Source organism: Lactuca serriola, chromosome 9 (assembly GCF_051521515.1).
Source record: "Lactuca serriola cultivar US96UC23 chromosome 9, Lser_US96UC23_V15, whole genome shotgun sequence".
Classification (NCBI taxonomy): domain Eukaryota; kingdom Viridiplantae; phylum Streptophyta; class Magnoliopsida; order Asterales; family Asteraceae; genus Lactuca; species Lactuca serriola.
The window spans coordinates 203,322,536-203,381,856 of NC_136416.1; the positions used below are offsets into that span (position 1 = coordinate 203,322,536).

Genomic DNA, 59,321 nt, shown 5'->3' on the forward strand with positions numbered 1-59,321 from the left:
AGATATGTACCTAAGAAACAAACAGACGTAACATTTCAACTAAAAAATTGGTTAACATTGGAAAAAATAGATATTTATCCGGTCATTTTGAGCATTATAACACCTTAAAACTAGAGCAAAATACAACCTAAATTTTTCTTCCTTTTAAAATATTTTTAAATAAACACAAGGTATAAATTGAACTGGTTAAGCCTGTAGTCAACAACAAAGTGTTGACACAAGCCAATGTTACATGACTATTATAGAAAACCTCACAAAGGTCTAATCTCTAAATATTGATAACATCTTTAAGTTTAACCCAACTCTTTACGATTGCTACTAGAACATGCATCATTAAAGATAAACAACTATAAGCTACAGGCTTTAGAGGCCTTGTACGAGAATGAAAGTAAGGCACGATAAAAATTTGTTAGAAAATATTATTAAGTAAATTTGCTACCGTTAAATTTAAAACTCAAAATTGCTAACAAACATATCATAAATTCATTACCATGGAGTCATGTCTTTATTCATTAGTGATAAACTGAAATTGTTACAAGAAATTTTTCATATATATATATATATATATATATATATATATATATATATATATATATATATATATATATATATATATATATATATATAAAAGAAGTCAACACATTACTATTTTCTACATTGACATTTTAGCATTTTTAAAACCAATTCATCAATTAAACTTTCATAATCAATATTCTAAAGAAACTTGTTCTCAACTAAAATCAAAGTCAAATTGTTTAATCTCTTTTGAGACCTGGTCGATCGCAAACAAGATTTTCAAAGCTTTAGTTTTGAAAAGCTTGTTTATGCTGATGCAACTATAATGAGAACATTCAATAATATTTTGTATGTTAGAAATTGTTAATGTATCCCTCCAGGAAACGTCAAAAGAGAAGTCAAATTGACATCCCTGGTCAGAACCCAATCTAAAGCTAAGTTTGGGCCTTCGTCAACACGAGGGGCGCTAATAAGGCAGTTAAGGTGCAGAGTCGCGCCTTAACCCCTTCTCCGGGAAATCATATCCTGGAAAATGTGGAACCAATCATAGAGTCGCACTCGCTCATCGGACGATAGTCACTATCTTATTGAATATTTGGAAGATCTCCTTCCAGCCAATGGGAGAAGGAGGCAAAAGACGTAACGGATGACCCTCCAATACGGGTTTGCCACGTCGCACTTCACGAGAGAATCGTCAATAGAATCAATTGAGAGATACGCCTCTGAGACAGGTATAAAAGGATCCTTCTTCCTCACGAATATGATGGTAATCATCAATATTTGCTATGAAATCGATGTATGAAATAGAATTTTACGATTTTCAGGTGTGGAGGTGACATTTAAAAATGTAATCGATAATCAAAAATTGTCGTTGGCGCTTTGCCACTACCAATGAAAATAACAACGATGCAAGAGAGGGGGTTTGAAGAAAATGTCATTGATAATGACGACCATTGTTATGGATATGAAGGCGAAGAAGAACTTGATAAACCCAATCAACTAATGAAGCCGTGTAGGTGGTCTAATTAAATTAAAAGCTTTTACACATTTCTTTTTGATAATGTATTGAATAATATACGAGATGTTTGAATTGAAATTATTATATGATATTGATAAAGAAATATTGTTAACTAAAAGACTTCGAAATTTTCAAAGACAATTTTGTAATTTGTAATATTTTCATAATTTGTAGCTTAAAGGGCATCAATTGAGATGTTTTCAATCTTTAAAACCCTCTTGAAAGTAAGTTGCAACTTGCAACCTATAAAACCCTCTCGTCTTCTCTGTACAATAGATAAGCCCTTTCCCCTCTCCCACTGCAAAACCATGTCCATGATTCTCCGGGTCTTACCCGACATAGCAATTCGATCCAGACACCTCTCAACTCAATCCCTCCCACTGTTTCGCATCAATCGCATATTTCTCAAACCCCTTGTAACAAAATCCTTCTCTTCTGTGTCTGCTTCTACAATCGAACCGGTTGTCAGTAATCCCCCCACAACCACCAAGGAACAACGACGGCAGTCTGTACCTGGATCGATTCACGAAACCGCCGCTCTTGAATGGGTCAGTCGGAACGGACTATGCGGCGAATTGTCCGAAAATGATGTGGGTAGACGGGTTAGATTGTGTGGATGGGTCGCACTTCATCGGGGTCATGGTGGGCTTACTTTCGTTAATATCAGAGACCATTCTGGAATCGTTCAGGTTCACTTTTCATTCATTTGATGCATTTTCTTGATTCGAACTATGAATGGTGCTTAAATTTGTTGAAAACCAGGTCACAACACTTCCCAATGAATTCCCGGAAGCCCATTCTATCGTAAATGACTTGAGACTTGAGTATGTTGTTGCTATAGAAGGTGTTGTTCGACCCCGACCAAGTGAATCGGTTAACAAAAACATGAAAACTGGCATGATTGAGGTTAGATCACTTGCAATTTAGCCTCCTCAATCCCAATAACATCGTATCTCCATGTTCTAAACTCGTAATTACATCTACACTTTAGGTCACTGCTGAGCAAGTCCAAGTCTTGAATGCTGTGAAAGCTAAGTTGCCATTCTTGGTTACTAGTGCCGAAGACGCTAAAGATTCTATCAAAGAGGAAATTCGCCTGAGGTAGGTTTTACTCTTCTATCTTTAATAAAGCTAAATATGATGAATAACTATGTAGTTAAAAGAATTAAGATCCACTTTGTAGATATCGCTGTCTTGATTTACGTCGACCAGAAATGAGTTCCAACATAATGTTGAGGCATCAAGTGGTGAAGCTCATAACAAGATATCTAGAAGATGATCATGGTTTTGTGAATGTGTGTCTTTAAATCAACAACATTTTATTTCTTTACATGTTCTTCATCTTTTTCTTTGTTTTGATCCTTAATTTTTCATGGGTGTAAGGTAGATTGAGACTCCAATACTCTCTAGATCGACTCCTGAAGGTGCTCGTGATTATTTGGTTCCATCAAGAGTTCAGGTATTATATTTCTTTTAACATTCTGCATCCTTTTTAGTTTACATTACAAAAAAGAAAAAGATGAAAATTGTTTTCTGATTCACTTTATGAAGCCAGGAACATTCTATGCTTTGCCTCAAAGTCCACAACTCTTCAAACAAATGCTAATGGTGTCTGGTTTTGATAAATACTATCAAATAGCAAGATGTTTTAGGGATGAAGATTTAAGGGCAGATAGACAACCTGAATTCACACAGCTAGATATAGAATTGGCTTTCACTCCTCTTGAAAACATGCTAAGCCTCAATGAAGATTTGATTCGAAAGGTTAAAGTTAAAACACATTCATGCTTTTTACTGTTTTAGCACTAAACAATTTTCTTTTCTTTTTTTTTTTATAATCTCTTTCCATTTTGCAGGTTTTTCTAGATATCAAAGGTGTTGAGTTGCCAAATCCATTCCCAAGGCTTACATATGCAGAAGCAATGAGTCGATATGGTTCAGATAGGCCAGATACCCGTTTTGCCCTTGAACTCAAAGATGTAATCTTTCTATTCATATTACAAACTTTCTTTCTGTTTTTTTTTTTTTTTTAAAAGATTCAACCCTTTTTATTGTTATTGTTGGAATTGCAGGTATCTGATATTTTCTCAGATTCCTCCTTCAAAGTCTTCTCAGATGTCTTGAGTAATGGAGGAATCATCAAAGTGTTATGTGTACCTTCAGGTGCAAAATCTTTTTCCAATACTGCCCTCAAAAAAGGTGAAATTTTAAGTGAAGCAATCAAATCTGGGGCAAAGGGTTTGCCTTTCTTGAAGATAACGGAAGATGGTAATATTAACCAACAACACAAAAAATCTTTAAATTTCAATGTTTTTGTGTAAATATGTTGACAAAGGGTAGAAATTGTAAATCCAGGTAAACTTGAAGGGGTTCCTGCTTTGACATCAAGTTTGGATCCCACAAAGAAAGATTTGTTTTTGAAAAGATGCGAGGCGGGACCCGGTGACCTTATTTTGTTTGCAGTGGGTCCCACTTCATCGGTCAACAAAACCCTTGACCGGTTAAGAATGTATGTAGCCAATCTGTTGGGCTTGGTTGACCATGTGAGTTCTTATTCAGAAATGTTGACTTTTTTTTCTTTCTTTCATATTTTTTGTTTTTTATATTAAATGCTTAAATTTTATTTTTGTATGATGTGCAGACGAAGCATTCGATCTTATGGGTAACGGATTTTCCAATGTTTGAATGGAATGAATCTGAGGAAAGGCTTGAGGTGTGTACTATGTTGACCAAGTGTTGACTTTTTTTATAAAAAAATGTTTCCTTTTGACTTATTTGACTTAACGAGCATTGTTTTTTATGTGTAAAGTGGTTGAATGGGTAATGATGTTTTTTTATGGATAAAGTGATGTTTCTTTTCTAGACTCAATATATAGTACAAATGAGACAAAATGACCGTTTTACCCTTACATTCCAAAAACCAAATTTCACAATATTTGTTAATTTTAACGTAAGAAGAGTTGGGAGGAAAAAAAGCCCAAGTAGGTAAAGAGCTAAGCATAAACAGTCCGAATGTGACAAAATGACCATTTTGCCCCTTGACTTTTGCAGGCACTTCATCATCCATTTACTGCCCCGAACCCTGAAGACATGGAGGATCTTGCTTCTGCTCGTGCCTTGGCTTATGACATGGTCTACAATGGTGTCGAGGTTATATTATTATTATTATTATTATTATTATTATTATCTTCTTTAAGTTGACTTTTTCATAATCAATTTTGACCATAATTTTTTCAAAAAGATTTTCTTTTTGACTTTTTCCATGTGGATCCATTTAGATTGGTGGAGGAAGTTTGAGAATATATAGACGCGATGTCCAACAAAAGGTTTTCGAGATCATTGGCATTTCCCCTGAACAAGTGAGTAGATGCAAAAAAAATAAAAATAAAAAATAAAAAATTGAAATTCCCATTTGTTTTTGCTTCTAAATTCTAATAATACTAATGTGGTTTATGAATTTTTAGGCTGAAGCCAAATTTGGGTATCTTCTTGAGGCTTTGGACATGGGCGCTCCTCCACATGGTAAGAAAATGTTTGACTAATGAGTCAAATGTTTGACTTTTTTTTTTTGTGGGAATTTGGATTTTGATGAAAGTTGAATGGTATCTTTTTAGGAGGAATTGCTTATGGGTTCGATCGATTGGTGATGTTATTGAGTGGGAGTAGTTCAATTAGGGATGTGATCGCGTTCCCAAAAACCACAACCGCTCAATGTGCTCTTACGCGTTCGCCTTCAGAAGTTGATCCTCAACAACTTAAAGATCTTTCTTATCGCATGCAATAGACATATGCAATTTTTGATCTTTTTTTGGAACATGCAATTTTTTTGGTTTGTAGTAGTCATGTGAATCGAAACTTGAGATCGATATTTATCTAAGAATAAAAAATTTGTTACTCATTTTGGTATCTTTTGGACAAAGATACGATCGATGCACACGATAACTCAATGAATAACATAGTGAGATCGAGATCGTTTTTGAGTTGTAGGATTTTAAAATCGTAAAATCTTAAGATTAAAATCGGGATTTTAACAACCTTAAGAGATACTTATGTAGTTGAATGTTACATTGGATATTTGGAAGGTGATGTTTGCAAAAAGATCGCTACAATATTAACATAGATATAATGAAATATCTTTTTGCAAATTTAATAGATAGGATAATGGAGGGAGTAAAATGTGTGTGTAAGATAAAATGGAGGATGACCGTTGAGCTCTTTATACGAAAAAGATGGTTTGAAATTGAATGGTAGCAGTTAAGTTGAGTCGGTTTTGTTGTATGAATTCGAATATTGGCCGATAAAGAAGACATGAGAGGAAATTGAGAGTTACAGATGTTATGGTGAAATGAAGATTAAAATGGTTTCATATGTCCAAATGAGGCAATTGACATATACGATAAAGAGAGTGGAGTTTGTTATGTTTGATGCAACGAGGATGCAATATGAAGATAGTTTGAGGTCAAACATGAAAGAGTTAACAGGTAATCTTAGATATTAATGAGTAAGTAGTGGACACTTAAATTTAGGGTACTAAAGTAGTATGTCTTAATTATTTATTTTATCTTTCTAAGCCTTTGAGTACGTTAGTTATCTTATGATATATTCCTTCTTTCAACTCGCATACTACTATTAGTATTTCTAATCTCCCACCCTCTTTATTGACATTTTTTTTTTAACTAATTTATTATTAAACTACTCATTAATCCACTTGTGTAATTATTTTTAAATATGGTCTTCCACTTATGTGTAATTGTTTTTAACTATGGTCTTCTATAGGGATGGGGTAAGGCCTCCAACAATTATTGTGTAAATTTTTATTGTTATAGATAGATAATTAATCCCAAATATTAAAATATTGCACGTAGGTCCTCGATGACTTTTGATTGCCAAAGAAATAAAAGAAAAGCTCATTATATGTATTATTATTAGGGTAAATGGCACAAAAAACACTATTTTTACACAGAAATTCGATTTTGACACCGTGTTATTTTTTGTGTCAATTTTGACACTGTGTTTTCCAATTCGTTACAATTCTGACCACTTAACCGGTTAACCAGGTTACATGCTGACGTGGCATGATGACGTGTCAGTTTTGATGATGTGGCATGCTGACATGATATGCTGACGTGTCAAAATTGATTTTTTTCCACAAAAAACACTAAGTTTTCACTTTTTTTTTTATTTTGACACTAAGTTTAATTTTTTATTTCAATTTTGACACTATGTTTTTTTTGTTCCAATCGAACATCATTTATCGAATTTTGTTCAATTTTGTCTATTTTCCATTTGAAACCGTATAAATATATTTTTTTTTATTACATTTTAAACCGTATAACATATTCTTTTCGTTTAAAAACCACATTTTTATTTAAATACAAGGTGTTTTTTTTCTTACATTCAAAGCATTAGTTATATCATGAGAATCAAACTAACCATAAGCTTCTAATAAGATGTAAAAATTTGATGAGTTGCAAACTTGATATCCAAATTTTGATCAACTACACGCCTATAAACCTTCAAACACATTTTAAAGTTGCATATTAATATAAAATACAATTTTTATATAGTTAATACATATTTATACATAAAAATATGGTTTGAGTGTAAAAAAAAATGTATTTATACAAAACTATGGTTTTTAAATGAAAAAAAAAACATATTTATACGGTTTAAATGTATTAAAAAAATATTTATACGGTTTCAAATAGAAAATTGTCAACATTGAACAAAATTGGAAAAAATGATGTTCGATTTGGAACAAAAAAACATAGTGTCAAAGTTGAAAGAAAAAATTAAACGTAGTGTCAAAATCGAAAAAAAATGAAAACTTAGTGTTTTTTGTGAGAAAAAAATTCAATTTTGACACGTCAGCATATCATGTCAGCATGTCACGTCATCAAAACTGACACGTCATTATGCCACGTCAGCATGTAACCTGGTTAACCGGTCAAGTGGTCAGAATTGTAACGAATTGGAAAACACAGTGTCAAAATTGACACAAAAAATAACACGGTGTCAAAATCGAATTTCTGTGTAAAAATAGTGTTTTTTGTACCATTTACCCTTATTATTAATTTTATAAACGCTAGTTTCATAACCACTAACATTTAATCTACAATTCTATAGCTCCACCGATTAAATTGAGGTCTAACTCCATCAAATCACATATCATTAATGCCCCATTGAAGTGAATCTTTTTTGTTGCTTGAAGAGTAATCGTGTTTTTTTTTTTTTTCTCTTTAAATTGGAGTGAAAAAGTAAATTGAATTTTGATATTACTTATATTTAGCACCATTTTCCTATATTAATTTTGGGTCCACTGTAAAAACTTGGTGTAAATTTAAGGAGATGTACTTGTAGTGGTACTTATTGTAGCTGTAACTATTGTGGTACTGAAAAAAGTTGATGTGGGGGCACGTCTATATTAGGGCAAGCCCAAACCTAGCCCCAACATTAACCGCAAAAACAAGGCATGTCCTATTTTAAATGGTTAATTTGTCTATGTAGGAATTATTGTGAATAGAGGGACACAAAATATTTTTTATTGCTTTGATTTTAGAAATTTGAAAGAAAGAATATGTTTTTCTTCACGTTAATGAAATATTTAAATGGTTAATTTATCTATGTAAGAATTATTGTGAACAGAGGTATACAATTTTTTTTACTGCTTTGATTTTAAAATTTTGAAAGAAAGAATATGTTTTTATTAACGTTAATGAATATATATATATATATATATATATATATATATATATATATATATATATATATATATATATATATATGTGTGTGTGTGTGTGTGTGTGTTTGTGTGTGTATGTATGTGTTTCATGATTTTTTCTATTTTATTAAATTCCACGTAATATTTTAATGTGACAATTGTAATATAATAGTAATAAATGGATACCAATTTCATTAATCAATTTACCTTTTAATTTCAAAATTCTCAAAATTAAAGTTCACTAGTTTGTTTTGTTTATTTATTTAAATTATTTGTTTAAATTTAAAAGATAAAAAAAAACATTTTCATTATAAAAATTCATCATTTTTCTTATTTTCTTATAAGTTCAAAGTTCTCAAATATTGACATATATATATATATATATATATATATATATATATATATATATATATATATATATATATATATATATATATATATATATATATATTAGATAATATTAAAAATAAATATTGATCGTCAAGGAGTATTATTGCTTACATTATTTTACATAATGTCCATGTGAAATAGAATTTTAGAAAATAATCACGACAAAAAAAAAAATCCGTAATGTATCTATTTTTCAAAATACTAAATCAAATGATTAGTTAGAAAATCTAATAAACAGTTAAAAATTATACTCTAAATAGTTTGAAAATCTTAAAAAACTAGATTAGTTAGAATATTTTACATAGTTCAAAAACAAAAATAGTTCGAAAATCTTATCAAGAATTATTTTGAAAGTTCTGCAAATAAATAGCTCGCTTATCAAGAACTAGTTCGAGAATCTAAGAAGGATTTCACAAATTTAACAAGTAGTTCGAAATCTTACCTAAAACAGAACTAGTTAGGCAATAGTACAATTTCATATAATACAATGAATAATCCAATAAAATAACTTAGTATGTTGTTATTACATTCATTCATTCAAATTGAACGTATAATAATAGGCTTTGATTTAGGTTTGTGAATTGTTGTCCATAACGCTAGACTTAGCCTTACTCTTACCCTTACTTCAGACCCATGACTTTGAGGATGTGGATCTGCAAATGGTATACGAGCTGAGCATTTAGAGGAGTATGGCCCTACTGTTGGCATATATTGTAATCTTTTAGTATTGGACCCTCAGCTTGCAAAGTTATACAGTAGTGTTATTTAAGTTCGTCAACTTGTTGATTGAATATAAGCGATAGTCTAAGAGTGACAATGCAAATTATTTAAGGAAATACAAATAATGATCATATGACCACAAGATAAACCAGTGCATTGCAACTGCCTACATCTACAAGTATTTTTTTTTGAAATAGTTGTGTATTTCAAATTTGTATTTTGAGATTGGTAACACCTTCCATGTCAAACTTTCCTCATTTTTTGGTTAATTTTATTCTCGATCCATGGGCTGATTTCATGTTGAATTTTTGCTGCAAAGTTTAAATAGGATTCAATTATTTTTGCTGAATTAAAATATGTAAAAACATTTATGATATTTTCTCCCTTATTTGTACGTTTGAAATACCATTATTGCACTGTTAGCCGAAAAAAATCCCACAAGCATAGTTATTTGTAGTTTACATTCAGTCGTACATAGTGTATTCAATGCTGTTCTAAGTCATAAAACCATATCATATCCCTTAGAAGCAAGATATTGAATATTTTTCATGCAAAATATTCAAATATTTTTACTAAAACACCACATAACCTAACCATAAGATCTTCAAAGACTTCCTGCCACAACACTTTACATGCATCCCGATTTCATGTCACTTAATTTTTTTCATGCATTTCAAACATATTCAATAGCAAATTCCGACAACATAGTTTGTGATATTCATTTAGGAAAACATATCTAACACTATGTTCAATGGGTTTAGATTTATATGGTATGATGGTCAAGCCCTCCGAATCATTGATTCCTATGTGGAGTTTTGATAAACAAAACAATTCGATGATTCTATATTCTCTATCTTCCCCGTCCACAGGCTAGTGGCAATATATGAAACGACCCATTTTTTTTTTTTTTATATTACTAAAAATCAAATCATCGAATATCATATATAATAAAAACCATGGAATGAGTAACTCAAATGTCATAGTAATTGTGTCAAAACAAAACTGTATCAATCATAACAATATCCGAATAACACTCCCAGGATAAAACTGAAGCTGTGGTGTGTGCGATGCCATCATCCCGAGCTCTTCCCTTTGCTAGCGGAAGTACCTGAAACTAAAACTAAAAACTGTAAGCACGAAACTTAGTGAGCTCCCCCAAACTACCACATACCATACAATAACATATAAAGCACATACTGGGCATTGCCTATTGCATCAGACCGAAGTCCGGAAACTAACCAGGGCCTTGCCCTCTACATCGGACCGAAGTCCGGAAACTAACCAGGGCCTTGCCCTCTGCATCGGACCGAAGTCCGGAAACTGCATCGGACCGAAGTCCGAAACTGACTGGGACCTTGTCCCCTGCATCGGACCGAAACCCAGAACTGACTGAACATAACATAGCATAAACATATCAACTAGCATGAACACATATACTGCATACTGCATCAGACCAGGGTCCAAAACACATAACACAAAACATGCTTGAATCACAAAGACATCAAGCAATCTAACTACTGCATCGGACCGAGGTCCGGAACTACTGCTAACTAAACGGGCCGACATTGTGGCTGTAGACCCGTTCCTACTGGAAGGAACCTCACCTCGGAACTCTGGCTGCTGAGATGCTAAATCCGAAACTGGATGACTGCTGCTCTGGAACTCCCCGGTTACAATTCCTATAAACACTAAATCATATATTGATAACTGAACTGAGGGTAAAATGACTATTTTACCCCTGGTCAAAGTCAACCTTCTGGTTAAAGTCAACATTTAGTTGACCAGACTCGTCGAGTTGGGCCGTCAACTCGTCGAGTCCCTATACTCTCTTCTTATTCGCTACTCGCTACTACTCGTCGAGTTTAGCAAAGACTCGACGAGTTCTTCTTCGATAATAACATCCAGTCTAACTTCATCTGACTCGCCGAGTTATATGAACAACTCGTCGAGTCCACCCTCATCTCATGAACACGTCTAGTCTGTGACTCGCCGAGTTGTATGAACAACTCGTCGAGTCTGTTCTTGAGGCAAGAAGATTGCCTTGGACTCGCCAAGTCAGGGCGTAGACTCACCGAGTCCCTCCATTACTGAGTTTGTGTCCCATTTCACTGAGTCCACGCCCTACTCACTGATTCCACTCGTAATCTCTCAAAGGGATAAATTTGGGCACTCGCGACTCGACTCGTCGAGATGAACAACTCGCCGAGTCGCTTGCATGACATAACTATATCGTTGATTTTTATCGATTCCAAGGCATTCAATTCATAGATCTGGGTTCCTAGAGTGGGTTTTACACGTAAAGTTTCCAACTTTACGTGCATGCATGATCAAATGAGGATTAAAAGCCCTAAATAAGCCAAAAGTGTAGATCTAGGGCTTGCATGAGTGTTTGGCCTAATAAAGCTGGTGAATCTGAGCTTCTGGAGCTCAAACATAACTAGATCTGATGTTCTTCTATCTCTACATGCCCCCCACTCACTAATAGCTCTAGAAATGGCCCAAAAAGTGACTAGATTAAGCTTTTATGGAGATTCAATTGAAGGAACAACAAGGGTTCGAGTTTTAATACCTCTATATGCTTTGAATTGACCCCCAAAAGCCTGGATCTTCTTCTTGTCCTTTGGATCCTCCTTCCTTCTCCTTCTAAAAACTTCAAAGAGCACAAAACACTCAAGGTTGCTTAAAGAATTGCTAGGGTTTCGTATGGGACTCTTTGTGGGTGAGGGAGGTCGGTCCTGGGGCACATAAGATGTTTAAATAGGGTGCAAACCCTTGAGATTAGGGTTTCATCTGGACTGGCAGACTCGCCGAGTCCAGGAATATGAACACGTCGAGTCACCCACTTAAAATGTGTGCAAATCTCGTCTCTACTCGACGAGTTTAGCTTCTGACTCGTCGAGTACCCCCTTAAGAATGAAAATTATTTTAATTAAATTACATACCAGAATTTGGGGCGTTACAGTATATGGTGTATTCCATCCATACTACCATTAGGAACAACAACATTGCCATGTACTTCCCTTTCAAATGGGCAACATCTATAATGAGTACGCATCACAAGCTTGAAAAAAGCGTTCGGATCTACAAATGATATGACTTCCATTAAAATTATATGATATGCATATGATGTATACAACGTAATAAATATGAATATTCCTATACGACCAATCATAACTAAGAATATCTCAAACCTAATTTGTGTGTATGTCTTAATGTATGTTACAATGCCTTCATTTTCTTTCTTTAATTTATGAAAATACATGCGAAGTTGCATGAACGAATATTATATCACAAATACTACCGCTCACACATAACACCCTTTTACTACTATATGTTTTTTTTTTTGAAAATGTCTTATCACCTTAAAAGGCTTCGAATTTTTTTAGATTTGTTCGAAAATTTCAAACTACTTGATGTCAATAAATTAGTGGCACAAAACCAGTAAAAACATTTCAAAAATCAGTTTCTTTTCGAAATGACAACAAAATTAACTACACATGAATAATACTTTTTCTTATTTGAAATTGTCAGATTTCAATTAACATGGTTATTTCTAAGCTTTTAAACTGATGTATCATTGTGTAATACAAGTTTTTTTTTATGATCTTTAAGGTCAATACATCTCTCATATAATAGTAGAGGGGCGGAAGTAGCAAAGTCAATTATGAATGATCTTGGCCTCTGAGACATTTGGGGAGGTTTCAAGAGTCAAGATTATGAGTCTCAAATAAACATAATCACTTGTCGTCTTGACCATCGTTTCATAGGGTCTTCTCATATTCTTGAGGATCATGTTTTTCTTTTGATCTATAGGTGGTAGACCATATCTGCAAGCACCAATCTGCGAATAATGGACCAAATGGTCTTACTTTTTGTGGTTTGCTTGAAGGTGTTAATGATGTCAATCTACTTGTTAAGAGCATTACTAAGATTCATTTTGGGTTTCATATAATGCAAGACATAGGAGAGGTAGGTATATTCAAGAAAAGGTAGTTGAGAGAATCGGGAAAAAGGTTGCATAAACTATATATATGGGATTTTGATAGGGCTCCCATAAACAATACGTATCATACGTTTTGAGATGGTCCTTGAAGCAACCCATAAGATGAACGCATGATGGTCTTTGAGGGCCACACATAAGACATTGCTTGGCATACCACAACTAGTTTATACTTTATAAGGCATCTTATTTTTTACACTTTTGTAGATTGTCATGTTTGGCGAACCAAAAAATAACTTATAAGCTAGATTTTTAAAAAGATAATAAAACTAGTTTTTCAAAGAGCTCATGAAACTTTTTAAATTCTTCAAAATAATTATATTAACTATAAAAAATCCGTTCTTATACATGTCATATCATGTCATTTTACATTTCACAACTATTTTTACCAAACATTATTTTTATTAGCTAATGTTTTTCAAACATTGTTTTTATAAATTAACAACTAACTTTCAGTTTTGTTATATTTAGCAGATTAGTTGAAAAGTTAGCTAATAGCTTATTGTTGCTAAATAATAATTTTTGATAAAAACTAATTAATAAGTTACTTGAAAAATACAAATAACATGTATAAATGCGATATTATGTTAAAAGACAAATATATATTACATTTCATTACATTAAAGATAAACTAATTAGTAATATCAATTGGAAAAGATATTTGATCATCTAAAAACTATCTCATTTAAAATAATTCTTTAAATTATGTTTATCTTTTGAGCAACCATGTCAATCAATATAGTATTATCATTCGCACACCCGAAATAATATATATCCTCGTTAGACAGTGGTTGTGATTTTTATATATTACCATATTTTTGGCATGTCACGTCAGCACCACATCATTTTGCTCCCTCCTACAAAACAAACTGGTGGGTATCGAACCACACATTACCATACTTTTATTATTATTATTATTATTATTATTATTATTATTATTATTAATGTAATTATATAAAATTAATAAAAGGAAAGTACTTCATTAATTAAAAAAATACATACTAAATTAAAAACATAATTAAACAAAACATAATCGAAACATAGTAGAATAGTACGTGATGTCTAATCATTGTCACTCTCCATGTCATCATAATCTTCACCTAATTCTTCTTCAACCATGTCCGATTAGTCATTTGTATTGCCAAACAACTCATCCTCAAAATTGTCGACAATGTGATGTAATTGAGCATTGAAGATGTGTTCCACCAAATCATCGCGAAGGTTGTGGTCTCCAACTCGATCATATACTTTCCTTTTGTTCGCCATCTACGTCAACATACTAATACCAACTCCTTCGACATTTCATAAATTCTCATTTTCATTATAGTGACAAGTCGCTCTTCCCTCATCTCCTATAATCATATTATGTAATATGATGCATTTGTACATCAGTCTACTTATTCGTTTGAGCTCTAAAGATCGTGTCAGTACTGTGAGTATCTGCCTGTTGGAAGTGTGTCCAAGGTCATTAACTAATTGGTGATATTTCTAATAATAGCAGGGTCCTCTTGGGTTGCCCTCATGATTCAAGATTGAGTAGAATAAATAATAGGAGTGATTAGTTTATTAATTATTATTGTCTAATAATTAATTAGAAACTAATTGGAAAACAATTTGGGAATTAATTAACAGTTTAATTAATAGAAGGGTTGAATGTGAGTTAATCAATAGTTGGTTAATCAGGGAACATTCCAGAACCCTAGAAGGAAGGGGGTTGGACAAAAATTTCCTTTGGATAAAGGGAATTTCGTTCATAGCCTATCCCATCCCACATGGGTGGAAGGATAAAACCCTAGGAGGTATCCAAGGCTATAAATATGGCCTTAGGGATTCATTCGTCTTAGCTCATTTGGCTTGAGTATTCGCCATCTTCTTTCTCCCTCATTGTGGAAGAACTTTCTTTTAGTTCATCCCTCCTAGTTTAATAGTTGTTTCTACTCTTTTGAGTTCATTGGGTGTGAACTAAGAGAAGGATTCTAGTTTGGATCCTCATCATCCAAACAAGGTGGCACGCATAAGGAGTCAAGCTCGAAGATCATTAGTTGCTAAAGAGGTTAGTATTCTTCCTTGTATTTTCGGTTTTCATAGAGTAGAACTAATAGTATGAAGCCATAGATCCATAGGGTGCATGTACACTTAGGTAAATCTTTTTGTTGTTTTGATTCTTCCGTTGCCTAGTTATTGAATGTATTTGATACATGTATTACCCAACAGTGGTATCAGAGCCATTGGCTCATGGTTACATTCACCCTACATCAATGTTTTCTGAAAATATTGTTTTGGAACTGAATGATGAAAGTTTAATTGAAAATTTCCTAATTTGATAAAAACCCTAATTCACAACGTGAACTTAGCAGATCAGCATTATCGATTTTAATCTTGCTTATTTTTCGAATTCAAGCTTTATCTTGCATGGATAAATACCTAATTGGATTAGATCTAGAAAATTAAATATTATTTAAATGTGGGTTTTTAAATTTGAATAATTATTATTATTTAATGGATTTAAATATTTAAATATTATTTATAATAGAGTTTTATAAATTTGAATATTAACCTCTCATGTTTTATTAATTGTTATATTGCATCCTTGTAATTAATTTGAATTAATAATAGACAACTAAATTTAAAGAGTTTTAAATTTACCCCTTATATATGTAAGATTCATATATTGTATGTATAAGAGAATTACAATATGTGTCCTCGCATATTTTAAATATTGACATTGTCAGTCTTGCCTCGACTAGGCTCACCCATTCTAATGTAGGGGTTTTGAGGAGGTATCTATGATTCCTAATGAGGTCAGTTTTTAATATGCTTCGCGCTTACCACCCACACCGCCCTATTGCATTTTGAGAATGAAGTTACCAAAAGGGTTTGATAGTGATAATGGTCAATCTAAAAGTATTCTAAATACAAGTATAAAACAAAATCCCGTTTTATTTAAAAGTGAATCTTATGTTATCCATGAAAAATGCACATTCTCTTTATAACTTGTTGATAGAGCTCGTGTGGTTAACCAGCACGTCAATTGGATGGTATAGGTATAGAATGATGTGAGACTCGCGAATCTCAAGCGTAACTTGAGCCGGAGACCACACAATTTTTGCATGGGTGAATCACCATCTGTTCAATGATTCGCGGCATCCCCGTCATTGAATTTGAGATGAACATAATCCGAGATTAACATGCCATTAATAGTCAATGAATCTCAAAGATCTAGGAATTTCATAGTGATTGAAATTAACAAAGAGCTTTGTCTACCTAAATAACTTTGTGGTGTGTTTACGACATCCCTTTACACATCATGAAGCCAAATATGGATCCTAGCCTGAATCAAATAATTTAATTAGGGTAATTATTAATTAAGGAATTATATCAAACTAATTGGAGTCTTATCGTTTGTAGATGTCGAACCAACCAAACAACAACAACAACAATCTACCTCCTCCTCCTCCTCTAACTCAAAACTCAAGCTTCTCTCTAATGCCGGTTCTTAACAGGGAGAAACTCAAGGAGGATGGATCCAACTATCTTGATTGGATAAGAACCTTGAGGATCACATTAAGATATGAGAACAAAGAGTATGTTCTCGACGAAGATGTCCCCGTGCTTGGAGAAAACCCTACCCCAGAAGAAATTACTACCTACAACAAACATTATGATGAATCAACCAAAGTGGCTTGCCTTATGTTAGCAACCATGGTTTCTGGTCTCCAGAAGAACTTTGAAACATGGGGTGCCTTTGACATTAACCATCAGCTCGAGGAAATGTTTCAAGAGCAAGCTAGGCAAGAACGATTCGAGATCGTTAAATCCCTCATGGCATGTAAACTACAAGAGGGAGCTTATGTGTGTGCGCACGTCCAAAAGATGAAGTCGTACATAGACAGACTTGGGAATCTAGGTGTCGAGCTAATTAAGGAGTTAGCCATTGACATGGTTTTTAACTCTCTTACTAGTTCATATTCGCGGTTCATCATGAACTTCAATATGAATGGCTTTGATAAGACCTTGATGGAGTTGCATGCATGCTCAAAACTGCTGAAGCGAGCATGAAGAAGCCCAACAACTCTAACCCTACTGCTCCAATATTGGTTGTTGATCGTGGTTCTGCCAAAAGGAAAAGGGTGCCTCAACCCAAAGGAAAGGGTAAGGGTAAGGTTGGACAGTCTGAACCTGCTCCCAAGAAAAGGGCTCAAGCTGAAATAACTCCTTCTGCTGATCCAAGTGAAGCCATTTGTTTTTACTGCCAGGAAAAGGGACACTGGAAGCGTAGTTTCCCTAAATACCTCAAGGACCTCAAGAAGGGAAAAGTCAAGGTGGCTAGCACCTCAGGTATGTTCATGATAGAACTGATGGGTTTTATACATACAATCCTATGTGTGCATGCAACCCTAGATTTGGATCTATGTTTTCACTCTTAGATACACAACATTATGAACACATGAATAAAACCATAAAGTGGCCTACTATTTTCGAAAATCACATAGAAGGTTAGATCACATACCTCTTGTTGTTATATTGCAATAACAACTTAAATCTTCAAACCCTAAGTCTTGAAAGCAAGTACCACAAGTGTAGTACCTCTAATGGCTCACAAACACCACAAGCAATTGGAGAGGATATAGAGAGAGAAGGGGAGAGGTAGAAATCGGTCTTGGGATCTCTTAGAAGCGAGTGGACGAATTCTTAAGGCCTTAGGGGTCTTTATATAGGGTAGAGATTAGGGTTTCAGTCCTTATCCTTATCTAGTTACTTGCCCACCAAGCAATCAAAGATAAGCCTTGATAACCCTTATCCTTATGGACCTTTGGACGATTTCAAGGATATCTTATCCCTTGAATTTGTCCATCCTACAACTAGGATAACCATTTCCCTATTTTGCAACTATCACATAATTACAATTCAGTCCCTCTAGTTTAATTAATTACACTTGATCACAAAATTAATTCCTAATGAATTATTGACCAATATTAATTAAACAAATATGATTTATCCTTTAATATATTATTCTTATAATATATTAATAAATCATAATAACCTCTCTCTCTATTTATTTCTCCAGTCAAGTTGCTTTGGTGAAGGCAACCCAAAAGGACCATGCACAACCGGGTCAAGTACTTACCAAATATGGTTACGGGCTTAGACATTAATCCAACAAGAACTCCATACTTCTAACTCTTGGATTCTTGATACAGGATGTGGTACTCATATTTGCTCTGATATACAGGGACTAAGACAAAGTAGGAAGTTGAAGCATGGTTAGCTCAACCTAATCATGGGGAACAGGCACAAGTCAACTGTTACAAGGATTATGACCTATGAGCTCATGCTTGGTGGTGGTGTTTATCTTAGTTTATTGAATTGTTGCTACTCGCCTGATATGGCACGAAACATTGTTTCCTTTCATGCACTTTATAAGGATGGTTGTCGTTTTTCTTTTAATAATGATAATGGTGACATTTTGGTTTATAAGAATGGCTGTTTTATTTTTAAAGATAGTCCTTGTAAAGGTGTGTATGAAAGTATTGTATGTGATGCTGATAAACTAATTGTGAATGTTGGTTCATCTAATAGTGAATTAGATAAATCATGTTTGTGGCATTGTTGACTTGGCCATATAAACAAGAAACGCATTGCCAAGCTCCAATCCTATGGAATCTTGGAATTATTTGACCTCAAATCGGATGATGTATGCGACTCTTGCTTACTTGGCAAGATAACAAAAGCGCCATTCACAGGCCACTGTGAAAGAGGCAAGGATTTGTTGGACCTAATCCACACAGATGTTTCTGGACCCTTTAAATCCGCCACAAGACATGGAGAAAGATACTTTGTGACTTTTACCGATGATTTCAGTAGATATGGATATATCTATCTAATCAAGCATAAGTCAGAAACTTTCGAGGTGTTCAAAGAGTTTCAAAACGAAGTAGAGAACCAATTGGGCAGAAAGATCAAGATGCTCCGATCCGACAGGGTGGAGAATATTTAAGTCTTGAATTCTACGATCATCTTAAGAATTGTGGAATAGTTTCACAATTGTCTCCTCCTAGAACACCACAGTTGAATGGTGTAGTTGAAAGGCGAAATCGAACATTGTTGGACATGGTTTGATCTATGATGAGTCGAGCTACACTTCTGATATCTTTTTGGGGGTATGCCTTAGAGATATTCGCCCATATCCTAAACCTCGTACCTACTAAGAAGGTTGCTAAAACACCCTCTGAAATGTGGAGTGGGACACGTCCTTCTCTAGCACATATAAAGGTTTGGGGATGCGAAGCTTTTGTTCGTCGCGAGGCGAATGATAAGCTCGAACCCCGATCGGAGAAGTGTTACTTCATTGGTTATCCACAAAATTCATTTGGATACTTGTTCTACAAGCCTTTGGAAAACAAGGTGTTTGTTGCTCGAAGGGGATTCTTCCTTGAGAGGGATCTCATTTCCAAAGAGGACAGTGGGAGCCACATAGACCTTGAAGAGCTTCAAGAATTAAATGAAGAAGAACCTTTAGTAGACACTAACACTCAATCTGAGGAACAACAACCCGTTGAGGAGTCTCAACCTGGGGCCGAGCAACCTGTTGAGCAAAATGATATATCTCCACCTCCTCTTAGCAGATCCAATAGAGTTAGTGCTCCTCCTGATTTCTATGGTTTCCATGTGAGCACAGAAGGAGACGTATTGATCAGTGATCATACACTGGTTGATATGGATTAGCCATCCAACTATAAGGAAGCGATGGAGGGCCCTGAGGCTGCTAAATGGAAGGAAAGCATGGAGCGTGAGATTCAGTTTATGCATGACAACCAAGTTTTGAATTTGGTTGATCCTGCTCCTGGCATTAAAATTGTTGGGTGCAAATGGATCTTCAAGAAGAAGACAAGGATGGATGGGAATGTGCACACGTTCAAGGCTAGGTTGGTTGCAAACGGTTACACTCAGACTCAAGGAATTGATTATGAGGAAACTTTTTCACCAATATCCAAGGTCAATTCTATTAGGATATTACTTGCCATAGCAGCTTTCCATGACTATGAAGTATGGAAAATGGATGTGAAGACCGCTTTCCTTAACGGAAAACTCACAGAGGAAGTGTATATGACACAACCTGAGGGTTTCATAGATCCAAAATATCCAAATAGAGTGTGCAAGCTTGAAAGGTCCATATATGGACTAAAACAAGCGTCTCGCAGCTGGAACCTTTGCTTCCATGAAAATATCAAGGAGTTTGGTTTTTCAAGAAGTGAAGGAGAGTCATGTGTTTATACCAAAGCTAGTGGGAGTAATGTAGTCTTCCTAATGTTGTATATGGATGACATACTCGTTATAGGAAACGATATCCCGACATTGCAAGGTCTTAAGACGCGGCTTGAGAGTTGTTTTGCTATGAAAGATCTAGGAGAGGCTGCATACATACTTGGTATAAGGATCTATAGAGATAGATCAAAACGTCTAATAGGACTGACCCAAAGTACATACTTGGATAAGATCTTGAAGAAATTCAAGATGCAGGACTCCAAGAAAGGTTATCTACATATGCAACATGGCACGAAATTGAGTAAAACTCAATGTCCTAATTCTAGTGATGAACAGGAAAGAATGATTCGAGTCCCATATGTTTATGCTATAGGATCGATCATGTATGCCATGACATGTACTCGTCTGGACGTCTCATTTGCTCTGAGTATGGTTAGTCGTTTTCAGGACATCCCAGGCGAAAGTCATTGGACGACAGTAAAGAATATTTTGAAATACCTTAGAAGAAAAAAGGATACGTTCTTGGTATATGGGGGTAAGGATGAGTTGAGAGTTGCAGGTTATACAGATGCCAGTTTCCAGACTAATAGCGACAACTCATGTTCACAGTCAGGATGGGTATTCTTGCTTAATAGAGGAGCGGTCACTTGGAAGAGTGCCAAGCAATCGACAGTGGCAGACTCTACGTGCGAGTCAGAGTATATAACAACTAGTGAAGCTGCAAAAGAAGCTACATGGCTAAAGAATTTCATTAATTATCTTGGTGTCGTTCCGAGCATCAAGGATCCTTTGGAAATCTTCTGTGATAATGAGGGTGCAATCGTGTTGACTAAAGAACCCAAAGACCATGGTAACTCTAGACATATACTTAGAAAGTTCCACTATGTAAGACATCGAGTCGAGGATGGAGATATTGTTGTGAGCAGAGAATCGTCAGAGGAGAATCCAGCCGATCCGTTCACTAAACCATTATCAAGGATCAAGCATGATAGTCATACTAGATCTATAGGCATTAGATTTGCTGAAGATATGGTGTAATTGTTTAGTTTGATAAAATCTTTGAAACATTTAGCAGTGTGAATTTGTAATAGAATTGGTGTTTATTTTGTGGAGACTTAATAAAGTGATGGTGTTGCTATCATTTCTATTAATTTAATACTGTGTTTCACTTTTGCATGTTCAGAACCCATTTTCCGAGTACTAAGTATTCAAACCTCCACAGTCGGTCATACTCTTGGACGTAAGTAGTGATTCAAGACTATCATGAGTGTTGGTGGATTGACCATTTTGATTGAGCATGACATAGTGATTGTGTCAACACTTGTGAGTACTTAATAGTGATTTAAGTATTGGATCAACCCGCACTTAGAGATTACTTCATGGATTAAGTCACGAGTAATTCGAAGATGATAATATCTTCTGTTCTTCAAACCGAGATACATGTGGGGCTTTGCCTAAGATTCTGTTATGCATTGGTATACTCCAATGCTATCCGTAACTGGTGGCTATAACGGGTATATTCATGTGTGACATGATGAAATAGACAAATACTATGTAGTCAAAGTTTATTCGTCCCTTATGCCTTAATAGGAGAAACGATATCTATGGGCCCCTCGATGATTTGGTGCTGACATCTAAAATACCTGGCCGGGTGCTGACTAGAATTGATGTGTTCAATTTAGTAGTCAGATGCAGTCGTCACAAATCTATATCGGGAAACATAATCTTGAATTCTGAGATTGACCATTATCCATGTCTCGAATTCATACAGATATCATGAGGATGAAGGAATAGTTGATCACTTATCTGAGGGCTGAGACTGATTAGATCAGAGTTCGGCAGATGCATTGGATGATATTTTCTCTGTTGATTATTAGATGGATATAAGACCATATATATATATATATATATATATATATATATATATATATATATATATATATATATATATATATATATATATATATATATATAGTTAATGACTTGTCCAGGTGGGAGACTGTTGGAAGTGTGTCCAAGGTCATTAACTAATTGGTGATATTTCTAATAATAGCATGGTCCTATTGGGTTGCCCTCATGACTCAAGATTGAGTAGAATAAATAATAGGAGTGATTAGTTTATTAATTATTATTGTCTAATAATTAATTAGAAACTAATTGGAAAACAATTTGGGAATTAATTAACACTTTAATTAATAGAAGGGTTGAATGTGAGTTAATCAATATTTGGTTAATCAGGGAACATTCCAGAACCCTAAAAGGAAGGGGGTTGGACGAAAATTCCCTTTGGATAAAGGGAATTTCGTTCATAGCCTATCCCATCCCACATGGGTGGAAGGATAAAACCCTAGGAGGTATCCAAGGCTATAAATAGGGCCTTAGGGATTCATTCCTCTTAGCTCATTTGGCTTGAGTATTCGCCATCTTCTTTCTCCCTCATTGTGGAAGAACTTTCTTTTAGTTCATCCCTCCTAGTTTAATATTTGTTTCTACTCTTTTGAGTTCATTGGGTGTGAACCAAGAGAGGGATTCTAGTTTGGATCCTCATCATCCAAACAAGGTGGCACACATAAGGAGTCAAGCTCGAAGATCATTAGCTGCTAAAGAGGTTAGTATTCTTCCTTGTATTTTCGATTTTCATTGGGTAGAAGTAATAGTATGAAGTCATAGATCCATAGTGTGCATGTACACTTAAGTAAATCGTTTTGTTGTTTCGTTTCTTCCGCTGCCTAGTTATTGAGTGTATTTGATGCATGTATTACCCAACACTGCCAACGTCTCTTTAGAACACCAAAGGCCCGCTTGATATCTTTCCTAGCAGATTCTTGGGCCAAATTAAACTTTATTCGTTTTTTTATCATTTGGACATGAGAATAATTTCACAAATATAGTTAAATCAAGATATATCCTATAAGTAAGGTAATATCCATGCTTGTATGATGTTCCATTTCCTTGAAATGGCACATTGTATGATTTCTAAAGGTGGATGTGGTTGAATATTGGTGGTTGGTCTAAAACATTTATGCTGATGTTACTTGTTGGCACCAACTCCACCAAAAAATGCATGTCATGTCTAAAGATCATAGGACGCCACTATTTCTAAAATTATTGTCAGGTCTCCACGTCGTGGCCACCTATGGCTACACCGTGGGGACTCCAAGACAAAACAGTTGCGGAAACACCAATCGCCACACCGTGGCCACAGGTAGCCATGCCGTGGACGGTTGGACGCTGGGCACCAATAGATTAATAGATTAAGATATTACTCCTCAATCCCAAAAGTTGTATAGCTTAGTTCTGGTTTCCCTCATGGTCTTGATGGATAAAGTTTCCATTTAGATATCCTATTAAGACAAGATCTCCATTTCTAAGTTCTTAATGACAACACCAAGGCACGGACTCACTCAATAATCTATGTAAGCCATCTTTTCAACCAACTCCATGGTCAAGAAGCTAAAAATGCACTCAAAGGTTCTGTAGTTGACTCAAACTCCAAGAATAAGAACATTTGGGGACCAAAAGCTCATAAAATGATCTAGAACAAGATCTAGAGAAATAATGATCATGGTAGATACTTTTTACCTCCAATAAGTCAGAAATGAGATGAAGATGATGGATCTAAGCTGAAACCACACTCCCAAGCAACACCAAGGGTTATTTCTTCCTTCAACCTTCACAAGAATAGAGCTCAAACACTCAAAACACACAAATGGATACTAGGGTTTGGATAGGGTTTGTTCTCAGAGGGTGGAGGCTGCCAAATGAGGTAATACTAGGAGTTAATGCCCTTAAATAGGGCACCAATCCGAAATTAGGGTTTTAGGACCAAAACGGCTGCCATGTCGTGGCCTTTCGCGGATGTGCTTTTCTTGATTAACGAGTGCTACACCGTGCACTCCCATTGTTATGTTGTGGCCCAGGATAAAATGATAAAAATAAAGTAATTAAACTCATAAATGAATAGCTGGAAAGAGGATGTTACAACATTGACGACCCATAATGCATACAATCAATGCTACCAAGCATTTCAAGGAACCCATGCTTATTTTCATGTGTTGTATAAAATTGATGGACATCAGTAATTGTAGGTTTGCATAAATACTGACCACGATAGAGGATGATCACGACTTTAGCAAACTTGTATAAACATTCTCGCATCGTTCACTCTGACATCCTCAAATACTCATCCCATGAATTCGGTCCCATACCGAATGCTAGTTGACAAATTGCAATCATACATTTTTGAATTGTAGAGAAACCTTTCTGAAGTCTTCCATCAATCCTCCGCTGAAAATATAGAAATTGATATTCTATATCATCAACAATGCGTAAAAATAATACCTTCCTCATCCGAAATCGACGTCTGATTTTTTCTGTGTAAACTGCATCATCCGTAAAGTAGTCATTCACAAGTTGGTTGTGCCTGACTTCACGATTTCTCCGTAAATGACGATTTCTAATTTTTGAACATGAACTTTCAACTTCATTTTCTTGTAAATAACTGAGTGTTCTTCGCATAACGTCCCCGATAAATCCCGCTTCCCACAACGCCAACATATCTGACGAAATGGATGACGATGAAAACCTTTTGGAATTATAAATCAAAAGTATATAGAAGTATTGTTGTTTGTTTTATGTTTTAAAAGAGAAGGGAGAATGTTTATTTATAGTATAGGAAAAACAAATTTTTATAAATATATCTGTTAAAAAATGTTCAAAAGAGCAATATTAAAAAAATGGTGCAATAAAACTCTCTCGTGCGGTGACCTTACTGCAATCCCGACCCCCCGGTCGGTATTGCACTACAAATAAGATGACATTTAGTGGCACAGTAGAAGTGCCACTAAAAACCGAAAAAGTGTCACTAAATCCACTCTGGACAATCAGCGGCACAAAAAAAAGTGTCACTAAAAACGTTGTCACTAAAGACCTATAGTGTCACTTTTTGGTTGTGTCGCTGCAGCACTATTAAGTTTTAGTGACACTTTTCTATTATGCCACTAGGGCACTCGTAGGTTTTAGTGACTATTTTTATGCCACTATTTAACTGCTAAAATAAATATTACTTTCATTATTTTAGTGACATTTTTTTTAACAAAATTTATATCAATAAATTAGGTCTAGTTTTTTTTTTTTTTTTTTTTTTTTTTTTTTTTTTTTTTTAAATTCAAATGGAATATAAAATACCAAAAAGATTAAGATAATAAATGGAAAAATACAACATCATTACTTAGATTAAAATTTCATTTGTTGAACAATAATATTCTTAATATTTAAAATACAACTGTCTTCAAAATTTAACTAGTATAACGGTGTGCTAGTAAAGCTCAAAATATGAATCTATCAAACTAAATATTTTAGGAAGATACATGAAACTTGGTTTTAGAATAATTGATCGTTTTCTTTATCCACCTTATGAATATGTCAATTTAGTGCCTTTCTTTTGGTAGAATATTAGATTAGGACCTGCACCGTATACATCTGTTTTCCACCGTATACATCTGTTTTCCAACATTAAACTCACTAACATAATAAACCAAAGACCATAATGACATAATAATGAAACCAAGCCTAATTTTATTCAGCATCAAAACTAGCTTTAATGATGTTATAGGAGAAGAATGTACCTGTGCTATGGGAATACAATTTATTGTAACTTTGCATATTTACATAAAAAACATACCTGCTACGTATGTTTTAGATATACCAAAAACTAATCCACTTTAAACATATTGCATTATTGTTTACATTAGAACAAAATATTGTATGTATATTCCTTTTTGCGTTTGCACATATAAAAATATATCCAGCCATTTACAATACTCAAAGTGATTAGAAACACATCATGTCATTTACAATACTTATAGGATTCTAAAAGGACAACCTAGCATAAAAATATTTTTAGGATTATAAAAGAACAACCTAGAATAAAAGTCGGGACGTTGATCACCAAAAATAGCCAAAATTGTAACTTAAACACATAATCAAACAAATATTTTCACTAAAAATTATGAAACTTTAACTAAAAATAGTCACACCTGTAAGGCTAATGAAACTACAAATTTCCACTAAAATTAACTGGCCTTTATCTTTAGATATATTCTGGAAGACTGGAAGCATAAAAATACGCTAAACAAATCTCATAATCCACACACCGATAATGACAAATAATCGATTACATATCACAAACCATGAAGAACTCAAAACAAAAGAAAAAGAGAAGCGAACTTAATTTTAAGATAGGGAAGCAAACCTTGGCGCTTGAGGTTCTGAATAAGTGCACGGGCAACTCTTTCTTTGAGACACAAAATTAGGAAAAGAAAGTCAGGACCATTTTATGTTTTCATCTTCAATGCCTCGTAATGGATAAAACCTAAATTAAAAAGTTCTTCATGTAAAAATAGAGCATATTAACAGTGATAGATCCTACTCTCAATCAAAATTGCTTTTAATGTGTGTGTAGGGTTCATAAAATTGACATGACACCTTATTAACCTATTTATCAAAACAACGACTACAATCACATACCCATCTTGTAACACCCATAGATCCAGGCTAGTCAATTTAGAGATAATAGGGGTCGAAAACGACTTTTCGACAAAAGATTATTTAAAATGAATAATCTTAACCAAGTTGTAGTATATGTTACAAAGTTTCCGTACATATAAAGAACGCCGAAATCCGAGTTATAACGAAGAAGTTATGACCCGTCGAAGTTTCGCGACGGAACCGGCACGATACCGGGAAGCGTAAATAATGAATTTACGATAGAGCGAGATTTAGACTTAGCAATCTAAACAAAAGTCGTAGAATACGTTAAACCGAGAGCGTCCATAAAAAGAATACCCAAATCTGACTTCGTATGAGAAAGTTATGATTTTTCTAAGATTTAGCATAATAGTGCACAGTCCGAAAATTCAAATTTTAGATCGGTCGATTTTCAGCCAAAATAATCAGAAATGAAGATATTGTTAATAGGAGTTAAACGATAAAAAGACAGTAAAAAATGGAGCTCGTATGCAAAAGTTATGGCCGAAGCTTAGTCGCTACTCTTCGAGCGATAAATTCGATACAGTTTTATAAATCCGAGATAGAACGAGAATTAGCAAACGGGGTCTAAATGAAAGTTGTAGTACTCGTAAATACCAACGCGTGGATATAAATAAAGTCGGAAACGGAGCTCGTATGCGAAAGATATGGACGAAGCTTAGTCGCTACTCTTCGAGCGCGATAAATACGATACAGTTTTTGTAAATCTGAGATAGAAGGAGAATTAGCCAACGAGGTCTAAATGAAAGTTGTAGTCCTCGTAAATAACAACGTGTGGATATAAAGAACGGAGAAAACGGAGCTCGTACGCGGAAGATACAGACGAAACTTAGCGGCTACGTTACTATAAAATCTCTATAAATAAAGGGTGAACCCTTCATTATTTCTTCACACCATAAGCATTTCTTTCTCTCTCTAACTTCTCTTTAACCTCCCTAAACCCCTCCCAAGTCTAGGGAACCTCCCTAGCACGAGAAGAAAGCCCCGGAGCGCCCGACGGCTCCGAGAAGAAAAAGTTTCGGCTCGGAAACGCTGCTCCAGCGAAGCCCGGTTTTTAATAAAAACTCGTTGTAAGTGAGCTACGCCTATACTATATTTAATATAGCTTTTATTTAATTATAGTAACATTGTTAGGACCTTAAAATAATTATTTGGGCTATTATTATGAGTTATATTGAGTGTTATTTAATGCTTATATAATAGTAATAATAGCTAGACTATTAATTAGTCTCGACGAATAATAGACTAAACTCGACTTGTAATAATACTAGGTTTCGTCGATGGAATTTTTTTTTTAAGAAGTGAAGCGCTGTCTGAGTTCGGAATAACCACATTTTCAAGTGAGTGCATGGTCCCTTTCATCTTACACATAGATATGAAGTATTATATATAAATTATGTGTTATCTGTGCGTATTATCTGAGTACTTGCTGTCTATGCTAGTTGAACGATTTTATACACGTTTTAAAGGATTTAAACTGTATATGTATTTTATATCTACAAAAATGTTGGGGGTAAAACATGAGTAGATGTAATAGATGGAATATAAGTTAGACGATGAGTTGAGAGGTGTTATAGACCACGAGGTGAGGGTGAGAGGTGAACGATGTGAGAAGCCTTTTCCCAAACGATGGCCCCATCATTCAGTAGAGTATGGATGACAACCACGGACTATTCTATACAGTCCAGTGGAACACTAGCAGGCTCGCAACCTGTAAGTGTTGTGAACGATGTGTTCACTCGGTGTACTCTAAACCCTGGCGATCATGCATACTTGATGCCTAAACCCTGGTGACCATGCAGACTTGGTGCCAAAACCCTGGCGACTATGCAGTCTTAGTGCCTGTTGTATAAATTCTGGCGACTTAGTGCCTAAAGTCCGGCGACGATAGATTTCATGTCGATTCCTTAGGATGATCCTTAGGAATGTATGAACGAGGAATGGTTGATTCTTAGGGTAAATCCTTAAGAGTAAAGAAGATAATGGGGATGGGTAATTGGGTTGATTGTTTGATTGTTTGAATATAATAAATAAATTATTGTGGGTTGAAAACCCTATATACTCACCAGGTTTCCCAACCTGACCCACTCAGTTTATTTATGTCACAGGTGTTGTCATGAAGTCACATTACACTGAGAGATTAAAGAGATGTAGATCACTAGTAAGTTCTGTTTATGCTTATGTTTCTGTATTGACGATGATATTCCAAACGTTTTAAAATAAATAAAATACGTTTCTTCGAAAATGTTTTGATAACGTATTTATCATGTTTTTCTATGAACAAATTCCGCAAAATTTTTATGAAAAGAAGTACTCTGGTTTTTATAAAGCATAAATAAAATCGGTCTTTTCAGGCCATAAAAATGGGGATGTCACACATCTTCTTTTATTCAGCACTAAGCCATGATTCAAATGCAAAAAATAGTGAGAATTAGCAACTCCACCAAAAATGTGACCTAACAAAAAAACGAAATTGAATAGTTACAGAATTAAAAACACCCATAAAACCACAATCAAAATACACTGACATGTTACATAATTGTTGAATTAATTAAAATAGAAGCCTATAATCATAGACATATATTGTATAGATTTCTGAATGTGGCAGCTTCTTTGTCACCAAATCGAAGATTAGGGTTCAGGAAACGGGTTCTTACCTCTGTATTACAGTGCATGAGGGACACGTAGTGTCATGATTGAGTCACCGAGAGAGAAGAAGATGAAGCCAATGGATAAAGGGGCGTCTGGGAAATGAAGTATCGAAGCAATGGTATGATGGATTGATGGTGGTATACTGGGGACGACGTTAATTGACCTAGTTTCCCTAAATTAGAGATAAGGGTGTCAAAGTCAAACTCGTAAAAATCTAAAATTGGGCGGAATGTAACGCCCCGATTCTCAGGTATTGCTTATATAAGATTTGTTGGGTTAAGCTCTACTCGACGAGTTGGTTGACCTACTTGTCGAGTAGCAGCGGGATGGGATCGCAGGATAAGTGACCTACTCGACGAGTCCAATTTGGGACTCGACGAGTAGGATCTGGCAGTGGAAACCCTAAAGCCCTGGGGTTTGCACCTCTATTTAAAGGAGCCTTAGCCTCCTTTGGCCCCTTTACATTCTTTGAGAGCCTCCTTAAACCCTAATTCGTGTGTGTGTGCCTTGGTGTGGTGTTGAAGCTTGAAAAGAGGACCTTGGAGGAAGAAAGCTAAGAGTGCAAAGGAAATTGAAGCAAGGAAGGAGTGGGAGGCCGGATTTACCTCAGCAAGCATCCTTTGGAGGTATCAAAGTGCCATTTCTACTTCCCTTTTCCCCTTTTGTTGAGTTTTAGGGTTTTTATGGATTTTAAGTTGGTATGATGAGCTATGGGCTAGATCTGAAATTGTAACTTCAGATATGGACCCTCCTTGGATTTGAGAAGCATAAAGTCACAGTCTTGGTTGTGATTAAGGTCCCTCTTGAGCATGAAGTTCCATTAAGACCTTAGAATAGACATTTGGAGCCTTTAAGGCCATGCATGCACGTAAAGTTTGCAACTTTACGTGATAAGCGTGCCTTAGAAGCTTGGATCTGTGATTTGGAGCCGCTGCATGGCTCAAAACAAGTCTGTATGGAAAGAGGACTGAATGGAATCGGCGAGTCATTTGAAGATGGCTGGAAACTCGACGAGTTGGATGAACAACTCGGCGAGTCCGATGAAGATCGCCATAAGACTCGACGAGTTGAAGAACAACTCGGCGAGTCGAATGAGTTTTCTCTTGGATATGTATGAGTGTGTATCCATCGAGTTGCAAGGAGGGAACTCGACGGGTGGCCTTAGAGTTCGAACGAGAGTCAAAGGAACTCGACGAGTCACCCCGATGACTCGGCGAGTTTGATTGTACTTTAGAGAACTCGGCGAGTAGGCGAGTTAAGGTCAACATGGACTGTTGGCTTTGACTAAGAACTTTGACTTTGACCAGGGGTTGACTAGTGGGTTATGGGGTACCTTATAAGGTTAAGGACGCATGATTATATTGTACTATGATGGTAGGTGGTGGAGCCCGTGTTAAGTGATCCGAGAGTTGGAGTTTACCCTTCGTGTCGACATCTGCGAGGTGAGTTATCCTCACTATATCGATAGGGTCTACGACACCAAGGCCGACCCTTTAGTTGTTATTGTTATGGTATGTTGCATGTGGTTATGATCTGTTAGTTCGGAATCGGGGTAGACAGTATGTTATGCTCTTATGATCCGTAGGGATTGGTGTGTTAGTGACCTGCTAGGTCGGTACTCTAGTTACAGGAGAATTCTATAATTGATGATCAGTGTGACATATATGTTTGATGTTTATATATGCCTGTATATATGATAGTATGCGCACATGGTTATTTGCTTGTGGCTGGGTTGAGGCAGTCCTGCTTTGTGCTGTAGGCTAATACACCTTATGAGCGGTCCGGGGAGACTGTAGGCCCACGTGGCGGACCAGTCATGCCGAAGGCTCGGGATGGATTCAGACAGACTGTAGGCCCAGTAGGGCGGTCCAGTCAGGCCGATGGCCCAACATGCATGTTGATTGAATTGATTATTACTGTTGTGGTATTGTCAGCATGGTATTGGTATTTTGGGGGTAGCTCACTAAGCCCTCGGGCTTACAGTTTTTAGTTTATTGTTTCAGGTACTTCAGGAGATTGTGGAAAGGCGAAGGCGTGACCGTAACGCTCCTCATCCTTATGTTATGATTTTTGGGACACTCTGATGGAAAATGATCTGAAAACATTTTGTAAACAATGCTATGTGGTTTTTATTTATGATTGAAAAGGTTTAAATTTAACGTAAAATTTATGGTTGTTACACGGAAAGTGTGACAACCCGAAATTTATTCCGTCATTTTTAACCTCCTTCCGTTAATAAGCCTCGCTTTATTTATTTGTCCATTAACCTTTTGGAAGAGGTTAATTAATTTGGGAATTTTATAATGACTTGGTAAGGGTTGAAATAAAATTAGAAACACCCACAAAATGCCCTTAAAAATTTTTAGTTTCAACCAAGTCAAAATACGACCACTAAATCGGGTGCGACCAAAAGCCCCGTTTAACGGCAGTATCGGGTAGATTCCCACTGAGCCTCAACTCAAGCCCCTATATAAGGGGGAGTGGACTTCATTTCCACCTTTTCCACTCTCTCTCTACACTCTCTCTCTACAACTTATTTTTCGAGCCAAAAATCGTCCGTTTCGAGCCAAAAATCGTCATTAACACGCGCGTCATAAGGTTACGACACGTAAACGCACGTCGTAATTGTGCATCGTAAATGCGCGTCGTCTATAGATGACGCACAAAAGCATGTCGTCTCTCTTTATGATAGGGCCTTCCTTGACGCGCATTTGTGCGTCGTCTGAGCCCTTTACGACGCGCAATGAGCGTCATAAAAGGCTGTTTTTCTAGTAGTGATAGCTTACCTAGCATGCAAATTCGAGTTTAAGACATCAAATAGGAGTTAGAACATGTGTTTACGGCCCAAGAACACTCTTGGACCGTGAACACCATTAAATGGGGTTTTTAAGCCCCAAAACCCCTCTAAACTACCCCTAAGGCTTAGATATGGCTAAATGGCTTATGGAATCGGACTTAGAACACCTTGAACTAACATTTTGGGGAGTAAACTTGAGTTTACTGCCCTAGAACATGCTTGGGCCGTAAACTCCTCTTCATGGGGAGTAAACTCAAGTTTAAGTGTTAGAAATGCCCACAAACACCTCCTATGGCCTTGGAAAAATGTCTTGAAGCAATCCCATTGTAGTAAGGACATTAAACATCAATTAATCCAAGGAAATAGGAGTTTACGGCCGTAAACCCCCCTAGGAAAGGTCCATGGGCCGTAAACTCCTAGAAAGTGCCCTAATGATGCCCTAAACTCCTCATTTGACTTGGAAAAATGCATAGGATTTTATTCTCTATCATTTAAGCCTTTAAAACACAAAAAGAATAGGTACATAGGAGCTTACGGCCGTAAAATCCTTGTTTAGGGCCGTAAACTCCTATTTGGTCCATTTAGATGCCTTAAATTCACTCATGTGCCTTATATTTGGACCTAGCAAAATTCCACAATTGAAATAAGATATTTTGGCATCCTAGAACACCCTCACCATGAGTTTATGGCCGTAAACTCATGGGGAGTTAGTCCCAGGGCCGTGAACTCTATATAGAGTTTACTCTTGAAGAGTAAACTCCCTATCTAGGCCATACACACCCTTAGATGTTACCCGGGACACTCCAAGCACTTAATCAAAGTGTTTGCTGCACTTTAGGATGCGTATACTTGTTTAATTGGTATTATATGTACTAATTGCATGTAAACATATGTTATCATATGTTAATAGGTCACTAAGTGTGTTCAAGACTTTACTTGACACCGAGCACCCAACCGGCACCTTCGTCGGATCCACTTACATCAGGTGAGTTCATACCCCTGAATTAACCTTTTAAATGTTTTTACATGCTTTTATGTGGGGGGGGGGGAATAAGTTAAACATGCCAATTATCATATCAATCACATGTGATTGATAACCCGCATGCACCAGGATTTATTACACTGTCAACTGTTTTACCAAGAATGATACTGTAAATGGTTTTCCTAAAATGTTTTCACTTGTTCAAAGCTCTTCTCAAATTGTTTTCTCGCGCTGTATGTTTTATTTCAAATTCCGTTACAACAGCATTTTAAACAAAGGTTTTCCTTACTTAAAATGTTTTAGCAAAGTTTCATTTAAAAATTATTTTACAAAAGAATACCAAGACGTGATTTTCTCAAGTATAAAGGTTTTCCCTAGTTTTTCATCAAAGTTTTCTCCCACGTTTTTATACTCCTACTTGGTAAAGATACTACTGCTTCACTTCTACTTAATTTAAACTCCTACTTGATAACGCTTTCACTTCGTGATACGCTTATACTTGTTAACGTTTCTACTTCACTTATACTTGTTAATGCTCCTACTTCACGATACGCTTATACTTCATAATACACTTATACTTCACAATACGCCTATACTTCACGATACGCTTATACTTCACGATACACTCCTACTTGTTAACACTTATACTTTGTGAAACACTTCTACTTCGTTAAACACTTAAACTTCGTTAAATCTTCCTATGTGTTAATTGTATGCCTGTGCTTGTATAGATATATATAAATAATGTTTAAAGGACTTAGGAAGGCTTGTTCTCCCTATTTCCTTTTCTTCGTTGAGATGTGGTCTGGTGGGATCGGATGTCCGTCCGAAGGTCGTTTGATCATTAGTTATATATTATGTATACAAGCATAGACATATAGGTTTACATTAGTCAGTTCAGTTGTGAGTCTCTATCATTAGTCCAGTATTTTACATTAGATCTCACTACAGGAGATACATCTTCAGTACACGGCCTTCTCCGTTGTCAAGTTGGTAACCAGAGTCTCTTGTAGGGAGAGCGGACATTGTGTGTATAGATCTATACGGGATTGACACCCCCCGCACCCTAACTGCTAGCTACAGTCCACGACCTACCAAGCCAAGGGGTGACAAATGTCACACTTACACAGACGCTTGTGAGGCGTCTAGTTCTCTAGTGTCTATCAGTATACTTACGAGTATCTCGGGGTTACCTTATAATTCATGGCCTTAAGGTAACGGGTTTTAACACTGTATTCACTGTTTTTAGACCTTGTTAGACATATCATTCATTTGATACTGTGTGGGGTCTGTATTCACTGTTTTTAGACCTTGCTAGACATATCATCCATTTGATACTGGCTGGGGTCTGTATTCACTGTTTTTAGACCTTGCTAAACGTATCATTCAGTTGATACTGTCTGGGGTCTGTGTTCACTGTTTTTGGACCTTACTAGACGTATCTTTCATTTGATACCGTATGGGGTCTGTGTCTCCTTTTGTTAGACTGAGCCAGGCGTACCGTTCATTCGATACTCTCCTGGAGTCTATGATTCCTTTCTGCCTTAGTCAGCAGTCTTCACTGCTGAGGCATATGTTATTTTCCCTGATATTCTCCTACTTTCTTTAAAATCAAACACCGTATTTTGGTAATGATAGTGTTTAAGGGAAAATTACTTTTTACAACATAACTCTGTCGGGTCTTGGTAGAAGACTACTTTTATTTAAGAAAATATAGGATTTTCTGGAAAGGACTCTAATACACTGTTGATTCCAAACTACTACTTTTAATTAAGTTATTTGACTAAAATGACACTAAATCCTTATGAACTCACCAGCATTTGTAAAAATGCTGATACTGGCTTTCAAATAACTTGTATTCTCAGGTCAGCAATAGACAGGTACATCTCAGGCGCTTTTGGTGAAGACCATTTAGTACCAAGTTGCATCTACATTATTACTTGTATTACTTTGATGATCCTATACAATGTAAACTATGTAAAACTATTAATTCGCCTAAACTTCCGAGATTTCCAGTCATCCATCATGTAGTGATGACACCCATAGTCGGATTCGGAAGTAAGGCAGAGTAGAAAATCAATACGTCTCTAGGAGAGGAGAACCCTAGGTAACTACCCGAAGGAAACCAACGCCGGTCCCAGTCAAAGATACGAGGTAGACAGTACATGGAACCCGAGAAGTGTCTTTTCCTCGTGTTCGACACGCTAATACACCCATAAAATAATACAATTTAGTGAGTTAGTGATTACACTACTCACGCTATGTGTTAGGTAAATCGCCTTTTCCCGTTGCAATTAATACGATTAGAACGGATCCCCACACCTCTATTGAGGTTGTTTAGCCATAAGTCTTCGTGAGCCTCTCTTCCCGCAGTCTTCGTTCCGAACTGTTCTCAGATCTTTCCAAGCCGGAGAGTGAACATTTTCCGGTATAAAGGTAACTTAGTAGGAACGATTCCCATCTTATGGTTTTTTTTCGATACTCATACTCCTACCTTGAATACTAGGACTACATCATAGGGATGTAGGTCGACACTCAAACAACCAATATCCGAGGCACGGGGAAAATTTACGCCTGATACAGTAAGGATAGATACGTCCAGGGTTAACCATCGTCTCTCATCAGCTCGTGTTCTTTTCCGTGTAGGAAAACCATGCCTCCGAGGAAGCGTAACTCATCCACTAACAAGAAACCGGCTCTCTTATTCGATGAAGCTACGTTCCAAGCTGCAGTCTCGGCAGCCGTAGCAGCTGTCCTGGCTCAACTGAATGCTAACAATGCCAATGTTAGCAAGAGCCCTATCGGAAATTCCGATCCAAGTAATGGACAACAACAACCAACCTCTGCATACCCATCCACCCAAGAACCTCACTCAAATCCACTGAAGAGAAATATCAAGATCGAGGAGGGAAGTACCTCGGCTCAAGGACCTTCCGAAAGGCAACGAGCTGAGACAGTCAACATCCCTGCCAACCCTTCCATCCCTACACCTAGGAGACCATACCTAGGAAACCTTCCCCACTGCAGCAAGTGTAGCTACCATCATCATGGTGTATGCCAGGAGCTCTATTGTGCTAGGTGCCACATGATGGGGCATAATGCTCGCGTCTGCAGAACCCCGGTTGAGTTTATTACATCAACCACCAATGTGGCGACCAATCCAGTTTGCCGTCTATGTGGTGAGATTGGACACTTCAAGAAGGACTGCCCAACCGAAGGAAAAGACAAGGACACAGGAGGAGTCTAACTATAATGCTTAGGGAGAAGCATCAAGGAAACCGATAGATTTTGGTATGTCTCTCGATCTCAGATAACTAACCGAGAACATTAAAAGGCTAACTCTAAATGTAATTATTTCCCCGTTAAGGCGAAAGTTGCAGCACTGTTATAAAATTTAAAATTTCATCAGGTAAAACTATAATGGCTAAATATATACGTTACGGCCATGTATAATTGAGATGGATAGACCTAGAGTGAGTGAAGGCCGCCTCATTTCCTGTTCCTCGTTTGGTTGTGGATTTAATTAAGGCGGAGTTGCTCAGTCAACAGTCGTCCCCACCTTAATTATACATGACTAGTATATGTGAGGCGATTATAGAAATGCCTCGTGAGAATCCATTCATAAAAAGGTACTCTATTCAGAAACATCCAGGACTCTCTATAGTTCCGCGTCGACTCTATCAGTCCAAGTATCCGCGGCAGTGATACACGGGACGAAACCTGAGACGCCTAGAACTTGTATGCCTGTTCGGCACATGACCCTATCAATCCTCATTCTATGTCATGTCGATGTATGCCAACTTCGACGCCTCTATCGATCATGGTTTGACTTCGTGCAACCATGTGTAAATCCTTAGTGCTGTGTAAAAAGAACTTTCTCCTTAGCCATTCGGCAAATTAAGGTTCTTCCGAACCTAAACAAAATAAAAAAAATAATAAAGACTAATGCGATCCGTCAGTCGTCACTCTTATTTCAAACCTTCTAAAGTACCCAGGAGAAAGGTACCGCGCGCTGTTACCCAACCCTCCTCAGACAGATAGAAACGGAAGCGAAAGACACTGCAGGTATTACAGAAGACGATAACCACCCGAAGCATACGCCGTAGGTCCCCCAGAAAGACCCTTCATCCTATCCCATGGAACGGGAGCTAGAGTCAAGAGAACCCTTGCGGGGTTGAGCTACTATAATGACCACATATCTGAAGTTTGTTGTCATCCCGGTTAAGCCAACATAGTAGCTAAACACCCTCGGTTGGTGAAGAAATCTGAGTCGTAAGAGTCAAGGACATTGACTACGACCATCCATTCATGCTTAATCCCCCGAATTAAGCATCTCAGCGGATATCCCGGAAATCCGAAAGCTGCGATGATGTTAAACTCTGAGAAGAGTGGATGAGGAGATTAAAGTTCCGAGTAATGGAACCTTATACTCACTAGATTTGACCTAAACCGAGAAAAACTCAGAACCTTCGGGAGAGTAGTTGTTGAAGATGTTTGCACTACTCAGGCACTTCGTCCACCTCTTTACAAACAAGTAGTGCCTAGGATCCTCCGCCCACTCGCATGGAGGAAGTCACCGCCGCCTTGTAGGCGATAGACTGCATTCTCTGAAGCGAACACTAGAATACCGAGAACCACAGGATAACCTCCGCAGCCAAGAATACTTGATCAAAGTGCGAAAGTAGTTGCGCTAAGCCTTATAACCCAGATCCCGAAGAGATTATAGACTTGACACCAGTCTAGGTGTTAGTCGATGGGTTATACAGGAGCACGCGCGTTCCACACTAAAATAAACTAACGCCTTGGAAATTAGGGCATGTATTACAAGATTCATTTGACTATCAGGTGTTCCACGAATACTATCTCACGCAGAAATAGTAGAACCACCTCCTGAGATAGTCCAACACTCGTCTGGTGAAACCCTATCTCCCCGACCCTGAGGGTTTCCGTTGGAAATATCTCAAGAATCAGAAGTGCAGGTTCATTTTGCACAAGATTGAGATAGACACTCTGCAAAAAACAAGTACCCGTAGACACGCAACCCATCCGATGATCTAGAAAGTCTCTAAAAGCCAATTGACAGGAAACGCGAAACCAAGGACAACCCGAGCTTCCTAAGAACCAACCTGAAGGACTACACTTCCAGTATGAGAGAGAACGTTAGGAACTTCGGAATGGCGATCACACTAGTGATGATCTTGCCATAGAAGTACACTATGTTCTAAGTACTGAAAAGCTCTACCCTTCCAAGAGCTTAGGACCATCCGAGATTCCTTTTAGAAATCGGTCCAACCACTCGTCAAACCACTACTACTTTCGGAAATCCCACAAGTTCCTAGACTTGATCAGTACGTGCCCGACGCCACTCTTCGTATCCCATTCATCTTGATAGAAACCATTGAGAACCCTAACTTCGTAGACATACCTGTAGGAAATCGCTAACTGCACGAGGCAGAATCCGCATCCCGTAAGTGATGGTTTGTTGGAATGACAGACACAGGCCAGAGATCACTTGGGAGTGCAAGGAAAACCGAATAGGAAGTACCCTCCTGCCTCTACTCGGTCATTCATACCTACTTCCTTTCCTAAACCTGAATTTCGGGACGAAATTCCCTCTAACGGGGGGATGATGTGACAACCCGAAATTTATTCCGTCATTTTTAACCTCCTAAGCCTCGCTTTATTTATTTGTGCGTTAACCTTTTGGAAGAGGTTAATTAATTTGGAACTTTTATAATGACTTAATAAGGGTTGAAATAAAATTAGAAACACCCACAAAATGCCCTTAAAATTTTTTAGTTTCAACCAAGTCAAAATACGACCACTAAATCGGGTGCGACCAAAAGCCCCGTTTAACGGCAGTATCAGGTAGATTCCCACTGAGCCTCAACTCAAGCCCCTATATAAGGGGGAGTGGACTTCATTTCCACCTTTTCCACTCTCTCTCTACACTCTCTCTCTCTCTACAACTTATTTTTCGAGCCAAAAATCGTCCGTTTCGAGCCCCAAACGAGTAAGCAATCTACCCTAACTTGTTGTATAGCTTACCTAGCATGAAAATTCGAGTTTAAGACATCAAATAGGGGTTAGATCATGTGTTTACGGCCCAAGAACACTCTTGGACCATGAACACCATTAAATGGGGGTTTTTAAGCCCCAAAACCCCTCTAAACTACCCCTAAGGCTTAGATATGGCTAAATGGCTTATGGAATCGGACTTAGAACACCTTGAACTAACATTTTGGGGAGTAAACTTGAGTTTACTTCCCTAGAACATGCTTGGGCCGTAAACTCCTCTTCATGGGGAGTAAACTCAAGTTTAAGTGTTAGAAATGCCCACAAACACCTCCTATGGCCTTCGAAAAATGTCTAGAAGCAATCCCATTGTAGTAAGGACATTAAACATCAATTAATCCAAGGAAATAGGAGTTTACGGCCGTAAACCCCCCTAGGAAAGGTCCATGGGCCGTAAACTCCTAGAAAGTGCCCTAATGATGCCCTAAACTCCTCATTTGACTTGGAAAAATGCATAGGATTTTATTCTCTATCATTTAAGCCTTTAAAACACCAAAAGAATAGCTACATAGGAGCTTACAGCCATAAACTCCTATTTGGTCCATTTAGATGCCTTAAATTCACTCATGTGCCTTATATTTGGACCTAGCAAAATTTCACAATTGAAATAAGACATTTTGGCATCCTAGAACACCCTCACCATGAGTTTACGGCCGTAAACTCATGGGGAGTTAGTCCCAGGGCCGTGAACTCTATATAGAGTTTACTCTTGAAGAGTAAACTCCCTATCTAGGCCATACACACCCTTAGATGTTACCCGGGACACTCCAAGCACTTAATCAAAGTGTTTTCCGCACTTTAGGATGCGTATACTTGTTTAATTGGTATTATATGTACTAATTGTATGTAAACATATGTTATCATATGTTAATAGGTCACTAAGTGTGTTCAAGCCTTTACTTGACACCGAGCACCCAACCGGCACCTTCGTCGGATCCACTTACATCAGGTGAGTTCATACCCCTGAATTAACCTTTTAAATGTTTTTACATGCTTTTATGGGGGGGGAACAAGTTAAACATGCCAGTTATCATATCAATCACATGTGATTGATAACCCGCATACACCGGGATTTATTACACTGTCAATTGTTTTACCAAGAATGATACTGTAAATGGTTTTCCTAAAATGTTTTCACTTGTTCAAAGCTCTTCTCAAATTGTTTTCTCGCGCTGTATGTTTTATTTCAAATTCCGTTATAGCAGCATTTTAAACAAAGGTTTTCCTTACTTAAAATGTTTAAGCAAAGTTTCATTTAAAACTTATTTTACAAAAGAATACCAAGACGTGATTTTCTCAAGTATAAAGGTTTTCCCTAGTTTTTCATCAAAGTTTTCTCCCATGTTTTTATACTGCTACTTGGTAAAGATACTACTGCTTCACTTCTACTTAGTTTAAACTCCTACTTGATAACGCTTTCACTTCGTGATACGCTTATACTTGTTAACGTTTCTACTTCACTTATACTTGTTAATGCTCCTACTTCACGATACGCTTATACTTCATAATATGCTTATACTTCACAATACGCCTATACTTCACAATACGCTTATACTTCACAATACGCGTATACTTCACGATACGCTTATACTTCACAATACGCTTATACTTCACGATACGCTTATACTTCACGATACGCTTCTACTTCACGATACACTCCTACTTGTTAACACTTATACTTTGTGAAACACTTCTACTTCGTTAAACACTTAAACTTCGTTAAATCTTCCTATGTGTTAATTGTATGCCTGTGCTTGTATATATATATATATATATATATATATATATATATATATATATATATAATAATGTTTAAAGGACTTAGGAAGGCTTGTTCGCCCTATTTCCTTTTCTTCTTTGAGATGTGGTCTGGTGGGATCGGATGTCCGTCCGAAGGTTGTTTGATCATTAGTTATATATTATGTATACAAGCATAGACATATAGGTTTACATTAGTCAGTTCAGTTGTGAGTCTCTATCATTAGTCCAATATTTTACATCAGATCTCACTACACGAGATACATCTTCAGTACACGGCCTTCTCCGTTGTCAAGTTGGTAACCAGAGTCTCTTGTAGGGAGAGCGGACATTGTGTGTATAGATCTATACGGGATTGACACCCCCGCACCCTAACTGCTAGCTACAGTCCACGGCCTACCAAGCCAAGGGGTGACAAATGTCACACTTACACAGACGCTTGCAGGGCGTCTAGTTCTCTAGTGTCTATCAGTATGGTTATGAGTATCTCGGGGTTACCTTATAATTCATGGCCTTAAGGTAACGGGTTTTAACACTGTATTCACAGTATTCACTATTTTTAGACCTTGTTAGACATATCATTCATTTGATACTGTCTGGGGTCTGTATTCACTGTTTTTAGACCTTGCTAGACATATCATCCATTTGATACTGTCTGGGGTCTGTATTCACTGTTTTTAGACCTTGCTAAACGTATCATTCAGTTGATACTGTCTGGGGTCTGTGTTCACTGTTTTTGGACCTTACTAGACGTATCTTTCATTTGATACCGTCTGGGGTCTTTGTCTCCTTTTGTTAGACTGAGCCAGGCGTACCGTTCATTCGATACTCTCTTGGAGTCTATGATTCCTTTCTGCCTTAGTCAGCAGTCTTCACTGCTAAGGCATATGTTATTTTCCTTGATATTCTCCTACTTTCTTTAAAATCAAACACCGTATTTTGGTAATGATAGTGTTTAAGGGAAAATTACTTTTTACAACATAACTCTGTCGGGTCTTGGTAGAAGACTACTTTTATTTAAGAAAATATAGGATTTTCTGGAAAGGACTCTAATACACTGTTGATTCCAAACTACTACTTTTAATTAAGTTATTTGAATAAAATGACACTAAATACTTATGAACTCACCAGCATTTGTAAAAATGTTGATACTCGTTTTCAAATAACTTGTATTCTCAGGTCAGCAATAGACAGGTACATCTCAGGCGCTTTTGATGAACACCGTTTAGTACCAAGTTGCATCTACATTATTACTTGTATTACTTTGATGATCCTATACAATGTAAACTATGTAAAACTATTATTATTAATGCAATGATTATTGTACTTTGATTACTATACTGCATATGTTGTGATACTTGACATGACGTCATCCACCCCAGAACGTTTCCGCCGTTCCGGTTTTGGGGTGTGACAGATTGGTATCAGAGCATTGTTTATAGTGAGCTAAGTATATCAATTCATAAAAGATATACAGCCTATAAATACATAGGGATAAAACACTCTGACCAAGAATTATACTTTAAAATATAACCATATTTTACCAAAGTATAAGAACATCCAGAATCTAAACACTCGAACACGAGTATCACAAGAAGAACAAAAATAAAAGTCTTCGGATGTTGAGCATTACCGTCAAACCTGGGCAGTTATGTAATCGTAAGCTGGAATAAATGTAACCTGATTAACTACATTTATTCAAGATGCGATGAACGTGTGCTTGGGAGTGATAGTGGTGTTGCAACAGGTCTGAAACTTACCAACTAGGAATGCTAGAGCCAAACATAAAGTTTAAAAATACTATAGGAGTATTTTGGAATACTAAAAGACTCACACTAATCCCAGAATCATATTCAGAAGATAAGAAACAAACAAGAAATTAAAATACCATAGGGGTATTTTAGGATTCATAGACAACCTTGTGTGAAGAGCTAAAAAGATCCTTATTGATATACCTACAATTACAGAGAGTATACTACCAAGGTTATATATAATAAGGATCCCATAGGCTAAGAATGTGTGGTTTCGCACTACTTCCTTTTCCTTGTTTGGATGTGGATATCGAGTAGTATCACATATTCGAAGGCCTATCGGATCTAAGCTATAGATGATTTGTATACCCTATGTAATTGTAGCAGGACTCGATATGGATCACTCAGTGAAATGTTAATAATCTCTTAGGATTCTTTAGACATTTCCATTCTCGCACGAACCCTGTAGAAAACCCTATCCACTTCAGTACTCGGCAGAAGAGTTGAATTAAGACCCCGAAGAGGTTCATTGAGAAGATTTTCAGTCAGAAATAAATGAACTGGGTCTAGACTATTGAAATCACCAAGTGCCTATATCTTTTTAGGGACATCGGTGAGAAATTCGCCTAAACTTCCGAGATTTCCAGTCATCCTTCATGAAGTGATGACACCCAGAGTCGGATTCGAAAGTAAGGCGGAGTAGAAAATCAATACGTCTCTAGGAGAGGAGAACCCTAGGTAACTACCCGAAGGAAACCAACGCCGGTCCCAGTCAAAGATACGAGGTAGACAGAGGGAGCCAGTACATGGAACCCGAGAAGTGTCTTTTCCTCGTGTTCGACATGCTAATACACCCATAAAATAATACAATTTAGTGAGTTAGTGATTACACTACTCACGCTATGTGTTAGGTCAATCGCCTTTTCCCGTTGCAATTAATACGATTAGAACGGATCCCCACACCTCTATTGAGGTTGTTTAGCCATAAGTCTTCGTGAGCCTCTCTTCCCGCGGTCTTCGTTCCAAACTGTTCTCAGATCTTTCCAAGCCGGAGAGTGAACCTTTTCCGGTATAATGGTAACTTAGTTGGAACGATTCCCATCTTATGGTTTTTTTTCCGATACTCATACTCCTACCTTGAATACCAGGCCTACATCATAGGGATGTAGGTCGACACTCAAACAACCAATATCCGAGGCACGGGGAAAATTTACGCCTAATACAGTAAGGATAGATACGTCCAGGGTTAACCATCGTCTCTCATCAGATCGTGTTCTTTTCCGTGTAGGAAAACCATGCCTCCGAGGAAGCGTAACTCATCCACTAACAAGAAACCGGCTCTCCTATTCGATGAAGCTACGCTCCAAGCTGCAGTGTTGGCACATATAAAACATACATGCTACGTATGTTTTAGATATACCAAAAACTAATCCACTTTAAACATATTGCATTATTGTTTACATTAGAACAAAATATTGTATGTATATTCCTTTTTGCATTTGCACTTATAAAAATATATCCAGCCATTTACAATACTCAAAGTGATTAGAAACACATCATGTCATTTACAATACTTATAGGATTCTAAAAGGACAACCTAGCATAAAAATATTTTTAGGATTATAAAAGAACAACCTAGAATAAAAGTTGGGACGTTGATCACCAAAAATAGCCAAAATTGTAACTTCAACACATAATCAAACAAATATTTTCACTAAAAATTATGAAACTTTAACTAAAAATAGTCACACCTGTAAGGCTAATGAAACTACAAATTTCCACTAAAATTAACTGGCCTTTATCTTTAGATATATTCTGGAAGACTGGAAGCATAAAAATACGCTAAACAAATCTCATAATCCACACACCGATAATGACAAATAATCGATTACATATAACAAACCATGAAGAACTCAAAACAAAGGAAAAAGAGAAGCGAACTTAATTTTAAGAGAGGGAAGCAAACCTTGGCGCTTGAGGTTCTGAATAAGTGCACGGGCAACTCTTTCTTTGAGACACAAAATTAGGAAAAGAAAGTCAGGACCATTTTATGTTTTCATCTTCAATGCCTCGTAATGGATAAAACCTAAATTAAAAAGTTCTTAATGTAAAAATAGAGCATATTAACAGTGATAGATCCTACTCTCAATCAAAATTGCTTTTAATGTGTGTGTAGGGTTCATAAAATTGACATGACACCTTATTAACCTATTTATCAAAACAACGACAACAATCACATACCCATGTTCTTTTATTCAGCACCAAGCCATGATTCAAATACAGAAAATGGTGAGAATTAGCAACTCCACCAAAAATGTGACCTAACAAAAAACGAAATTGAATAGTTACATAATTAAAAACACCCATAAAACCACAATCAAAATACACTGACATGTTACATAATTGTTGAATTAATTAAAATAGAAGCCTATAATCATAGACATATATTGTATAGATATCTGAATGTGGCAGCTTCTTTGTCACCAAATCGAAGATTAGGGTTCAGGAAACGGGTTCTTACCTCTGTATTACAGTGCATGAGGGACACGTAGTGTCATGATTGAGTCACCGAGAGAGAAGAAGATGAAGCCAATGGACAAAGGGGCGTCTGGGAAATGAAGTATCGAAGCGGTGGTATGATGGATTGATGGTGGTATATTGGGGACGACGTTAATTGACCCAGTTTCCCTAAATTAGAGATAAGGGTGTCAAAGTCAAACTCGTAAAAATCTAAAATTGGATGGAATGTAACGCCCCGATTCTCAGGTATTGCTTATATAAGATTTGTTAGGTTAAGCTCTACTCGACAAGTTGGTTGACCTACTCGTCGAGTAGCTACGGGATGAGATCACAGGATAAGTGACCTACTCGACAAGTCCATGTTGGGACTCGACGAGTAGGAGCTGGCAGTGGAAACCCTAAAGTCTGGGGTTTGCACCTCTATTTAAAGGAGCCTTAGCCTCCTTTGGCCCCTTTTACAGTCTTTGAGAGCCTCCTTAAACCCTAATTCATGTGTGTGTGTGCCTTGGTGTGGTGTTGAAGCTTGAGAAGAGGACCTTGGAGGAAGAAAGCTAAGAGTGCAAAGGAAATTGAAGCAAGGAAGGAGTGGGAGGCCGGATTTACCTCAGCAAGCATCCTTTGGAGGTATCAAAGTGCCATTTCTACTCCCCTTTTTCCCTTTTGTTGAGTTCTAGGGTTTGTATGGATTTTAAGTTGGTATGATGAGCTATGGGCTAGATCTGAAGTTGTAACTGATGGGTTTTAGCCATAAGAACTTTCCTATGTGCGCATGCAAAACCCTAATGCTCGGATCTAGTCTTTCTAATAAACATGCTTTGAATCCAAGACTTCTAATTACTAATTAGGTTAAATAACAACATTGAAACAGATCTAGAATCATACCTTTGAATTCCTTGTTGACCTTGTTGTCTTGGAGCTTCTAGAGTCACAAATGTCACTCCTCTGATGGCTTACAAACACCAATAGCAAGGAGGATGATTTAGGAGAGAGGAGAGGGGAGGAATTCGACCAGAGGTTCCTTACTTTAGGCTTATTCACGAATTCAATCAGCCATGGGGTCTATTTATACTTGTAGACTCCTTAAGGATTACAGATAAGTCCCTATCAAATAATCTTCTCTTAAGGCTATCCAAATCCATTCCTAGATAAGCATATGGACGATTTTAGCTATCCCAAAGCTCTTAGAATCCGTCCATAGTATATCCAAATGGATTTACAGTCTAAAGTTTAACTATCAAACAATTGACAGTTTATACCCCTTTATTTAATTAATCTCTTTAAGTCACCAAATTAATTCTAATTAATTCTATGACTTATATTAATCAAATAACAATATATTATTCATTATATTATTCCCATAATATATTAATAATATTTGCTCTTTCTTATTAAATCATCCTATCAAGTTGCTATGGTGAAGGCAACCCAAAAGGACCATGCACAACCGGATATAGTTACAGCCTTAGACACTAATCCAACAGTAACTTCAGATATGGGCCCTCCTTGGATTTGAGAAGCATAAAGTCACAATCTTGGTTGTGATTAAGGTCCCTCTTGAGCATGAAGTTCCATTAAGACCTTAGAATAGACATTTGGAGCCTTTAAGGCCATGCATGCACGTAAAGTTTGTAACTTTACATGATAAGCATGCCCTAGAAGCTTGGATCTGTGATTTGGAGCCGCTGCATGGATCAAAACAAGTCTGTATGGAAAGATGACTGAATGGACTCGGCGAGTCGCAAGGTTGACTCGACGAGTCATTTGAAGATGGCCGAAAAGTCGACGAGTTGGATGAACAACTCGGCGAGTCCGATGAAGATCGCCATAAGACTCGACGAGTTGAAGAACAACTCGGCAAGTCGGATGAGTTTTCTCTTGGATATGTATAAGTGTGTATTCGTCGATTTGCAAGGAGGGAACTCGGCAGGTGGCCTTAGAGTTCGAACGAGAGTCAAAGGAACTCGATGAGTCACCCCGATGACTCGGCGAGTTGGATTGTACTTCAGAGAACTCGGCGAGTACCCAAGGGTACTCGACGAGTTAAGTTCAACATGGACTGTTGGCTTTGACTAAGAACTTTGACTTTGACCTGGGGTTGACTAGTGGGTTATGGGGTACCTTATAAGGTTAAGGACTCATGAGTATATTGTACTATGATGGTAGGTGGTGGAGCCCATGTCAAGTGATCCGAGAGTTGGAGTTTACCCTTCGTGTCGACATCTGCAAGGTGAGTTATCCTCACTATATCGATAGGGTCTACGGCACCAAGGCCGACCCTTTAGTTGTTATTGTTATGGTATGTTGCATGTGGTTATGATCTGTTAGTTCGGAATCGGGGTAGACAGTATGTTATGCTCTTATGATCCGTAGGGATTGGTGTGTTAGTGACCTGCTAGGTCGGTACTCTAGTTACAGGAGAATTCTATAATTGATGATCAGTGTGACATATATGTTTGATGTTTATATATGCCTGTATATATGATAGTATGCGCACATGGTTATTTGCTTGTGGCTGGGTTGAGGCAGTCCTGCTTTGTGCTGTAGGCTAATACACCTTATGAGCGGTCCGGGGAGACTGTAGGCCCACGTGGCGGACCAGTCATGCCGAAGGCTCGGGATGGATTCAGACAGACTGTAGGCCCAGTAGGGCGGTCCAGTCAGGCTGATGGCCCAGCATGCATGTTGATTGAATTGATTATTACTGTTGTGGTATTGTCAGTATGGTATTGGTATTTTGGGGGTAGCTCACTAAGCCCTCGGGCTTACAATTTTTAGTTTATTGTTTCAGGTACTTTAGGAGATCATGGAAAGGCGAATGCGTAACCGTAACGCTCCTCATCCTTATGTTATGATTTTTGGGACACTCTGATGGAAAATGATTTGAAAACATTTTGTAAACAATGCTATTTGGTTTTTATTTATGATTGAAAAAGTTTAAATTTGGCGTAAAATTTATGGTTGTTACACGGCATGTTTTTACTTTTAGCGGGATTTGGAAGCAACATAATAAAAATTAGAATTTTGGAGGTTACAGTGGCACAAACAAGATTTGTGTCATTAAAGACACAATATAGTGGCACAAAAAGAAATATGCCACAAAAAACTTGTGCCACTAAATGTAATTTTGTTTGTAGTGTTGTGTTCACCGCACCACCACGACAGTGGCAACTCTGGGGTTGTGTGGGCGTGTGGTCGCACGAGGCCTCCAATCGTAAGGGACTTCCGATTGAGAAATTTCTTTAATATTGTATTACTAAAAAAATTAAGAAGAAAATAATAATATGTTAATTAAAGTATAATTGATGTTACAAATCTCATTTATATTGTTAGCAATACAAATTATGTTTGTCAAAGTTGTGAATTCTTTGTCTTTAACAATAAGAAATTTTCTGAATAGTATTTTACGAAAAAGATATGCACACTTAATTTAAGTTTTGCATAGGACCTCCAAAATCTCAGGATCTTACACCACGGTGACACATCATCAGGGTGCCTTAAGGGTATGCTCTGGTCGGTCTTACGATGATCTAAAAGGAATTTAAAGTCTTATTGCTTCAATTAGAATAAAATTATTTAGACAATTGAACCAAAAAAGTTTTAAACAATAGTTTTTAAGAAATTTCACCAAAATGTATGTTATTGCCATTTTTGTTAAAAATCAATATAGAAACAAAGAATCCTAATCTTTAATATATGTTTTCATCATCCAATGTATAAAATATATTTTAAAGAACATACGACACTTTTGTTTTTCATTTTAAATTATAGTATACGTGCAGATTTATGAAATTAGTTCTTGGTGATATTTATACATAGGGGTGAGCGCGATGCGGTTCAGCGAGGTTATTGGTCAAAACCTCACCACTAACCGCAAATACGGTTCATCCATTTTCAAAACTGCTTGATGCGGTTATTTTTGCAGTACGATTTTGTTTTTTTGTGGTTTGGTTATTAACCACATGAATTTGGTGCAATTATTTTGTGTGGTTTTTAACCGCAGTTAAGAGTTCAAACATGTTACTTGTAATTACAAAAACATAAGATATAAGATAATTAACTTAAATCACAAACAACTAATATTTTAAAAACGTCAAATTACTAGTAATTAACAATGAATATCTTAAAATTATCAAAATTTACCATTTTCAAAGTTATACGTATAAAAAAACCAACATTTTTATCTTTTAGAATTTTATCATTCTTTCATTCATAAAAATTATCATTAAAACTCATTATCATTAAAACTCTTTGTGCTTCATATACCACAAGTAAACAACCAAAATCATTACTTACTCAAAATTTGAAAAAACCATTAAAACAAAGAGAATATAAGCAAAGATATAACATGTTCGTTACATGGTAGCAAAGCAATTCAATCACTCTTTTTTGTTGAGCATCTTTGTTGCCTCGCCAGTCGGAGTTGGAATAGAAGACACGACGTAATTTTACTCACCCGGTTGCAAACATGTTAAACAAGCATGAGGCAGAATCAATCGAAAAGTCCCGCTCAGCTCAAAGACTAACTTTTAGTTCTTTTTAATTTTTTACTATTTAATATATTAATAAGTAATAAAAAATTGTACATAATATATGCGGGTTCTTTTTTTTTTTTTTTTTTTTTTTTTAAACTAATAACCGCACCGCACTATAAAATTGCGTTATTTGAAAAACATAATACCTCACCATCGGTTTTCATTGCGGTTTATCGGTTGCGATTTATGTCGTTTTTTCAGTTAATTTTATTTGTTGTGCGGTTTTCGCTCACCTCTATTTATACATACCACACAATATGATTTCCATTCCGACTAATTTAGTGTTAATAATTATTATTTTATTAAAGAATGTATATTATTTTTTTAAAAGAATTTTATAAACTCATTGAAACAATAGTTCAGTTAGCTTTAATAAAAATCAAATTATAAATTGTAACATATATGTGTACTTTTACTGTCTAAAATAACTCTTATGGAAAGAGATTGAATTACAACATATCAAAGTTCTAAATAATGTGAGGCGTGACTTGGCGGCAAGGTAAAAGTTAAGTTATGACAAGCCTTGGCGAGTCATGACGTTTTTCAAGGCGTGACTATTTTCTATATATTACAAGAGATAAATCATATAATTATTGATTTTTATCAAGTATATCAAGTTTTTAGAAGTGTTATATTAATATTTAATATAAAAAGTTAACAAAAACTCAATTATTTTAGTCCCGATAAAAAAAATCAAAAAAAAAAAAAAACAAAAAAAATCTACGCCTTGAAAAAATCTCGCGCCATATCGCGATAAGGCGCGCCTTGACACGTTATTTGGGCGTCACGCTTAACAAACTCGTCTTGAACGTTTTCGTAACGGTTACATCACACCTCACGCCATGGCACGCCTTGAGGCGCGCCATGACGCGTTTTTTAGAACCATGCAACATATAGAGACATTAATAACCATGATGTATACTAACATAAACTATTTTTTTTATTTGATTAATATAACAACCAAAAAAAAATCAAAAAAATAAATTATCTTGTAAGTCTGTAACATTCCAAATATGTTCTTAGGAACTAAGCTAGTCGGTTAACCATAACTTAGTTGTGAGTGTTATTGTATAACATTTAGCTAATTTATCCAATATGGATAATTTTTCTTAATTTATTAAAAAAACATAGATCATTTTTTTTTTAAATTATGTTTAACTATAACGTTCCAAGTTATTAAAAAAAGGAAGAGGGTTCAAATCAATTATTTAAGATAGTTGGTTGTTATAAAACAACAATAATTGTTTTTATGTACATGTTAAAAAATATTGATTTTATTATTCATATACTTTCACAAATCTATCTTTTAAAAGCTTTTTAAGATTATAAGATATATGATAAGTGACAAGCTTTTGCCCCAATTTTCTATGAATGCTTCATTCCCCAAAGGTTCTGATATTAACCATGGCTAGAAATGTAAACTCATTTATTGTGCGTAGAAAATTATTAGGCAACACATAAACGCGATACCCAAACTCACAACTTTCAAATTATCATAGGTTTTAATCATTTTAAACATGTTCAGCAAAACAAAAAAAAGGATATATGCACAGTTAAAAGCTTTTCAAATTATCCCACATACAATATTCAATATGTATATGGTAAAACACATGTTTTACCTTTATATAATTATAAATGTTGCATAAATTACTTGAGTGGCTTCGGCCCTACCGTATGACATTTATAAAGATAGGGAGGACCCAAAAGATATTACGAAATTCCAACTGTTTCAAAGATAAGATTGATCCTATCAAGGACATGCAACATTGATGGCATTGTAACGAAAATTTTAATGTATTGACAGTGAATTAGTTATTGGATTGTTTGTTTTTTTATAGGTATATGATACAAATAAGAAAACCAATTCTTACGAACAATAAAATAATATGGTTCCTGTGATAGGAGCCTAGTGGTTGAAGAGGGAAATTTCATACAGGAAGTTGTTGGTTCAAACCATGTCGCACCCAAAATATAATTATTGTTAAGTAATTGACCTACCACGGGTGGGTTGATGTTGGCTATCAGATGGTGTGGTACTGTGGTTTACCATAAAACATTGAAAAATTGTATTGCCATGGGATTCTAGAAGTTGATGAGTAAAATTCTATGTTGGAACTTTGTTTATAGACTAAAAGTATTATCCTACATTGAGAAAGAAAGAGCCTTGATTAATTTTATATGTCTTTGTCTCCACATATTTTAAAATGGATAAAACAATACAAAAGGACATTTGGGCTAGAATTGTGGTAAATTAGTCTTGGTTTGTCACTAAATATAACTAATGGTCAAAAGATGGCTTTGGGCCTTGTGACTCTTCCTGACTAATTAATTAATTTTTATATACACAAATTTTAAAATTGATTTTTTAATTACAAAATCTGTTAATTGTTAATTAACTGATTGAAAGTTAATTTCGGTTTTGGAACAGGTATGATGGTTGATAGTTTTTAACTGTTATTTAATAGGCTATAAATAAATGATCAATATACATATTGAATGGTTGATCACATACACAATAACACCACTTCTTTCACTCGTTTTTCTGGGAAATCAAGGAAGCATGAAGAATTTCGTCAGGATCAAGATTCAATCTTGATCAGATTATTGTATTCTCTCAACAGATCTCTACCAGGAAAATTTCAGTCTTAGGACACTGCAAAACAGACCTCAATCTCTAATTATTTTCGTGATTAGTGAAACTGTTGTAAACATCCAAATACAAGTATGTTCTTCTGATTTATGAGTCTTTGTATATTAATTTGATTTATTTGTGTTTCTGTTTGTCCAATTTAATAATTGATTACTTTTGTCATATTCTATATAGGAGGTTTATGGTTCAAAAGCTATCACATCAAAATATTACTAATGTTACCCCCATTTGGTCCTTGAGAAAGATTGACATGAACCGTTTTAGATGGTGCATTATACCATTTCATTTTAAAACAATAAAAAACTAAAATACCAAATTATATTGGAAGTTTTGGCAATGAGCGTGAGGGAGGTTAAGTATGTCGAGCTAGGGCATAAGTCAAGGCAAGTCACCATTTATTAGGTTGGTCTAGGTGTTATTAAGGATCATGGTCATTGTCGGGCTAGAAAAGCTCCAAAAGCCAACATCTCGTAGGGTTGGCAACAAAAAAATAAAGTTCAACTTAAATAGACGTTAAAAAGGATCAAGTTCGTACATTCATGTTTCATTTTTTTTAGGTGATTAATAGTTGTGACCCAAATTTTCGACTCCTTTTATGCATATTTTCTTAAAAATTCAATGTTGAACATTAAAAGTCCAAGTGTAGCTACTATCAGATGGAGTGTATTACAATGACTAATAACAACAACTGCTACCTCATATTGAAGTCCATGCATATCTCGAGTCCCCTAGCCATGTGATAGTGCCTGAGAAAAATGATTTATAATATGTTGTTAGGTAATATGCGTCCAACTATAAGGAGGCACTATAGATTATATGTATCATGTCTATCATAAAATGGGATACACATCATTTCCAACGTGGAGTTATTCAAGATAGAAATTAGAACGACTTAATGTGAAATATTTTGTCTGTAGCACTTTGGCAAGTTTCAGAGACTACCTAAAAGTAATTAAACCTGACATGTTTTTATCATGCCTATCATCTGCTATAGAGAGTAAGATATAAGGGTTGTAAAAAGTATTTTTCAAAACTACAGGGATTGGAATTGCAACTTACCGTTTTGGAGCCTATAGAATTGTATTGGTGATGCGTGTTTGGCATGGCTATCAAACAGGAAAGCAAACAAATGTGAACTACAAAACAAAATATAATAATAATAATAATAATAAGAAGTGAATGGTGATTGGTGTGAGGCTACTAAAGCCCATAGTTTATTGATCCTTTCTTTCTGGCTCCCTACATATCTTAATCCAATCTCCAAAACAGCTCTTCACCACCCTGCCATATCTCTCTCTCTCTCTCTCTCTCTATATATATATATATATATGGGCTTAGAGAATATGTGGCTGTTATGTACCTAATATTAGGTATAGAACCATTAAAAACCACATAGTTTTAACAAAATACGATCAAATCACTCTACCATCTTTCTTGTATTCTCTATTATACTAGATGATAGGCTTTGTACATACTTCTATGGAGTTTTAGGGGGTGTTTGGATTGGAAAAAAAAAAGGTGCTTATTGCTTATTCCCACAATAAGCTAATTTGAGTGTTTGGATAAAATCCAACTTATTAGGCTAAATAAACTAATTTTAATAAGCATTCCTCCCCACACTTATTGTTTATTGTTTATTCCCACCACAAATAAGCTATAAGCAATAAGCTAAAAATCTAATCCAAACACCCCCTTAAATTTTTAATTTTGCAACACAAACCATGTATAAGAATATATTATCAACTAGCTATAAATCTTCATATTCAAATTTAAAATAGAAAACTATAGTGAATGATTGAAATTATTCATTAAAAACACAATAAACTTCTTCCAATAACACATCAAAAAGAACCATGCAAGTATACATATGGTTGGTGTCAAAGAAAATTATGAAACCTACTAGATGTCTAATATAAAAAACACATTCGAAATACATAGATGTTGAGGATAAATTATGAAATCAGAAATAATATGAACTCAAAAGCAATAGGAATAAACAAACAATGTCAAAAATTGTGTTTATTTAATCAAAATGAAGTCAATTTTGATGGTTTTATACCTAATATTACATACATGACAGCCACATATTCACTTTTCCATATATATATATATATATATATATATATATATATATATATATATATATATATATATATATATATATATTAGTTTAGAACCCGTGAGAACCACGGATTATAAAATTAATTAAACTTTTATAATTATTAATCAATTATTTTAAATAAATCATTTTAAATAAATTATTAGTTAAGAGATATATCAAAACTTTAAAGTTATTATAACTTCAAATTTAACATATAATTGGAAAATATAAATTTGAATTTTGAAATAAGTTGTCTAATATATCTACATGACATATGACATACTATTAATGAAGAGTTGTATCAGTGTGACACTTGGCAAAAGGAGATTAAAACTATTCATTTATTATAATAGGGATATATATATATATAACATACCTGGATCAATATTTTTGTATTTCTTCATTAAAATTGTATGTGTATTTTTCTAAAGTTAATATGATTTTAAGCCATTGAACAAGTAAAATATAGCAAAATCTATTATCGTTTAATATAGTGTTAAATGGGTTTCAAGGTGGAATATATAATTAATTAATTATTTGATTTTCATCAAATTTTAATCGTTTGTTTGGTCATTTGTATTCATATGAATGTGTTTTTACAAATATCATCTATCGATTTCACAAAATAAAAACTTGCACATTCAGTGATACTTTTTGTTTGTATTATGCTTTTACGATGTACAATTTTAAATATTAAGCCATTTTGTGCTATACTATTTTTGTACCATAATATCGAAAAAATTTGCATAAACTGTAGTGGGTTGTTCGACTAGGAAGCAATGTTTTAAAAAAACGGTTTGAACCGGCCGGTCGAACCGGTTGGACCGAAAATCGGGGAAATGAGCGGTTCAACTATCACCGGTTTTATGTTTATTTCTGAACCGGATCAAACCGGCTGGTTTTTCCAAAAATCCGGTTGAACCGGTTCAATTAAATCGGTTGAACCAGTTAAATTAAATAAAAACACATGGGTATGAAACCGTTTGCATAATAAAGTTTAGTATTTTTTTCACATTTATTAAAAAAATTCTTAATAAAAACACATGATAAATGTTATGAAGTTTTTTGATGCGTTTATATTCATCTAGGACTTTATTTTCTTTTTAATGCATATGTATTGATGTAAAACTTACGGTTATGAGTTATTTTAATGTATTTAGATTGATCTACAACTTATTTTCATGTGTATTTTAATGTTTGTAGTTGTGGACATCAAATTATTTATTTATGTATGTATTTATGTTTAGGAAAATGTGAAAAAAAGATGAAAATTATAAAATCTGGTTTATTCAGCGGTCGAACCGGTTAAACCGGTTGAACCAGAAATCGTTCACCATACCGGTTCAACTAAAAATCCGATTTTTAAAACATTGCTAGGAAGTTCTTCGATTCTCAAACCTTGATAATTGGGGATCACAAAACTCGTTAGAATTTTAATTTCATTTTGGGCAATATGAATTTTTCGTAATGAGATTTTGTTTGGAGCGTAAAAGCCGATGAAATAGGTTTTCTTTACAAGATGGCTTCCTAGTAAGTTAGAACTTAATTAGGTTAGTTGCAAAACTATCATCTTTGCTATTTTCTCTTTATAATATCTATTTTATCCAAAACTTTTGCTAGTTTATTAAAAATTGGATTTTCAAAGAAAGTAAATACTTCTAGATGTTGGACTGTTTTTATCTGAAACCTTAAATAATATGTAATCCAGAAAGTCAATATAAGGAGGAAACAAAAAGTAATTGCAATTAGAAAGCTAACCTATATAGAATCACGAACCATTCATGAGAACGACAATCAAAAATATTATAGATTTATAAAACCGATCAAAACCACCTATCCCATTAGTATATCCTTTAATCTATAAACAAGATATCCAAACTCTGAAAATGTCAACTAAATATATTTTTAAAAACAAAAAATATAATATTAAATTAACATAAAATTAAAATTTAGACAAAATTACACAGGTAGTGTATGTGATTTGTCAAAACAGACTAATTCAATACAACTATCAAATAGTCTACATACTTAGTCATATGGCTTAATTTCCTATGTGTTTAATCTTTATGATTTCTTTTTTTTTTTTTCAAAATTGATCTACAATTACTATTTTGCTTTTACGTTAACTCTTTAATTAATTTTTGTTTTTATTTTTAGATTTAATATATATTTTTAAAACTAATTTTAATTACAAAATAATAAATAAACCTTACACGTAACCCATTAACCCCAAAACTCATTCATCCTCTTTCGTACTTAAGAAGAAAATCACCACTACAATCAACTAAAAATACAAAAAGGAAAAAAAAACATTGTTATTATAGTCATTTTAAATAAAAAGGACAATGTAATATGAACGTGCAAGTATTTCCTTGCATTTTGTATGATTTTGCAAACAAATATGAGTCCTTTAATCGTAAACATAAAATAATAAGAGAATTTTTAAAAGTACCCACAATGTTGTGTATCCCTGATATGTGAATGTAATAGTATTTAGAGAAAATGACAAAAATAGCCATTTACATTAATTGCATTACAAAAATAGCCAAAAAAAAATCGAAATTACAAAAATGGTCACCCATTTCGCAGATGAGAAGGTCCCATCTGCGAAATGGGCTTCTCAACTGCGAAAGTACAAGTACCTAAAGCACAGTTGTGCTTTAGGTACTTGTACTTTCGCAGATGAGAAGCCCCATCTGCGAAATTACTTCTCATCTGCGAAATGCCCTCTATTTTGACTATAAAAATGTTTTTTTTTTCTTCATTTTTCACCCTTCTCTACACAAAAACTCTCTTTAACTTTGGGTTTCTCTCGGAATTTTGGTTAGTTTTTGAAGAAAATGGAAGATTATGTCAACAATCCCGCAAATATGGTTAGATTTTAACTCTTTTAATGTCAACAATCTCTTTATTTTATCATTTGTTGTATTATTTAGTGTTAAAAAAGGGTAATTTTGTTGTGTTTGATAGTTTTAATAGTTTTTTAGTATACTTGAAGTTTAAATGCAAGTAGAGACAACTAGAGACTGCGTAGATAATGTTTACAATTTGTTATTTTTGTTGTTATTTTAGTTGTAGTATAACCTGAAATCTTGTATATTCTTATCGTATAATTGTTTATATAAAGTGCAAAATAGTCGTTTGTATATATATTTGTCGTATAAGTATAACATTTGTATAACTTCAAAATTGTCGTATATATATTGTTAGAAATTGTTTGTGTTTGTCGTATAAGTATAACATTTGTATAAGTTGAAAATTTGTTGTATATATATTGTTAGAAATTGTTTGTATTTGTCGTGTAAGTTGAAAATTTGTATAAAGTTGTCGTATAACTTGCAAAAATGTTAGTTTGTTTGTCGTTTTATATTTAAATTTTTTTTGTTTATATGGTTATAAAATGTTAGTTTTAATTAGAAAGATAAAAATTGTTTATATATTTGTCGTTTAAGTTGAAAATTTGTTTAAGTTGAAAATTTGTCGTTGATTGATATATTTGTCGTTTAAGTTGAAAATATGTTTAATAAAATGTTTATATAATTATGTATGATATTGTTTTCTATCGTAAATATATTTGTTGTATAACTTGGAAAATTGTTTATATATGTGTATGTTATTGTTTTTTATCGGAAATATATATATTAGTAATTAAGAAATTGTATTTGCAGTTCGTAATCATATATTTAAAAAAAAATATTTTTTAGTTATCTAATTTGTTTTTGTGTTTTTTTTGCAGCATGATTTAAGTTTAATGAATACGAAAGCCTTTGCGAACTTAAAAGGCTCTGGCGGTAACATATGGGAAGTATTTGAAGTTTTAGATGATGTCCGACGTGTTATTTTCAGAGATACCGTCTTTGGTTATTTTATTGATGTCCCTCGTTTACAAGGGGACGCATTATTGTTTCATAAAATGTTCCTTCATCAGATCCGGTCGGACTCTGTTTTATCCCCAGATGGAATAAAACGTTTATATTTTCGACTAGGCAATACGAAAATGGTTTATGGGCCGGAAGAGTTTTGTTTGACTACCGGCTTCAATTTTGGGGAGTATCCAAAAAACATTGGGAGAAAAGGGTCAGAAAAATTAATAAGCAGTAAAAAAAGATGTTTACTGCGTGAACGGCTATTTCCGGACCATACTAATAGTTCGGTGAAAATCGGCGACCTGAAAAGTTTAATTTTAAATCAAACATTCCTAGCACTTGACGACGTTGATGCAGTTAGAGTATGTTTGATATACATTTTGTGTGAAGGTTTTTTGGGCAAAGAAGTTAACGATCGGGTGCCACAAGATTGGTATTATTTGGCTGAGAATTTGGA

General features: G+C 35.4%; 2 protein-coding genes and 1 pseudogene across 2 annotated transcripts; all 3 read left to right on the top strand.

Annotated features, from left to right (window-relative positions):
* Nucleotides 1-1,757: 1,757 nt before the first annotated feature.
* LOC145073387 (tRNA synthetase class II (D, K and N) family protein) lies at nucleotides 1,758-5,432 on the top strand. The gene is made up of 14 exons (XM_079019938.1): nucleotides 1,758-2,223; nucleotides 2,297-2,440; nucleotides 2,526-2,635; nucleotides 2,718-2,829; nucleotides 2,922-2,993; nucleotides 3,086-3,298; nucleotides 3,391-3,513; nucleotides 3,607-3,802; nucleotides 3,890-4,077; nucleotides 4,176-4,247; nucleotides 4,586-4,684; nucleotides 4,813-4,893; nucleotides 4,999-5,056; nucleotides 5,149-5,432. Exons 1-14 carry the CDS (start codon nucleotides 1,843-1,845, stop codon nucleotides 5,316-5,318), a joined length of 2,019 nt encoding a protein of 672 aa, XP_078876064.1. The 5' UTR covers nucleotides 1,758-1,842; the 3' UTR covers nucleotides 5,319-5,432.
* Nucleotides 5,433-16,851: 11,419 nt separating this feature from the next.
* On the top strand, nucleotides 16,852-17,424 carry LOC145076474 (uncharacterized). Its single transcript, XM_079022339.1, has one exon. The coding sequence runs from the start codon at nucleotides 16,852-16,854 to the stop codon at nucleotides 17,422-17,424; it is 573 nt and encodes a 190-aa protein (XP_078878465.1).
* Nucleotides 17,425-20,880: 3,456 nt separating this feature from the next.
* On the top strand, nucleotides 20,881-21,669 carry LOC145076475 (secreted RxLR effector protein 161 pseudogene; annotated as a pseudogene).
* Nucleotides 21,670-59,321: the final 37,652 nt, after the last annotated feature.

Coding starts and splice junctions, on each gene's coding strand:
- LOC145073387 (XM_079019938.1), top strand. CDS start 1,843: ATGTCCATGATTCTCCGGGTCTTACCCGACATAGCAATTCGATCCAGA. Junction 2,441..2,525: donor TGAAAACTGGCATGATTGAG/GTTAGATCACTT, acceptor TCTACACTTTAG/GTCACTGCTGAGCAAGTCCA. Junction 5,057..5,148: donor CATGGGCGCTCCTCCACATG/GTAAGAAAATGT, acceptor GTATCTTTTTAG/GAGGAATTGCTTATGGGTTC.
- LOC145076474 (XM_079022339.1), top strand. CDS start 16,852: ATGCCGGTTCTTAACAGGGAGAAACTCAAGGAGGATGGATCCAACTAT.